At 47.1% G+C, this 72,089-nt stretch overlaps 1 protein-coding gene across 1 annotated transcript; it reads left to right on the top strand.

Moving 5' to 3' along the window:
* Positions 1-29,650: 29,650 nt before the first annotated feature.
* Positions 29,651-41,334, top strand: LOC124545979. The gene is made up of 8 exons (XM_047124943.1): positions 29,651-29,826; positions 29,968-30,039; positions 30,266-30,349; positions 30,485-30,556; positions 40,546-40,626; positions 40,754-40,817; positions 41,028-41,101; positions 41,220-41,334. Exons 1-7 carry the CDS (start codon positions 29,709-29,711, stop codon positions 41,032-41,034), a joined length of 498 nt encoding a protein of 165 aa, XP_046980899.1. The 5' UTR covers positions 29,651-29,708; the 3' UTR covers positions 41,035-41,101; positions 41,220-41,334.
* The last annotated feature ends 30,755 nt before the right edge of the window (positions 41,335-72,089 follow it).

Raw genomic sequence — 72,089 nt, 5'->3', positions numbered from 1 at the left:
AGCAGGAGAAGAAAGCGGTGTCGTCTGCATATTGTGCTGTTTGGACGTGCTGCGTTACAGGGATGTCGGCTGTGTAGAGGTTGTACAGGGTAGGACCCAGTACGGACCCTTGGGGCACTCCAGCGCGTATTCTTCTCCTGCTCGACTGTGATCTATCGATCTTAACGGAGAATGTCCTACCGGTTAGATAGCTCTGTATAAGTTTTACTATCGTCCCTGGGAAGCCTTGGGTGTACATCTTGTGCAAGATTCCGGAGTGCCAGACTGAATGAAAAGCGTTGGCAACGATTAATAAGACAATCCCGCAGTAGCCCTTTCGGTTGAAGCTTTCTGTAGCTGCTTCAACTACCCTCATTATTAGTTGGGGGGCGGAGTGTTGTTGCTGGAAACCGAATTGAAATTTTGGCATGATTTGCTCTCTTCTGATGTGATCTTGAATCGGGGTTAAGAGGAGGCGCTCGTACAGTTTGCTGAGGGTTGGCAGGAGACTAATTGGTCTGTATTGCTGCGGGAACACCGGATCTTTTCCTGGTTTTGCGATCGCGACTACTTCTGCGTGTTTCCACTGGGTCGGGAATTTTTGTGATCGCGTAATTTCATTGAAGATATCAGCTAGGTGGGTTATTGCAGGTGGCGGGATATGTTTTAGAAGTTCGTTGGTCAGCTGGTCGTGGTCTGGTGCCTTTTTTGATGGCAGCGACTTGATTTCTCCTGCCACGTCTTCAGGGCTGAAGAGTGGCGTGTATTCATCTTCGTCTTCTGCCGCTAAAAAGGTGGCCAGTTGTCTGCGGACTGTTTCTACGTGTTCCCTGTCATGTGCCTCTGCTGGCGTGAATTGTTTCTCGAACACGTCGGCTAGCGCGTTTGCTTTGTCTACGGCGCTGAACTGCAGTCCACGTTCGCCATGCAGAGGCGGCATTTTTGCGCGTCTTTTCGTGAACTGTTTTGCGGCTTGCCATAGACTGTGGTCTTCTAAGTTGAGAGTTGATAGTCTTTCGGACCATTGCTGGTTGCGGTGCTCAGTGAGCGCAACTTTCAACTCTCTTTGTAGTCTGTTGAGCAGCCTCCTTGTGTTTCTGTTGCCTGTGAGTTTCCACTCTTTGGCGATCCTGTTTTTGTGCCTTATTTGTGCAAGCAGGTGCTGGGGAAGTTGCCTGGGGCGGGGGAGACCCGCTGGCGCAGGCGTGGCTTCCTCAGCTGCTTGCAGGATCGCTTTCGTGAGGTCTTCCAGCGTTTGCTCGACAGTGTCTGCTGTTGGAGGCGGGGCATGGGTCAGTTCTGTAGCTATATTGGCGCGGAACTGTTCCCAATGTGTGTGTTTGTGTGAGGTTGTTAGCTGTGGGATAGAAAGCCATTCTCCCATGTCGACCTCAAGTATGACAGGGTTGTGGTCCGACGACATTCTGTTCATTGAACTTGCGGACACAAAACCCATGATGTGTTTTGTGAGGGCAATGTCGAGGACATCAGCCCTGTTCCCGTTTTTCGGGAAGTGGGTGGGTTCCTCTGGGCACCACACTTGGAACTGGTGCATACGCGCGAGTCGTTGCATTGGTCGACGACCGCAACAGGGCTAACTGGTAACGGTGTGGCGGTGGCGGCAGCGGGCGGCGGGTGCGGCCAGCCATTCCGAGGTGGGACTGCGAAGCGGACGAACGTGCGTCTACCTGTGCTCCGCGCCGCTACTGTGCTTCCATCCTTGGAAATTCCCACCGCGCGCTCTCGCCGCCGTTTTCTAGAGCCCGCCTCGCTGCTTGGTTCTCGTGTGCTTGGCCGCCGCCTTGTGTGCTCGCGCTGTAGCGGCTTGTTTTGCCGGATCGATAGAGCTAGCGAACAGCGCTGTTTTCTGGATTTCCGGACGTGGTCGAGTTTGTGTTATCTAGAAAAGCAAAACTGTCGATTCTAGAAAAGCAAAAGTCGTGTTGCACACGCACGACCTGGTACGGCTCGTTTTGACATGGCATAGCTTCAGAAGAAAAGAACATTGGGCCTCAAGTAGGTGACTATAAATCGTCTGTATCGTTCGAGAATTTCAGTGCCATAGGTGTTAGGGAAGCTGACTATGTGGCTCGGTGCGTCCCTGGACTGCAATCAGCCTTACTGTGAGGCCCATGGTGGTATCCCGCACCTGCCAGGTTTAGGGAAAGTTCATTGCCATGGAAATTGTCGAAATATAGGATAACGTAAAATGATCGCCCAGTTAGAAAGCGACGAAGAATGTGGATGATGTGGAGAGGGCAGCCATAATCGGCAAGCTTGTGGAGTAAACCCTCATGCCACACCTGGTCAAAGGCCTTCTCGATATCGAGTAGAACCATGCCTGTACTTTGACGCTCCAGCTGCGCCCTGCGGATGGTGTCGTGGGGGCGGATCAGCTGGTGGACCGTGCCATGGCCAGCCCGAAACTCAAACTGTTGGGGAATGAGGATGGAATGAGCAACGAGGAAGGATTGAAGGTGGGAAAGGATAATGCGTTCTAGGATCTTGCCAAGGAAGTTGAGGAGAGAAATGGGACAGTAATTCTGTGGGAAGAGTGGATCCTTGCAGGGTTTGGGGAGGGCAATGACACGGGCCAACTTCCAAACAGGGGGGAAGTAATTGTAGGAGAGGCCGCTGTTGTAGAGTTGAACCAGGTAGTTAAGCGCAGCTGGAGAGAGGTGGTGCAGAAGGGCCGGCCGGACACCGTTGGGACCCGGGGCCTTACGGGATGGAATGCTACTGATGTATTCCGCCACCACTGGGAGTGTGACCGGTGGAAAGGTGGTGTCGGTACGACGGCGAAGGAGCTGACGGACCCGACGATGGACGCGGGTCTCGTGGACGTCAGCCTCGTCGTCGTCGACGTCGTTGTCAGGACGGTAGGGAGCCGTTTTGTGGAAGTGGGTGGGAGAATCCGGAGCAACGACACGGATAGGAGCGTTGAGTTCAAGATATTGGAACAGCCGACGTCCATTAGCATTGGTGGAACGGCATCCCCACGTCCCGTGCTTGAAGTCCCCCCCACTAGGACCTTAGGGCCTAAGTGGAAGAGGACATCCAAGTCGGCCGGGAGTATAGCACGAGCAGGGGAATTGTAGGTCGCGGCAAGAGTCAAGGACTGTCCGTATAGCTGTATATCAATTGCCGTAGCCTCCAGGTGTTCTAGGTGCGGAATCTGTCGAAGTCGGTGCGTAAGGCACTGCTTGACTAAGACAAGAGTACCGCCGTGTGGCCGATCCGCGCGGTCGGATCGATATACATGATAGTTGGGGACAGTAAACTGCTGATGTGGCTTCAAGTGCGTGTCGGAAATAAGGGCTATGTCGATCCCCCTATCATCGAGAAAGCCCTCAAGAGAATGACGTTGGCGAAGAACACCATCGCCGTTCCAACTGATAATACGGAAAGGGCGACGTAGATTGGGGTCCATCGGAGAAGTAGGAGATGAAAGCTGACAGAATTATCATGAGTTTACTGAAAGGATCAGAAGCTGAATTGAGTTGGTGGATAGTGGAACGGACAATAGAAATGATTTTGTGGATGTTGAACTGCTGCAACAAGGCAGCAAGATCAGCAAGATGGTTAGAAAAGGGGAAGGAGAAGGTAGGGGGCGGGGGTGCAGAAGGCTCTGCTTGGGGAACTGCAAACCCTTCCCCAGAGTGGGAAGCTGTCGCCGGGCGCGAAGCAGGACGACGCGGTGGCAAGGGCCCTGAGTCGGTAGCAGAAGAAGAAGGTGGAGGTGGGGCACGACGTGCTCGCAGGTGTGGAAAATTTGCAGTATCAGCTGGTGGAGCAGCTGGCGTCGAAGGCGCTGAGGCTGCGGGATTGGAAGAACTGCGAGAGTTCGCCAGTGCTTTTTGGTATGCGGAACATTTGCGGTCAGGCTCACCCAGCCAATTATCGCAATTACAGCATTTGGGCAGATCAGTTGGCTTTTTTTTGACAGAGTCGGGTAAGATGGTCACCGGTACACTTGACGCAACGCGGCAGACGGCCGCAGTTACGGGAGCCGTGACCAAAAAGCTGACAATTGAAGCATTGCGTCAAGCCAGACTCATTGCGGTCGGATTCAACGTCAACCTTCATATGCAGGAGGAATTTGACTTTGTAAACGTCGTAAACATTTGGTGTAGAGTGAAGTACAACGACGAATAGAGGCCACTTGACATCGGTGAGTTTGCCCTGTGCGTCTGGCACCTGCTGGTGCATAACGGTGACAGACTGCACAGTGAAGCCCAGCTCATCCAGCGCCTCCTTAACGTCAGAGGGAGGGGTGGTGGGTTCAAGGTGCCTGACGACGACCTTCAAAATTTTGAGAGGGTCGAGATCGTATGTATGGTATTGGATGGCACGAGCTTTGAGATACTCGATCATATATCGATAATCTCACGGATTTTCGAACTCGTAGCGGATACTTCCTCGTTTGTATTGACAGGAAAAGGAACCCTTCAGGTGCCCCTTCAGTTCCCTGACTCGATCGAGGTAGTTGATCGTGTCATGTACTATGATAGGTGGCACCTTGGTGGCCTTGACAGGAGTAGGAGCCGGCAGATTGTCTGGAGAGTCTTGGTCATCTGGTGTGACATCAGCTAAACCTTCATACCTGTTCGACGTCGGAACTGTGACCTCATAAGGGTCCGCCATGTCGACCAGACTGGAGTCGGTCGCCGCATGGGAAGCGGAGACGTCCTGAGGCACTTGAGGCGGAGCAGGGTCCTGACGGCCAGTTGATTGTTTCTTCCTGTCAGGCGCCCTGGATTCTGTTGATTCAGAGTCGGTAAGCGAAGGGGGATGTGCATGCTTGCGAGAAGCATGCGAGTACGGAGCATCCCGCGCCTTCGATGTTGATTTCGCCGACTTTCGACGCGTAACAGGCGCTGCAGTGTCAGCGGAGCCGGGTGTAGGGGCGGCCAGGACGGCATCGTTGTCACCGTTAGGTATCCCGCCGGAGCCTGGCCCTACGCTACTCGGCCCTGGGCCGGAAGAACCCAGCTCAACGCTGTCCTGCTGCGTCTGATCGGTCGCCTGATTGATATGTTCTTGAGTAAACTGGATTGTTGGATCCGACAGCCGACGGTGAACTGAGCGAGAGGGAGGCAGACATGATTCTGACGAGTATGACAGCAACTCAGCACAAGACATAATATTTTTGCCGGACGAAGGAAACAAGCCTCGAGAACCGGCAGAGGAAGAGGCCATCGTGGCCTTTGACTCCGCCGCGAACGACGAAATCAACGCACGCGACGACCAACAGCAACGCAGAAAATTAACGCCTCGACTAAACGACGACGCGGAACAACGTAGAAAACTAACGTCCGACTAACGCCGAATTAACAGAAACGCGCGGAAAACGCACTGCACTAACGCGTAACACCAGCAAGCGCTCCGCTCTAGTCAGCGTCTCCCCGCACAGTGGCACCCGCCTGTGTGGTGTCGGATGGGTTCGATGACCCCTGTGATTTTTAAAGGACCGAGACTTTAATTCAGCTCCTGCCTTCTGTCTGGTATTTTAGTATGAACGAAACTGATGGCTTGATGTCGTCTTGGGTGTTTCATTTGTTGTGTAACTGTAGAAGTGGTGTAGATTGCTTAGACGTGAAATGTGCGAGTGATTGTCATTTTTGGAAATTTGGTGATGGTGTGCTCTGGGTTTATTCCAATGTTGCGGATGTGATGATATTCGGAGGCGGCGGCTTTGGTGAAAAATGATTCTGATTTTTGTTTAATGATGTCGGTGATGATGGGGAAATTTGTGAGGTTGTATAGATTTCGGTTTGACTGGAAACGGGGTGCATTTGTCGCCAGTCGGAGGAATCTGTTATGGACTGATTGGTCACTGGCTAGCGACAAGAACCTGAAGAGAGTCCAGAGTTCCGACCCGTATAAGATGGCTGGTAATACAATTGTCTTATACATCTTTAGTTTTGTACGAACTGTTAGGCCATCCCCTTCTAGGAGAGGATACAAGTGATAAATAAGCTGGGATCTCTTGTTGCAGATTTGGGTAATGTGTTGCTTGAAGGTCATCCGTTTGTCGAATATTAATCCTAGGTACTTAATATTATCCTGCCAGTCTACTATAAACAGCACAAAAACTCAGGCTATAATGTTCACTCATCGTAGGATGTCATTGTTAGATTTAATGAAATAGATTTAATCTTCCACAGGTTGGCCCACTTCTGGATGATCTCAAGGTGCTCTTGTAGTTTGCGAGCGATAAAGTGCAGGTTTGGTCCACTTCTGTACACAGCTGTGTCATCAGCAAAGAGGGATAGTTGACCTCCCCTTTGCTGAGGTATGTCGTTTGTATATACAGAGTAGAGGACTGGGCCCATTACGGAGCCTTGCGGCACTCCAGCCTCTATCTGTTTGGTCGAGCTGTCAGCCGCTGGTAGGTGCACATAGAACGTTCGGTTTCGGAGGAAGGAAGTTAGCATATGGAGGAGGTGTTTTGGGGAACCGTACTCATGAAGTTTGTATGTCAGGCCGTAGTGCCAGACGCGGTCGAAGGCTTTCTCTATGTCGAGAAAGGCCGCGCCCATACTATGCCTGACATTCTTGGCCTTGCATATGTCTCGTAGCCTGGTGGATCGTGCTGTGTTCTCGCCTCAATCCAAACTGCTCTGGTATGATTATGTTGCCTTCTTTTAGGAATTTGTCTAGTTCTTTCAGTATTATTCTTTCGAGAACTTTCCCCAAAAAGCACAGGAGTGATATCGGCCTGTGATTTTGGGGAAAGAGATGGTCCTTCTGTGGCTTTGGTATGGTAATTACTTTCGCTTTCTTCCATGGGAGTGGGAAGTAGTTCCTCTCCAGGCAGGCAATCAGTATTGTCGTGATGATGAATTCCAGGGCGTTTGGTACGAGGTATTTGAGGTGCAGTGGGCTGACTTTGTCTGGTCCACCTGCTTTCTTGTTGCCTATTGTTGTTATTATCGTGCTAACTTCCTCCACTCCTACCGGTGTAAATGAAGTTGTGACTGGGGCCCTGAGGAACCTGTTAACATGAGCGATCACCTGCTCTTCGTGGTCGTCACTTTCCTGATCGTTAGTAGTAAGTTTTCTGAATTGTAGTTCTAGGGAATCGGCCATAGCCTCTGCCCTTTCTTGCGGTTCATAGACTATACCGTTCCTGCCGTGAAGTGGCTGGAGCGAGGTGATGCCTGTTTTGCCTGTCTTGATTACCCTCCAGAACTTATCTGGTGTACTCTCCGTTTCTGTTAAGAGATCTTCCCAGCAGTCACTTCTGTGCATTCGAAGTTCTCGTTTGACCCTCCTGGCCAGGCGGTACATCTGTGCCCTGTCGGCAGGGTCTCTGTAGGTCTGCCACCTGTACCTATAGTACTTCTTCTCAGCTAGGAGGTCCTGTATGTGTGATAGTAATTGTGGCCTTCTTGCCACACTCTGTTAAGACTTCGGTTATCTCTCCTATAGCTCTGTTAATGTCACTTCTAGATTGAAGGCGAGCTACAGGTGGTGTTGTCTGCTCTGTCAAGCTGGTGTACCTCTCCCAGTTCGTGTGTGATGTCCTTATTGTTCTTGTATCTACTTGTCTTGTGGGGTTGCCTCTCAGGGTAAGAATTACAGGATTGTGGTCAGAGTCCAGGTCGTTGATGACTCTGACCTATGCCTGGAGTCTGATGTTCTTTAACAAGTAGATATCGAGGATGTCTGGCCTATGGTTTGGGTAGTACGGGTAATGGGTCGGAACATCTGGTGCTATGACTACAATATTCCTTCGTGCATTCAGGTACGGCCGTAGTACCCTGCCGTTTGTATTTGTGGCTCTGCAGTGCCAGTCGCCATGTTTGGAGTTAAGGTCACTCCCTAGTATGACTGTGTCTGCCTGGCCGAATAGGACGTCTAGATCGTTTGTCTGGAGGTTTGGCGTCCCTGGGGGGTGTAGACTGCCGCTATGTGCCTTAGTCTACCCCTATTTTGGCTTCAATGGCAGTGGCCTCAGCTCTGCGTAGTTGCACTTGGCGATAGGCGAGTCTGTTTTTGATGAGCACAGCCGTCCCCCCTCCAGGTCTGTTTGGTCTGTCCGCTCAAGCGACTGTGTAGTTTTGGATTTTGAATGTGGTGTTGGGTTCCAGGTGTGTTTCAGTGATTAGGGCAATGTCTACCCTGTGCGAGTCAAGGAACTCCTGCAAGGCGTTCCTTTGGTCGAGAATGCCATTGCTGTTCCAATTCATGATATTCACCTCCTGATTAGGGACTAAGAATGGTTACTGCGGCGGAGAAAATGATACTGATCTTTGTGATTGGGTCTGATGCTTGTCGGAGTTTAGCTGCAGTTTCCTGTATTGTGTGCAGGAGTTTCGGAATGTTGAATTGGGACAGAAGGCCTATGATGTCCCTCAGATCAGCACCTAATCCGGGTGAGGCGGTAGGAGCAGTAGAATTTTGCGGTTGCTCAGGTGGTACTGTGGCTGTTGTTGAGGAAGTTGGCTGTGCGTTCTTTTGCGTAGCCCAAGGATTGGAGAGGGGATGTCGTGAGTTTCCTTTCTTCATTTGCGGGTAGTTCTTAGTATCCATAGCTGGGGCTGGAGGTGGGGGTGGCTTGCTTTGGGCTGCCTTTGACTGTGCCTTGTTCCGTCTCGCCTGGACGATTGCTAAGCGTGTGGGGCATTTTTTAAAATTAGCTGTATGTGGGCCTTTGCAGTTCGCACAGGTCGGGGTTGTTTGAAAAGGCTTTGTACAGTCTTTCGTTTGATGGTCTTTGCCGTATTTCACGCAGTTTGGTCGAAGATTACAGTGCCTGGCGCCATGATGGAAACCCTGGCAGTTATGGCACTGTGTCGGGCCTTTTGGCGTTCTGTAGGGCTTTTCACGTCCATCTCTCTCGCGGATTGTAAAATTGTTACTCTTTGGTTTATTTATTCTCTTTGTAACAACACATTTACGAAAAGAGTTACGTGAAATACTTTTAGCAATGCTGTGCTTTGCTTTTCTTTATCATCATTACCTTTTAGCGGAATAAAATGTATATATGGAAGTCTTATTGTTCTGTATCTGGCCTACAATTTAAGGAACGATTTTTCATAACTGCAACTCATGCTAAGAATCAATATATCTTCCCTACTTCATAGTGATTAAAAGTTGAAATTACTTTTAATGAACACTGATGTTACAGTTCGTGTGATCGTTCAAAAACACAAGTTCGCAGTGGATTTTATTTCTCGTTAAAATGCTATTTCATACCACGACTAGCCCAAGAACATGAGACTCTCATTAAAAAATACGTTGTCACTATAAAGTTTGCCAGATCAGAACGGAGCACAGCAAGATTCCTATCAGATTCTGAAGGTACATTAAATTTTTTGCACTGTAAATTATCCTGTCAGCAGCCCGCGTCAATCTGCAACACATCATAAAATCTGCTGATCTTCACTGCCAGTCTGGGAGCTAAAAGAAATAATATTATTTTTACTATTATTTTACCGCTTCCTTGCGGTGTGCTCGACTATATTGTAAGTCGTTTAAATACGCCGCGGCAGCGGCTCTTCGTTCTCCACGCAGCTCAGCACCACAGATAATATTTATATAACTGAAAAATGTCTCAACAGGATGGGATAATATGCAAGCAAGCTTAACAATAAATAATACAAGTTTTCATTTAAACACCTCTATTAAAACTTTTAAATGTCTCAGTGATTACAGACCTTTGTGAATTCACACGTAATGGCGTACATTGCTTAGTCTCGACAAAAGAATGCTACATTGGCGTTCTCTACGACAACAACAGGAGATCTTACTCGCACACCTTCCAAGTTAAGACGACAAAGACATTCATATTCAACACGTATTATATAGTAGTTCCTTTTTTAATCTCTGTTTAACATTTATCTTCTGTGTCGGTTTTATTACTCGCCGACGCAGACGTTTTCAGAAATAAATAATAAAAAAAAAACATAATTTTATACAATGACACAATATGATACATCTAATTCTCTAATTACTACCTAATATATTATTTTTGTTTCTCTAGACGTTACAGGCTCTACATTCACCTGTAAGGGTAGGAGTGACTTTAGTTCGTAAATTTTTCTGGCTTCTTCAGTGTTTTCGAGGGGCACTTGAAAATTCGGCTGGAGTCGCTTTTCGGTCTGTCACTCGTCGAGTGTAGACATTTGGGCAACTTTCAATACTGGGTACCCCCGCTCGAGAAGAGCCTGTTCTATGAGTTTCGGATCCATAGTGGTCAGGAGCTTCTTGACTACCACCTTTAAAGGTTTGGTTGGTGTTAACTCATGTGTGTAACATTGTATGTTCTCGTTTCTGAGAATGGTGATGAGTTTTTGAAAGTCCTGGGGAAGCGGAACTGAAAGATGATTCTGCCCCCTCTAGATTTTGTGTTCAGAGAACCTACGAGCTTTGGTCTGAGTGCCTCTAGAATCTTGAGGTAGTTTTTTGTGTCATATACGACAATTGGCGGCACTCGCGGTCGTTTCTCAGAGGGTTTAGCTGGGGCCGGTTTGTCCCCTGCGTCATTGTCTGGTAGCTCACTGAACCTGTTTTTGGTTGGTAACTGCGCTTCTATGATCGGTTCTTGTTCCGTCTGACTTTCGTCAATTACTAAGTTTTCTTGATCTGAGTCTGAGTCAATGTCGGAGTCATTTCGGAGATCGAGTTTCCGCTTGGGTTCGGAAGAACTCCCTCCTTGGTTCGAATCGTTTTTCCGTTTGTGTTTTCGAACGTCCCCCATTATCGTGTCATGAGTGAGTGCATTGTTTGTAGAGTGTTGTGTGTGTTCTGTTTGGGCTGTATCATGTGAGATGGCCGCGGGAACCCCAGGGGGGACCGCGGCGGACAGAAGTTGGTGGGATGTTGCTTCTAAAATTTCGGACAGTCGGATAAGATGCGTTCTGAAAATGGACCCCCACCCTGCCGGCGCTGGCTTTAACAAAAAGACGCGCTAGAATGCCGCCACTGCACGGCGAGCGGGGACTGGTCTACAGCCATGCTGGAAAGGCCAACGCCCTCGCCGACTCCTTCGAGAAGCAGTTCCAAGCGGCAGAACCCCAAGATGAAGAGCATGAAGAGGTAGTCAGTCGTCAACTGGCTGTCTTTCTCAATGCTGAGGAGAACCCAGAGGACGAACCCATACTTTTTGCCCCCGAGGACGTGGCAAGAGTATTAGGTCCCTCCCTACAAAAAAAGCGCCAGGGCACGACAGTGTCACTAATCAGTTAGTCAAAAATCTCCCACCCACAGCAATCACACACCTCGCGAACGTCCTCAACGAGATTACTCGTTCCCAGCTTGTTGGAAACATGCGGAAGTGGTCGCGATACACAAACCAGGGAAAGACCCTCTATTCCCGCAGCACTACAGACCGATTAGCCTCTTGCCAACTCTCAGCAAGAACTATGAGCGCCTCCTGCTAAAACCCATACAAGAACATATTGCCAGAGAGCAGCTCCTGCCAGATTTCCAATTTGGGTTCCGGCAGAACCACTGTGCCCCACAACAGGTCACGAGAGTGGTTGAAGCAGCTACAGAAGGCTTCAACCACAGAGGCTACTGCAGGATAGTGCTACTAGATGTAGCCAAAGCCTTTGATGCAGTATGGCATAGAGGGCTACTTTAGAAGTTGTACACACAAGGGTTCCCTGGGAGCATACTTCAGCTGATCAAAAGCTATCTCACGAATAGGACTTTCTCTGTCAAAGTAGAAACTGCCACCTCCACCAAAAGGCGTATTCGTGCCGGCGTGCCACAGGGATCGGTCCTGGAGCCCGTTTTGTACACTCCGTACACTGCAGACCCTCCAACGGCTCCCCTGGTGCACACTGCACAGTATGCTGACGATACAGCCTTCTACACGAGAAACGCGAACAAGGACCTGGTCATCCGTACGCTACAAAGGGTTTTAGACGACACGGAAACTTAGGCCCGTTGCTGGCGCATCACCATCAACTCTGAGAAGACGCAGGCAATGCTGATTACCTGCAGGCTTGGAAGGCGCGAACCTCCTCAACGTCCCCCCCCCCCCCCCCTCCATCTTCAGCTAAATGGAACCCTACTCCCCTGACGCAGAACCGCCAAATACCTTGGCGTAACCATGGACTCTCGTCTCACGTGGAAATCCCACATAGACGAGGTCAACAGGAAGGTGTGCGCCAGAATGTCCATCCTATACCCTATCCTGAACACAACCAACTCTCTTCCATGCCCAGTAGCAGTAAACGTGTACCTGGCCCTGATCTGGCCAGTAATGGAATATGTGTGCCCTGTCTGGGGATACACGGCAAAGCAGCACCTGGACAAACTCCAGAGGCTGCAGAACTGCGCCCTCAGGAGGGCATTGCATTTACCCCTTGGATTTCCCATAGATGATCTGCACGCCGCAGCTGAAATCCCACTCCTGAGAGAGCGCTTCCAAGATCTGGTAAGGGCTTGCTATGAAGGTTCTTCCAGATCAGGAAACGCCCTCATCCACTCCCTAGGTCGGTATGACATGTCCCGGGATAAGCACTAGCGCCGTATGACTAGCTTCGACGATTAAGTCGAAGAGAAAATCCCTAATCCTGTTCCTTCCTAAATAACACCAATCAACTCGCCTACCTCAAGCAAGTACCAGACACATTCACAACAATCATCACAGACACCAAAAAACTATAGAAAAATCACACACACACGTTCACAGGGGAGTAAAAGCCGAAAGGCTACAAACTCCTCACTCACACTTCCCCAAAGAGGGGAAAGTAAAAGATGAGAGCAGCAACAGAGAAGTTGCTGGCTGTTTTTCTCAAATCGGGAGCGGAGTTAGAAGAAGATTGCGGGACGGGCGGCTGATTTGTAGGCGGCTTGTGAGCAAATTGTCGTTGCGGGTTCGCGCGTCTCGGTGGGCGTCTTCTTGCTGCCGCGGGTCGCTTTTTCGGCCGGTTCGAGCACTTCGGCTGTGCCAGGTACTCCTGCTGCCACAGAGACTAGCTCTGCTCCCCCCAAGAGTAGGGAAACTGCACGTCAGGACCTGGTCAACGGCCAGATACCCGCGCGTGTCAGATTTGTTAGCGTTTTATTGGCACCGTTAGGTATCTGGCAGATGGGTCCGACCCTGAGACCAACAACCCTTGGCAGCCAACCTTTCCGCGTCTCGACATGGAACACATCCCAAGAGTATCACGGTAACACAAAAAGAAAATTCCCCTGGTTGCTACTAGGTCAACAGGACGGGCCTAACAGGCAGCCAGGGCGGGATGAGCCCGAACTCGCGATTGCTGTTGCTCAACGCAATTGCGGGTCTCACCGGAAAGGGCAGGAAAAAGTACGAAAAGAAACTCGAAAGAGCATGGAAACCACCGAAAATTGTGCCCAAGGGTGACAAAATACCACCCAGCGCCCGCCTACATAAGAATACGGACATGAAGGCAAAAAGGTCACCAAAACGCAACAAAAAGGTTACATCTGGGTCACCGACAAAAAAGCGCAAGACCACCTCGCTTAAACCCATCGCTGCGCGGCGGCCGGAAGTTGCTGACGCGGCCGAGTCGGCTGCGCCTGAGCCGACCGCGCCTGCCAGCACAAAGGTCGACCAGGCCACGTGTAGCGGCGGCCAGCAGGGTCAGGCAGCCGAACAAAGCGCCAGCGCAGCGACGGATTGCGCGCGCCCCGAGGCGGCCGCACAGCTGCGCGCCGAGGTGAACACGCATAAGCACGAAAGCGCGGAGGCGTCTGCGCGCACGCGGGGCGGAAAGAAACCGATACCGCCGACGCGAGAGAGTGTTGGAGCGGAAGAACCTTGCAGCGCTGCCGTAGTGTGCGCTGAGGGGAGGCGAACGACGCGGAAGCAGCGCAGGAGCCAACACACATGAAACAGATGATGACGGATTCCCGCTGGCAAGAAAAACCGCCAGCCGATCCCCCGTCTTAGTCACGCCAGCCCCAATCCACACCACCAACAGGTTCAACATGATGGGAGAATCTGCGGATGACAGGGTACATCAAGCAGACGATACTGAGAAAAACGTGGGGTACCACATGTGGTGTCACCGCCAGACACCACACTTGCTAGGTGGTAGCTTTTAAATCGGCCGCGGTCCGGTAGTATACGTCGGACCCGCGAGTCGCCACTGTCAGTGATCGCAGACCGAGCGCCACCACACGGCAGGTCTAGAGAGACGTACTAGCACTCGCCCCAGTTGTACAGCCGACTTTGCTTGCGATTCCACACTGACAAATACGCTCTCATTTGCCGAGACGATAGTTAGCATAGCCTTCAGCTAAGTCAATTGCTACGACCTAGCAAGGCGCCGTATTCAATTGATATTTATTATATGAAGCATGTACCATCAAGAGCGATGTTCTACAATTATGGATTAAAGTTAAGTATTCCAGAAGCTACGTGCTTTTCTTTATAGCATTCATTACGTATCCTGTTTCAGACCTCACGCCAGCCTGCGTGAGTTTAAGCGCGTGCCTTTCGGCTTCCTCTCATTGTGTCTAGGCTGTCTTGTCTAGATACAACACCACACACCACTGACACTGCGGACATTAAAAAATTCCTGCAGGAGGAAGCGTTCGAGGTTAGCTCAGTTGTCTTGACGCGACCGAACCGACCCTGGCCCCTCCATACGGTCACCCTCCCAGACTCTGCAAAAAACCAAAAGATCTGGGAGGTCAAAAAGATCTTAGTGCGCAGAGCCATTTGAACCACTAATGCTATGGGCCTTAACATCTATGGTCATCAGTCCCCTAGAACTTAGAACTACTTAAACTTAACTAACCTAAGGACATCACACAACACCCAGTCATCACGAGGCAGCGAAAATCCCTGACCCCGCCAGGAACCGAACGCGGCAACCTGGGTGCGGGAAGCGAGAACGCTACCGCACGATCACGAGCTGCGGACAGCATTAGTGGTCACACCCGACAAACTAAAAAAGAAATCGGGCCCAGGGTGCTGCTACAACTGCCAGGCCCATGGACACATCGCGTGAGACTGTACGATGCCAGTGGTTGTGCATCAGATGCGCTGAACAACACACTTACGAGCAGTGCAAACTACCAAGGGGGGAGGGTAAAGAGAATTGTGGAAACTGCAACGGAGCACACCCAGCTACCTACTTAGGATGTCCCGAGTACAGAGGTCTTAAGAGACAGGCAGAGGGGCAAAAACAGAAACAGAAACAGCAACAGCAAAACACCGCAGTACAACAAAAACACACCAGCACCCTGGCCACCTCCCCCACCAGAGAAGACAAAACGACACTGTCAAAACACAAGTCTTCGCCTCCACCGCCTATTCTTGTGCACTTGTCGGTGACCCACCAAACCACCTACCTCCACCACAACACAGTAGTAACCAGATTCCCCAAACTGACGAAAGTCCTAGGGAAGTCCGTCCTCCCTGTCCGCCACAAACCAGTCCTCGAGAGGCAGCCGAGTCTGTTGCAATCCAACAACTCGCGTTGTCCATCCGACTGCTACAGGCGCAGATGACCCAGCTAGTAGGTATTCTAGCAACACTGACCCACCTCCCGGCCGACCTCAGATCGGCAGCACAGCAGTCGCCTGTAGCAGCGACAGCCTCAGGAAAGCCTGTCCCCCAACATGGATAGAAGACCTAATATACAAGGTCTCAAGATATGCGCGTTTAACGCAGACAACCTTACTCGCCAACCCATAGAGTTTAGAGAATTCATGCAGGACGAAAACGTTGACATATGCCTAGTGCGCGAAACATTCCTCAAACCTGGACTAAGTTTGTGTGACAAACTACAATTGTTACAGAAACGAAATAGAAACGGCGGTAACTGAAGTGGCCACAGTAACTGGCCCCCTAACAGTCGTTGCAGTGTATCGCCCGCCTTCCCAAAGACTAGAAGAGGACGACATAGCTGCACTAAGCCGTATTAGAGGCAAACTACTAATAGGAGGGGACCTAAACGCCAAACATGCGGACTGGAACTCGAGACACCGAAATCAAGCTGGTCAACGACTGCAACGACTCGCGCGCACACACCAGTTACAAATATGGGGCCCAGAGGAACCGACACACTTCCCAAAGAACGGAGGAAGACCGGACGTTCTCGACATAGCCATTACAAAGAATCTGGTGGGCTTTGTATCCGCGACGTCGGACCACAATCCCGTGATTTTCGAGGTGGTCATGGGAGAATGGCTCTATATCCCACAATGACATGCGACGTACAAGCGCATCAATAAAGAGCAATTCAGCAACGCAGTAGCTGCTGAACTTGCCCAGACCCCGCCCCCAACTGCAGAGACAGCAGAACAGGCGCTAGTCGACCTCACAAGAGCGATCCTACAAGCTGCTGAGGGAGCCACACCGCCTCCTGCGGGGCCCCCCCGCTTCAGACAACTGCCCCCGCACTTGCTTGCGCAAATACGGCACAAAAACAGGATTTCCAAAGAGTGGAAGCTCGCCAGAAACAGGGAGGTTACAGAGAGAGCTGAAAGCAGATCTCGACGAGTATCGCAACCAACAATGGAGTGCAAGGCTCTGAGTTCTCAAACTAGAAGACAACAGTTTATGGCAAGCCACCAAGCAGTTTACGAAAAGACTCGCGAAAATGCCACCACTGCACGGCGAACGTGAACTGCAGTTTAGCCCCACCGACAAAGATAACGCGCTAGCCGACGTGTTCGAAAAGCAGTTCAGACCAGCAGAAGTACAGGACAGAGAACACGTCGCAACAGTCTGCCGAGAACTGGCCGTGTTTCTGGAAGCAGACGACGAAGATGACTTCCTCTGCTCTTCAGTACTGAAGACATGGCGCACTGCATCAAGTCCCTGCCCACCAGGAAGACCTCGGGACACGACCAGGTCACAAACGAATTACTGAAACTTCTCCCGCCTCTGGCAATCACCCACTTGACAGACATAGTTAATGAACTGACGCGATCACAAAAATTCCCGGTGCAATGGAAGCATGCAGAAGTCATTGCGATCGCGAAACCAGGAAAAGACCCGGTGTTCCCATAACATTATAGACCAATTAGTCTACTGTCTACCCTCAGTGAACTTTACGAGCGCCTCCTACTAACCGCCATACAGGACCATATCACAAGAGAGCAGATTCTGCCGAAATTCCAATTCGGCTTTAGGCAAAGACACTCCATCCCCCAGCAAATCATGAGGGTGGTTGAAGCAGCCACAGACAGCTTCAACCGAAAGGACTACTGCGGGCTTGTCTTGTTAGATGTAGTAAAAGCCTTTGACTCAGTCTGGTACACCAGGATACTACATAAGATGTCCATCCATGGCTTCCCCGGAAAGATCGTCAAAATCGTAAAAAACTATTTCTCCGGTAGGACCTTCTCAGTTAAGATCGATGGATCCCGGTCGACCAGGAGAAGAATCAGTGCAGGCGTGCCCCACTGTTTGGTCCTGGGACCCGTCCTCTACAACGTCTACACTGCTGACATCCCTACGACTCAGCATGTACACACTGCACAATAAGCAGATGACACTGCATTCTTCTCGTGCACGACAAACAGGAACCTGGTTACAACTGCAAACCGCCCTAAACAGGACTTAAAACTGGGCCAAGCAGTGAAGCATCATAATCAATTCAGATAAAACACAAGGCATGCTGCTCACTAGACTCTACGGAAAACGCCGACCTCCAAGACAGCCATACCAACTGCTGCGATTGCAGGGGCAGAACCTGCCATGGAGAAATTCTGCGAGGTACCTCGGTGTCACCCTTGACAGGCGCCTGACATGGAAGTGTCACATAGAGGAGCTTCGCACAAAGGCCCACGCCAGGATCCAGGTTCTGTACCCTGCATTGAACAGCACTAGTTCCCTCGATCCCGCAACAGGAGTAGCGATCTATGGAAGTCTAATTGACCGATACTGGAATATGCGTGCCCTGTATGGGGCTATGCAGCCAGATCGACGGTAGATCGCTTACAAGAAGTACAAAATAGAGCGTTAAGACGCGCCTTACACGTCCCCACGCGCCACCGCTGCAGACCTGCATGAGGCTGCAGACATTGACCCACTCGCAACGCGTTTCCGTGCCCTGGCAGAAGCTTTCTACGCCACAGCGCGAAACTCACAAAATGAACTCATCAACACCCATGGGCAATACGAGCAACAAAGGGACAAATACAAAAGACCCAAGTTGCTACTCCTGGAGTAGCAGAATAAGATAAACCACAACTCCCAACAAACAGCAACTAACAAAAGAACGGTATATATAACATCACACAAGAAAAGAGCAGGAAATATCCAAAGGCGACAATAACCGCCGCTTGCACTCCCTCTTAAGGAAGAGGACAAAAAGAGAGAAGCAGCAGCCGGCGCCGGCATTCGCTGCGTGCCAGTCTGGCGTCAAGCAGCGTCTCTGTCAGTCTGTGATACAAAGCCATAGGCCCCCGCATCTACGGGAGACAAACACGGGGTGTTCTCGGATGTGTTTTCATTAAAACGTAGACGGGCACTCACTACGAATTGGCACCGGCACCTAAGACGGCGTCTGGTGGGCGAAATTGCCGTTGCATTTTGCGGGCTGTCGTTGGCGCGGTTTGGTGCGCGCCTTCTTGCTGTCGCGCGCCACTTCTCCGGCCACGTCGAGCACCTCAGCTGCACAGGTACTCCTGCTGCCGCAGAGACCAGCCATGCTCCTCCCACGTTAGGGCAAACTGCACACCAGGGCCTGGTCGATGGCCAGTTACCCGCGCGTGATAGCGTCAGATCCGTCTGCTGAACAGCTAACGGTGCCAACCTTAGGCAGTTACTGGGCTCATTTCGACCTGGCAGTCCGTGTGGTCAGTCCTTTGGACCGCGTAACTGCCAGGCGTCTCTGCGTTTCTCGTGACCGTGAGGACCACTGGGGACTGTGTGAATTGCTCCATGTCGGGACGGAAGCAGGAGTCTGCCAAAGGAATGTCGAAGTCCAAGCTCTTGCTTGCCAACGCCATCGGGGGACTTACGTGCAAAGACAGAAAAAAGTACGAACGGCGACTAGCAGCTGTTGCGCCTGGTGGAGCAGACGGTGCGAGCGCTGGAGACGCGGGAGTACCTAGGGGGCGGTGCGTCCCGACGTCTCCAAGGCCTGCGACTGGGTGTGGCATGACGGCCTCGTGTATAGTTTTTGTACACGTGGTACCGACGTCACACGTGGTCCTTCTGCGCTCGTATCTCTCAGGACGAACATTCCACGTCCTAGCAGACGGAGGCATCTCCACCGATAGTCAGATTCGCGCTGGAGTGCCGCAGGGGTCGGTTCTCGGCCCCCTGCTGTACTCCCTCTACACAGCCGACGCTCCGCGGGTGGCACGCGTGGGGTTAGCACTTTATGCTGACGACACGGCGTTGTTCACCCGTAGCATGAACGCGGCCGTGAAGCACTGTCGCCTCCAGCTCGGATGTGGCATCCTGGGTGCCTGGTCCACTAAATGGCGACTAAAATTTAACGCTGCAAAGAGGCAGGCCATCGTCTTCAGCAGAAAAAGGCTGCCTCCGAACCTACAGCCAGTCACGATCGTGGGAGGCCCTGTTGCGCATTGGCAAACACCTCGGGGTGACGCCCGATCGGCACCTGACGTGGCTGCCTCACGTCCGTGACTTAGAGCGTCTCCCTAGTCGCCCTAGGCGTTTATCCGTTAGAGGTGAGCGACCGCTGGGCTAGGCGTAGGGTGGGGGTGGTTTTCTGGCTTCTGTCAGTGCCTGCGACGCTCGCATAGCTAGCGGTGCCTCGAGGTCTCGACCGAGTTGTCGGTCGTGTTTGTCGCGGCTGCAATTTGGTCGGTGCTCTCGAGATAGCAGGGTCGGTGCTGCGGTTAGTGTTTTGTATGGCAGAGGTCTTGGTGCCTTGTGCACGTTGCCTGTAGGCTTTTTGCACTCAGCAGCCTCGATAAAAGGCGCCGTGGCCTGTTTATCCACATAGCGCGCATTTACTTTTGGGATCGCCACTCGATAGAGAGCAACTGAGGTGGGGTGCCCTTCTGCACATTTCATGCATCGCGTCGGTATATCGCAGTGCTTGGCAACGTGCCCTAGCTCTTGGCAGTTGTAGCACTGCACGTTGCCGCTTTTCTTACGTAACGGTTCGATGGTGGCAGGCACTGACAGGACGTGTGTGATCTGTTTTTGCCTGTTCTGGAGAGTATCAGGTAAGTTGGCTTGGTACAGTGGCCGCTTGTTATCGCTGTAGGGTTGTTTCATCTGGGCTACACTGTTGACTTCAAAGCCCTGCCTTTTCAGGTCTTTCTTGATGGCGTCAGTGCCGACTTTCCGGGGTAAATCTCGAATTACTAATTTCATCAGGCGTTGTCTTGCTGTGGGTAAGGTGTAGTGGGGGACTTCACTGCAGTGTAATCGTCCAACTCCCTGAACGTCAGTTTGATTTTGTCCCCTCCGGCGGACTTTGCTGTGAACTGCTTTTCACCAAGGCAGTTACTAATGAGGGAATTTAGTTCTTCGTAATTATAGTCAAGTTCTGCAATGATGGGTGGATGTCTGTGTGTGGGTGTGGGGGCGGGTTGTGGCGCATCACCAGTGGCGGGTACAGCATAGTCGTCATTGGACAGTGGTAGGAATTTGTTGCTTGTGGAGGCAATACCTCTTGCTTGCTGGGGCGCGGGTTGGCGGGCGGTTTTTCGCGCCTTTTGGAACCCTTCCCCGCCGATGCCGGATATTTGCGGCTCGGCAGTGTCTGTATGGGTTTTGTGTGGAGATTCGTCGATGACGAGGGGACGGTCTGATTCGTCCTCGCTCCCTGAAGGGGAGGGAGACTGTGCCTTGGTGATGGGCGGTTGGTTGAATGCTGTTTTCTTTGGCTGTTTGCGCTTGACGGTAGCTCTTTTGTTCTTTTTGGCTTTTTTCACTACGTCTTTTATGCGCTTAGCTGGAGCTGAGGGTTCTTTAGTGTGTTGTGTCTTGGTTTGTGCGGGAGGAGGGGTTTAGGAACGGTCGTTTTGGGTTGGGCTATGGGGTTGGGCTTGGGGAGGATGCTGGTGGTGGGCGGTTGGCTGGATGTGGGTTTCCTTGGTGGTTTACGTTTGACGGTTGTTCTTTTGTGCTTTTTGGCACTGTTAACAACGTCTTTTATGCGCTTTCCTATAGTTGAGGACCCTCTAGCAATTGGCGTCTTTGATTGCACGGGTGGGATAGGTTTGGGAAGGATCTTTTTGGGTTCGGCAGTGGGGGTGGGCTTGGGGAGGATGCTGACAGGGAGGTGTTTTCTCTGTGCGGGGGTAAGAGGCTGTACCAGCGCTTGTGCCTGCCCTGTGCTTATCATCAGGGTGGCCATTGACATCCTACCGCTGGTTCGCGGGAGAGATGTACTTCTCTTGCGTCAGACACGCTAATGGCGAACACACGACCAAGTAAAAGAGGCAAAGTCTAGGGCTTCGTTGGCGTCACCGTTAGGTTTCCGGCGGCAGAACTTGGTCCTATCACACTACCAGGCGCGGGACACTGGCCAGAGACCAGGCCCTGACCTGCAATTGCCCTATGACACAGAGGAGCAGAGCTGTTCTCTGCCGCAGCTGAGGCGCTCGAGCCGACCGGGAAAGCGGCCGGCGGTAACAAGGAGACGGCATCGTTGCCGCCAGTAGCGGGCTACTAGGGCCCCAAAGTGTCACTGCAACTTGACATCGTAGCCGAAGATTCGCTCGACAGTGGCAATTTGCCATGAGTGCTTGTCTACGCCTTAATGAAGGCGCATCCGAAAAACACCCCTGGTTTGTCACCCGTACAAGCGGGGGCCGATGGCTTCGCGTCACAGACTGACGGAGACTAGCTCAACGCCCGACTGCCGCTCAGCGAGTGGCTCCGGCTGCTGCTCTCATCTTTTACTTTCCCCTCTTTGGGGAAGTGTGAGTGGGAGTTCGTAGCCTTTCGGCTTTTACTCCGCTGTGTGCGTGCGTGTGTGATTATTTCTGTAGTTTTTTAGTGTCTGTGAAATGTGACGAATGTTCTGTGTGTGTCTGGTATTTGCCTGAGGTTGGCGAGATGTTTGGTGTTATATGGGAAGGAGCAGGATTTGGGATTGGATGTTAGGATTTTCTCTTCGACTTATTCGTCGAAGATCGGTATGGGGCGCTAGTGCTTGTCGCGGGACATGTCATACCGACCTATGGAGTGGATGAGGGCGTTTCCTGATCTGGAAGAACCCTCATAGAAGGCCCTTGCCAGATCTTGGAAACGCTCTCTCAGGAGTGGGATTTCGGCTGCGGCGTGCAAGATCATCTATGGGGAATCCGAGAGGTAAATTCATTGCCCTCCTGAGGGCGCGGTTCTGCAGCCTCTGGAGTTTGTCCAGTCGTATCTGTGGCTGTTTGTGTTTGAAAAACTAGGGGGGAGGGGGGGAAGCACGGGTGCTCCTACTATGCGCTTGGGTGACTTGGCGCGTTTTCTTTTCTCTCTGACGAGCAATTTTGCCGTCGTCTTTGGGAGAATTTTTCTTTCGGCTTTCCTCTCTATTTTCCTTGTGTATTTCGTGTCGTGTTTTGCCTGTTCCCTCCGCTGTTCTAGTCTCCTCCTCTCCATAGGTTTTTCGGTTCTCATAACTTTCTGCATTAGCTTCCTCTCCTCTTCAGGGTCGAGGTGTGGGAGGACATTCTGTATTAACGGGTTATTAAGTACAGAGCCCAGTCTCTTGTGGTCCCTCCTTTCTACTTTAAAACTCGTCCCTGCTCTCGCGGCGTCGATCTCCACCGAGTCCTCCATCTCCGTGCTCGGGGTGGGGGCGGCAAAGTCAAGGGCTGCCAAAGGATTGCTGAGTGCGGCCTTTTTGTTGGCACCGTTATACGTTTCCGGCCAACACTCAGCCCTAACGCCTGACGTGCGCGGGTATACTGGCCGGGGAGCAGTTCCTGACGGATCTGGTCGTCTTCCAGGCCCTGACACGCAAATGCCCTACTTCTCGGGGGACCAGGGAGATACCCCGAGGCAGCTGAGGCGCTCGAACTGGACGGCAAACCGGCCCGCGGCAACAAGAAGACGCGCCTGGCGTCGCGGCAGTGGTAACTGCAACGACTCCCAAGGCGCTGCTCCAACTCGCCGAACACAACGACAATTTGATCAACGGCTCCCGCTCCCGCTAGAAAGCTCAGGGTGTCGCCTTACACAATTCTAAATGAACCCGCTGGTCCTACAAGGCCCGTTCGCGTCCTAAGAAGAACATAACCGGGACACTTCTCAGTCGGGGCCAACACAAGGAATTTCACCAAGTGCCCCCGCAGTGTTCCTCGCAACCGTGGTTCCTAAGGCTCCACAGTCAGCGCGGTCGGTGGAACTAGCGTAGCATAACACGCGTGTGTTCGCACCGGCTGCTGGTCAGCGTATGCTGAGCGTCTCCGTCGTCGTCGTGCGTGCAAGTGTGGAACAGGTGTGTCTGCTCCACGTGATGTGGCTGCAGGTTATAATAGCCTCTCGCTATTTTTCCTACAATAAGTGGAGAATTCTTTATGGTTTAAGCTTATGACTTCCTAGGCTGTCCTGCACTGTGGACTTCTTGTTATGGTTTGGTGCGTGATTATTGACGCAGCAAGTCTGGCCAGCGAATTGATGCTCACCAGTGTGGCCGGTTGCCGAGTCCTCTACCAAGTTGGTTTGCTGACCTCTCGGCTTTTTCATAAAATGTTGTCGCTGCTTCTCTGAAGCTTTGCCGCAGCGGTTTGATACCAGCAACGTGGTGGAGCTCCTCGGTGGGGAAATAATTAGGTAGATGGAGTGCATGACGTAACGCCCTTGTTTTGAATAGTTTGCAGGCGTTTGGGGTTTGTGTCGGCCGTGTTGCCCCAGAAGACCGCGGCGTACTCCAGCAGCGGTCGTATGGCGGCCTTGTACAGCGTAAGACCGACGTCTTCTGGCAGCGTTGTCGTGGGGTTGAGCACTAGGTAGAGCAGCCTCAATCTACCCAGTGCCTTTCCTCTGGTTGCTACTGCATGTTGCTGCCATCTGAGACGCCGGTCTAATGTGACGCCTAAGTATTTGGCGGTGTTGTTCCATGGTACTGGCACACCACACACCGAGACTGTCGGCTCGTCTTGAGTCAGGCGATAATCATCACCAATCGCCCCATCCGTCTTCTCTCCATTATAGACGAGGCGCCAGTTTCTTACCCACTCCCTGGACAAGTGCTGCTAGGGGGTGATTTCAACGCTAAGAATGGAATCTGTAGCCGGCGGCCACTTTTATTTGTCCGCCGCGAATTCCAGAGTCTCGCTGAACGCGACGAGGCGGTGGTAACAGCACCGCACGATCCTACGATATATCCATTGCGAGGCGAGCTCAACATACTGGACATCATCGTCGTTAAAGGAGTACTACGAAACATAACTGCCAGCACGAGGACGGCGATGTTCTCAGACCACCTGCCAGTAATTGAACTGGAAACTGCTGTCGCTCCCCCAGAACGCACAGAGTTAGACCTGAGGAAGATAGAGTGGCCTCGCTACATGGAGTTAGTCGCGGAAACACTGGAGTAAACACTGGCTCCAGCGCTAGTGGGAGCCGAAGTTGCCATACAACATCTCACCAGAGGCATCGTCCAAGCCGCTACAGCTGCCGTAACGGCGAGGAGAGAGGACGACGGCAACTTTAGGCAACCGCTGCAACTTCCACAACATCTTCTGGATGAAATTGCGTCCAAGAACCGGCTGCAACGGGAGTGGATACGGACGCGAAATCCGGCGATTAAAAGGACGCTAAATAGGATGCGGAGTCATATCAAAGCGGCTGTGCATGCACACAGGCAACAGCAGTGGGCAGACAAAATTGCACAATTAAACATTGAAAATGGCACCGCCTGGAAGGCAGTGAAAGGTTTCCTAATGAAGATACCACCCTTGCAGGTCGGCGCGGATTACGTTAGCGAGCCGAATGCGAAGGCAAATGCTTCGGCAGACGCTTTCGCCGCTAACTTCGTGCCGATTGAAGACCCTGTGGACGCCGACCACATGCAGCTCGTGAGGGAGCGCCTCCCCGTCTTCTGGCAGAGAGGGATGAGGACCAGGTCATCACACCAATCAGCGCGGACGAAGTCACCGCGCAACTTCGCGCACTCAACGGCAGGAAGGTAGGAGGCCCTGATCTGGTAACCAACATTCTGCTGATGCAACTGCCAGACACAGCAGCGGATGTTCTGGCAAACATCTTCAACCTCATGCTACAGACCGGCACCTACCCAGGGTGCTGGAAACACGCTGAGATGGTAGCGATTCCCAAGCCAGGGAAAGACATCTGCTTGGCGAGGAACTACCGCCCCATCAGCTTACTGCCAGCTCTGTCGAAAGTGTTCGAGAGGTTTTACATACAGCGCCTCCACCGGCTCATTGAAGACGAGGGCATCTTGCCCAATGAGCAATTCGGCTTCCGTCCGGGTCACTCGACGGTTCACCAACTGTTGCGTTTAACGGAAGAGGCGTTCAGAGCCATTGACCGACGTGAGTACTTCGGCGCTCTTCTGCTCGACGTGTCTCGCGCCTATGACTCCTGCAGAGTTATCTGCAGGATAGAACGTTTCACGTACGAGGTGCCAGTGAAATTTGCACGTAGCATCGAATACTCGCAGGTGTACCACAAGGCTCGGTCATTGGCCCGACCCTCTATTCGTTATACACAGCGGACCTGCAGCATACAGAGCCAATCAAACTCGCTCTGTACGCAGACGACACCGCAGTCTACGGCCGCAGCAGAAGTGCAGCCATCCTCCAAAGTCAACCAAAAATGGCCACAGAAGACCTGACGCAGTGGGCAGTGAAATGGCGACAATGCTGAAAAGTTGCAGTCCTTATCCCGAGACGACACATTCCACTGGGACTGCCATGCATATCAGTCCAAGGATGTCCAGTAGAGTAGAGTAGAGTAGAGTGGAGTGGCAGTGTCAGATACCTTGGCGTCACTATAGACAGGCGTCTAACGTGGCGCCAACATATAGAAGAGGTGAGGGCGAAAGCACTGGGTAGACTACGTCTGCTATACCCTGTACTAAACCCGACATCAACGCTTCCTGCCCACTTAGGTCTCATTCTGTACAAGGCTACAGTTCACCCCTGCTGGAATATGCAGCGGTTGTATGGGGTAACACAGCGGAGACTAACCTACGCCGTCTTCAGACGATCCAAAATAGGTCTATGAATTTGGCACTCCACCTCCCACGAGATTTTCGCTTGGAGGATCTACACGTCGTCGACATTCTGCCACTTCGAAGGCGGTTGAAAGAAACCGTCAAGAAGTTCTACGACAACATCGAGTAAGAAAGCAATCCTCTGATACGCGAGCTCGGACATAGGCCACACTGGTCAAACACCACCAGGTGGCCAGACCTGTTGCGCCTTTAATAACCAAGCAACCCACGAATGATCTCAAAGCTCCAGTGCTGAGCAACATAGCCAACCAAAAGACTTTCCCTAACAAGTACAAACCACATATTAAAAGGAAGAATAGAAAATTGCTATTATAGACTTCTCCAAACCCAGGTGCTGTGCGGCAGGAAATCCACAGCAAATCCAAACTGAAGCACAAGGAGACACACACCGCTAATGCGCTTCCGACTGCTCCAGCGGACAGGGCCGCGTCCCTGGACGCTTACGGGATCCAGGCGAGTCCGTCAGAGGCGCTACCGAGCGTCTCTGATAGTAGTACTCTCCCCCAACGGGCGTCGACGGTAGCAGTACGAGCTTATCGCGTCACCCGCGAAAGTGAAACAATGCTTACGATCTCTCGCGAGTGTTGTGCGTCGTTGCAGCAGTCTCTGGAGACGCCAGTGGACGTCCCCACCGCGCAGCAGGACAGCGACAAAGCGCTCCAGCTTCTTGTGGGACTCACCCAAGCAACACTTCACGTGCCTCGAGGAAGAGGCAGAAATCTGACGACGACGCCTCAGCCCCGGACGTGCGCAAATTCCGCAAGGAAATTGCGCAAAACAACACGAAAACCTGTACAAAAATTCGCCGCCGCGCGAGGGATTCTAAAGTAGACAACGACGGCTTCGAAACTGTTACGAAGACCGCGAAAGCCACACGTCAGCCGACAGCAGCACCAGTAGGCACTATCAACAGCTTCCAAGCACTCAGCGACTCTGAAGACGAGGAGCTGACACTGCCACCGCCGCAGCAGCGTCACGCACCGCCGCCGCTCGTAATCAAGTTCGAAGGCCACTTTCGTGAGCTACAAAGAGCACTTAACATGCTGATTGGCAAGTATAACTACAGCGTCAATGTGTCAGGCGATGATCTTCACAAAGTTAAGGTGAAAACTGCCGAACACTTTATGAAAGTCGACGAGGTATGCACCAGATGGGGCTGGAACTTCTTCCTATTGGAGCTGAAGGTGTAGAAGCCCCAGAAGGTTGTCTTCCGCAAGATCCCACGCACCGTGAAACAAAGAGGTAAAAGAAGACCTGAAGCAAGTGGGTTACTGCGTTAAGGAAGTAATTAGGATGAAACAACAGCGCATTAAAGGACGCAACCCGCTATTCCTGGTGATAGCAAATAACACTGCGGAAAACCGGAAGCTTTTCCAATTGAAGCGAATACGCAACTTGGAAGTGTGTGCAGAAGTGCTTCGTAACGAAGCTGCATACACCCATAGCTTCCGCTGCCTGGAACTCGGCCACTCGACAAAGTACCGTGGAATGCCTAAGTATTGTTCAAGTGCGGTGAGCAACACGCCACCGAAGTGTGTGTAAAAACAGGAGTACCTCACAAAGACTTTACTCCAAAGTGCAAACTCTGCGGTGAAGAGACTGCGCAAATTACAGACGATGTACCAAACGTTCAAGTTACTTGACCTGGGTGTACCTGTGCCACACGTGAAGCTCATCAAGAGCTACCTACAGGGGAGAACGTTTCACGTTCGAGTGTGACAGTGGAATTTCCAAGGAGCGCCAGGTACTTGCGGGTGCATCTCAAGGCTCGGTCCTTGGGACAATGCTTTACGCCCTATACACCGCCGACCTTCCGCATACTGATAGGTCCATCTCGCTCTCTACGCGGACGATACGGCAATCTTTTCACGCAGCGGGTGTGTCAACGGTCTCAAGCAGCGTCTCCAGTCGGCCACAGGCGCCCTCACTGAGTGGGCAACAAAGTGGCGCCTAACATACAACGGTGAGAAATCACAAGCGCTCATCATTGCTACGCGCCACTACCGTGATGACGCTCCAACAGTGACGGTACGCCGAGTCCCTGTCCCATGGAGTGCAACAGCACAATACCTGTGGGTCATTCCGGACCGTCGTGTAACCGAGAGGCAGCACATAGAAGAAATCGGGGGGAAAGCACTGGGGCGACTCGGACTCTCTAACCCCTGATCAACCAGACCTCCACGCTTCCACATCATGACCGCCTCACACTATACAAGGCCGCCATCCGTCCTCTATTAGAATACGCGTCCGTGGTATGGGAAACGCAGCCGACACCAACTTAAGGTGGCTCCAAACAATACAAAACAGAGCACGTAAGTTAGCACTCCACCTTCCTTGGGACTGCCTAACAGAGGAAGTGACAATCAACAGAGCACAACGCGAAATGTTATCAAAATATGGAGAAGACTGTATCTGTATTGATGGAACCCATGGGCTTAACGTGTATGATTTCGAAGTGTGAGCTCTCTTAGTACTGGATGATCTCAGGCAAGGATTCCCAAGTGCTTTTCTAATTTCGAACAGGAAGGACGCCGATGTTTTAAGTATATTTTTACAGTATGTGAAATCACAGGTTGTATCAGTTTGCCCCAATGTATTCATGTCTGATTTGGCAGAGTCATACAGTATTGCATGGAACAGGACAATGGGTGCTCCTAAGATGAGACTCTATTGTACCTGGCATATGGACAGAGCATGGAAAACTAATATCAAGCGGAAAATTGCAGATCTGGATAAAAGAAATGAGGTGTATCAGCTTATTAAATCAGTGTCAATGCTGAGAAAGGTAAGTAGGTTTCAGGAATCACTGCAAAAAGCATTGCAGAAGCTCAGTAGTGACCCTGACACATCAGAATTTGCTTCATACTTCAAGACACACTATGAGGGAAATGTGGAGTGTTGGGCCTACTGTCACAGAACGTATGCTGGTCTCAATACCAACATGCATGTGGAGAGTATGCATAGGACGTTAAAGGAGATACATGGTAATGCAAGACAGATAAAACGACTGGACAAAGGCATATCTACACTAATGTCCCTAGTTCCAGCCAAGATGTTTGACTGGCTTATAGCGAATGTAAAAGGGAAGGTTACAAGCAAAGTTCAAGACATTCGTAATAAGCACAAAACTAGTTTGTTAATGGACCTCATGACTGAGGTAGATGGTGGTTGGGAAGTGCTATCCACATCATCTTCAGAGGTGTACATTGTTAAAGATAACAGAGTCAACTGTGAGTGCAAATTAAAATGTAGTGATTGCAATGTGTGCATACATAGGTATCACTGTACATGTATGGATTACAGTATTAGATTCAATATGTGTAAGCACATTCACACTGTTTGCCGAGATGACAGTGTCGGTGAAAATTCCCTGCAAAGTCCAGAGGTACTGGGTACTGATGTTGATGTTGAAGCCACCAGTGAGAGAACAGCAATATTAGCCGAAGTAAGCACAAAATCTGTTTCAAAAACACCAAAATCATTGTGAGAAGGGAAACAGAAGCTTATTTCAGTGTTTTCCAATATTGTCAGTGGAATGACGGAGACTGAACTGCAGTTGGCCAAAGAACTGTGTTATCCTTAAATTGAAATGTAGGAGCTGTTCGAGCCCGAAACGGTTACGTCAGACAAACAGATAAGGGCCACAAAAGAATGCTAATGCCACAGAGGAGGCTGTTTTCTACCAAGAAGAAAACAGCACGTAATATTTCTCTGGCTGTTCCAAATGCTGAAGAAAGCTGTGAAATAGTAAAATCACTTCTGAATGAGGGTATGTATCAATTTTCAACTTATTGAGTAGATACATTTATGTGTTGAACCTTGGCAGAGTAAAATATAATTCACACAGAGTTGACAGGTACTGAACACAAATTCGTATATTAACCATGAATTACTTGAAATTTATGTGCAGAGCTCGACACGAATCATGATGTTCCTGCGGAGCACAGTCGTGCCGTGCCAGATGTACAGCACAGCAAAAGAGGTAAAACTTGATGGGATACATCATTCCAAATATGTGTGGTACTACTATAATGTCCTCACATCAAATAAACATGTCACATTAAGTAAAATTTAGAATTTTGCTGTTCAGTAGCAATGCAGTGTGTTTGGAATCTGATGTAATAGTTACTTGCAGTACAGTATATGTATATACTATCTTTCAGTACCTATCAATTTTGCCTCAGTTGTGATATGAAATTTATTTGCAGGGCTTGACACCAAAAATCACTTGGATGTTGTAGAACAACCACACAGTATGTTATGGCAGTCAGGTGTTCATCATGGTGTATCAGGTGTGTGTGTTAAGTAAACCTAATGGAGATAACATTATCTGAGTATGATGATAATCTGAATTCATATTAATGTATATCGATATCTTTAAATTCTATTTTACTGTATGTGCATTATAATATAAAATTAATTTACAGGGCTGGACATGAACCACATTGTTGCTGTGCAGCATGGTTATGCCATACCAATTGTGCAGCACAGCACAACAGGTAACACTTAATCGGACCCATTATTCCGAATCTATTTCATACTGCTCTAATGTCCTCATACCAGCTAAAGATGTCAGATTAAGTAATATTCACAATGTTGCTGTTCAGTAGCAAAATCCCTCAGGGGGCTCAGCATTAATTTGCTGGGTACGGGCTTGGCAAACCCGGGGTCCTCGAGCTGTGGACTGGTGTGTGCCGCCAGTCTGCTGATACCGTAAGCTCTGGGCATGCTTCAGCGACCACCGTGTGGCGCAACGGTGGAACGTTGTGTGTCGTAGGGACCGGGGATCTTGGCTTGATTGCCTGGATCGCAAGGATGGTACATACCTCTATAAAAAAAAAACCTTCAATCTTAAGCTGTGCTGCGCGCCGATAAGATGCATGGCTGTTGAGGTGGAACAGTCGCTAGCGGGCAACCTCTGGGGAACCTGCCGCACCTCAGTTGTACAAGGCTTATCCAGGCATGCGGGGCTCTGTCTGGATGGACATAAGTTTCCCTAGCTGCTCGTGGGACGACCAGGGATACCACGAATTCTTCCTCTTTTCCTCCTCCTAATTTTTCGCTTGCCAGTGGGATGGGTGGACCGCTGGTAGGCACTACCACCCAATCAAACAAGAGAGCTAGGTTAGCCAGTCCTCCTGACTCAGGCGTCAGCAAACGTACAGCAGTTCAGAGTAACAGAGCACATACTGACAACCAGAATTGTGTTTGTAATAATAAAAGGAAAGAGGGTTCCTTTGAAAAGGTTTCGCCATTCTATATCCAAAAGGGTGTAGAAGGAATAGCTGGAACTTTAAAATCAGTGAAGCGTTTACGGAATGGGACACTGCTTGTTGAAACATCAACTTCTCAGCAAGCAGTTAACCTTCAAACAGCTAAAAGCTTGGGGGAATACACGATCGATACAGAGCTTCACAGCACCCTGAACTCCAGTAAGGGTGTTGTTACCTGTAGGGATCTCATTGACATTCCTGTAGAAGAATTAAAGAGTGAGTGGGCTCAGGAGGAAATTGTTGACGTTCAGAACATCATGAAAAGGGTGAATGGGAACGTGGTGAAATCTGACTCCTTCATTCTTACTTTCACAGGGTGTATACGACCCGGGAGATCCGGGAAAAACCCGGGAATTTTTTCATCCGGGAATAAACCGGGAATTTTCTAGAATTCCGGGAATTTTTCATTGTTTTAGTTTTAAGTTGAAATTTTTATAACTTTGACTGGTAAGAACGAAAACTCTAACAAAGAATATTACTGTATCTCGCTGCTGCAGAATAATACTGCAGCCATAAAACACGAACGAGAGAAAAAAGAACGAAAGTAAAACTTAAGTTGCAAAGGAAATGCACCATATAAAAGAACAAAACGCAGTGCTCATACAAGCGTCTGCCAACAGCAAAATGTATCGAAGGCTTTAGGAAGACTATGCAGTGTTTCATAACAAAAGATTGGCTCCGATGAGCGCGACGTCACAACTGCTTACATTAGATTCGTCTGAGACGTTGCGAGCCAGCTTATGCGCATATGCAGTTGAGTCGCATATGAGTAGTACCTTCTCCCTCTTCTGGCTACAGAAGTGTGGCAGTTAGCTGTATAAGCAATAGCAGCAAGCAGCCAGATGATATCCGAAACAATTTTACTGGTGCGCCTAAGCTGCCAGATTCACGTCCACGCCCAACAGGCGCGGTGTAGGGGCGGGGGCAAATCGGGGTATCTGCCCCGGGCGGCAGTTTCGGGGGCGGGGGGTGGGGAGGGGGTGTCAAATTCATCTTATTGAATAAAAAGACCTTGTTTCACAAAGCGCCTAGCATCGAGCGCACGTTGGTCTATCGATTACTCATATGATTTTGAACGCATCTCTGTTGGTTTTTGAACATTTTTGATCAAATTCTATATTGATTTCTGAATGCGTGCATAGTGTACGTGATGTCTCTGCCAGGGGAATCCCCGTCGCATCTAGAAATAAACTTTCCCTCAAACAAAAGGAGACGGTTCTACGTGCAATACACGCTGTCGACGTCTTTGACATTGCAATGCATTTTCGATCACACGTAAGGGTGAATGACAATCGCTGTTTATGTGGTTGACTGGGTTTGCAAATGATCAGCGTTGTTATAATTACTAGCGAATTCCATAGATTCAGACTACCAGAGTGAAAGTAAACGACCAACAGGAATAACAGGCAACAAAGATTACGTATTCTCTTCTCAGTGATCCAACAAAATGAAATTTTGACAGAAAATTTTTGGACAGACCGCTACACTACAAAGGGCCAGTTGTACAGTCTCCGGCTAGCAGCCGCTAAAGTTCTATTCTGGAAGTGGCGCGAAAAACGCGTTATACAAACATGTAATAACACCTAACCGGAGAATAAATGCGGGATAACTAAACCGGTGATTGTTCGGAAATATCGTAGATCCGGACCTGAGCAGCCTGAGTTGTTGTTGGGAGGTGGTAGTCTCCACGTGACCCATGTTTAAGTGATTTTGTTGTTTCCTCTTCGTTTATTGCTCTCACGTCAAATGAAAACAAAACTGATTTTTGTGGCCGGCAGCTATCAAGTGAATTAAAATTCATTCACATAATTACGGAAGGCTAAAGTATGTTATTAGTTTCAGATTTTGTATCTACCTTTCTGACAGTCAAGCGTTAATCGCCTTGCAGAACAATGAGGTTTTTTTGTCTGTTTTTTAAAGGAATTTGACTTTTATTAATCTTTTATGCTGAGGCGGTGAATTTATTTGGAACGAAGTGTTTAATTCTACACTATTGGCTAGTTTCAACTGTTCGCTGCATTTCAAGTTCACGTGTTCATCTTCTAGCACGTATGGCATTATGCCATAATAAAGAACCAAACATGAGATAATACGGTATTGGCATTCCAAGAAAATTTACATCTAAATCTGGACATACGAATGTGCACTAAGCCAAATTACCTTTTAATATGGTTCACAAAATTCCCATACTCTTGGAGTATCCGCTTATGTGTTGTCTCTTTTGTGACATAATGTAAGATCTTTTAATGTTTTACACGTACGAACGTATGGACTTCCTGCGTCATCGTAGCTGCACAAGCGCGGTGACGACTGCTGAAACGAATCTATTTCTAACAGGTCGCGGGAAAATTTTTCGAATGATTGTTTGAAAAGCGTTATTTTCAAGTAAAGTAAATTTCCTTTTACACAAGATGAACTCTGTGCGCGAATGTCCGATGAATTTCTTAAATCACAGATCTGATTTTTGAATGAGAGTCAAACGCTCTTTCAGGATGACCATTTAGAATATTTTCGAGCCCAGAAGATCAGACATTTATGTCGTTGTTAAAAATTTTACTGGCACATTTATGTGATGTATCTTAAAGTGTAACACGCGTGGAAGCTTAGCTTCTCTTGCAGCTTATTAATCTAACATTATACGTGAAAGCTTTTCTTTTCTTGTAGCAACGCAATGTATATTAATTTAAACCATTACCTTTTCCTATTTGTGTGTTCGCTCTGATTAACAGTGATGTCGCTATTGGCTGACTACATCACGTGTCCTATGCTCCAAATATCCGCTGTCATCGGCTGGCGAGATGGCGTGACATGAGCTACGACTGGCTTAGAAAAGCGCATCGCAGTCTCGATTTCAGTCCTTCGGAAAGTAACATGCGGTGTTTGGTGGAATTCGTAATACGAAAATGTGCAGTGAACATGTTGCAGCACGTCCGACATCTTTCCAAAACGTGTTTTTTCCCCTGAGTTTCCTTTTCTAAAGTACCGGGAAATTCTACGCCGGTGTATAAAATCACAACCATTGAAAGGATTAATAAGTTTTACAGTTCTGAGGAAAGGTATACTGTTACTTAATACGGAAAAAGTGTATTTTCATCCGGGAGGAAGTGCATTTTTAACCGGGAAATCCGGGAAATCCGGGAAAAATCCGGGAATTGTTTTTCCTCGTCCACGTGTACACCCTGCTTCAATACCCCCAAACTCCCAGAACACGCCAAGGCAGGATTTCTTCGACTAAACGTACGGTCGTATGTCCCAAACCCAATGCGCTGTTTTAAGTACCAGCGTTTTGGGCATACAACTCTTAGGGTGTAAAGGAGAAGCGATGTGTGGCAACTGTAGTAAGACTGCCCATGACGGAATCGACTGTTCATCTCCTGTCAGATGTATAAACTGTTCTGAAAGCCACCGTGTTTGGAGTAGGGACTGTAGAATCTTCCTAGAGGAACGTAAAATACAAGAAATAAAAACAACTGAGCGTATCCCCTACCGTGAAGCCAAAAAGATCTTTAAGGCCATGCAGCCCCCCACATTCATTACGTCTTTTGCCTCCATTGTTCAGAAGCCGCCTCCAAAAGTCAATGCATCTACACAGACGGAGGTTGTTAGTGTTGGCACAAACACCTGCGCATGTCAGTGCACTTGCAAGGCAGCAAGTGTATCAGAGCCTGTAGCCCCTCCTCGAACAGCAGAGGAAGGTACAGTAGCTAACATTGAAGAGCCCCAGGCATCTACGATGGCTGAGGCTGTTCCAAAGCCCGGCATGGTTACAAACACCCCAGCTCCAGTTCCAGCAAACCCCCTAAACAAAGGAAAGCACACGTCAAGCAGCACCAACAGATTAAATCGCCTGGTAAACCCTCGGATCATGTTAATGTGGTCCCACCAGACGCTTCATCAGACTCTTCCCAAAGCTGATGGAGTCTGAGAATATGGGGCAATCATCTCGCCCCAAGACTGAACCTCCACCAGCTGCAGTCTCCCCACGTCGGCGGAAAGAGACGCAGAAAATACAACCACCGTGATGGCTCCCATATTACAATGAAACGTGCAAGGGTTCAGGACACATGTGGAGGAACTACGTCTATTGATTCAGGATAGACCTATGTGTGTACGTCTGCAAGAGACAAATTTCAGTGAAACATACACCCCTGAGCTACGTGGTTATGTCCTCCAAAAAAAGGACGACCTGAGTGGACAGAGAGCTCGAGGAGGAGTAGGTGTCTTCGTCAACACCGACTACCACTCCTCGCCTCTCTCCTTCTCGACCAATTTACAGGCAGTTGCAATATTAGTACATGTGCGTCATATGCTAACAGTATGTTCGCTTTACCTGCCCCCACATGATGTGCTCAACAAAGAGGCTCTGTGATCTTCGTACACAGCTCCCCCACCCCTTCATCCTCTGTGGTGATTTTAATGCACACAATATGCTTTGGGGCTCTGTGAGTAGTTGTCCCAGGGGTAGAGCAATCGAGAGGCTTCTTCTGTCTTCCAGTGCCTATTTGCTAAGTATACGTCAAAGCAGGCATTTTTGCATTGCAATTGGGTCGTTCTCTGCCACTGATCTATCGCTTTGTTCTCCAGCTATCGCCCACACTGCTGAATGGGAAGTGGTTGATGACTTACACGGCAGTGATCACTTCCCCGTCTGGATTCACCTGCCACATGCAGTGGAACTGGAAAAGAAACCGCCTCCATGGGTGCTCGGTAGAGCCAACTGGCCACTGTATAGTCAGCTAGCCCCGTTTGAACATCGAGTCAGTGTCCAGGAATGGGTGGATCATATTACTGAAGTGATCCACCGTGCCAGTGAAGTGTCCATCCCACAGTCCACGGGACAACCGAAGTGGCAGCCTGTCCCTTGGTGGAGCGACGAATGCCGCTCTGCAATCAGGGCTAGGTGGGCAGCTGTGCATAGGTTCAAATGCCGGCCAACTGTAGAGAACCTTGCAGCCTTTCAGGTGGCGAGGGCAAAGTGTCGTCGGATTATACGAGAGAGCAAGAAGAGGTCATGGCAGCAGTTCCTGAACACAATTAATCGTTCTACACGAAGTTACATTGTCTGGGAGACCATCAGGAGGATTTCTGGGAGAGGTGGGAGGTGCCCTGTGGCTGCTATAATGTGGAATGGTACTCTCCAAACGACCCCAAAAGATATTGCCCACTCTATGGCGGCTCATTTTGCAGCTATTACTGCAACCGCCAGTCAGAATCCAGCTTTCCAGCCCCACAGAGTGGCTGCTGAGAGGAGCAGTTTTGACTTCTGATCACCCAGTACAGAAGAGTACAACTGCGACATTTTCCATGTGGGAACTGGATTCTGCATTGTGTGGGGCTCATGATACATCCCCTGGTCAGGATAGAATCCACTATAGCATGCTGCGGCACCTCGCAGGGAAAAATAAAGAAATCCTCCTCCGACTTTTTAATCTTGTTTGGATGTCTGGTCACTTCCCCGACTCGTGGCGTGAAGCAATTTTAATTCCTCTTTTAAAACCTGGGAAAGACCGCACGTGCCCGGGTAGTTACTGTAGTGTTGCCCTGACCAGCTGCGTGGGAAAGGCCTTGGAGCGGATGGTCAACTGCCGCCTTGTCTGGATGTTAGAATCCAGACAACTCCTTAGTCCAAACTTCCTGACAGATTAAAACTGTGTGCCCGACCGAGACTCGAAATCGGGACCTTTGCCTTCCACGGGCAAGTGCTCTACCTAACTGAGCTACCGAAGTACGACTCACGCCCGGTACTCACAGCTTTACTTCTGCCAGTAGGTCCCGAGTTCGAGTCTCGGCCAGGCACACAGTTTTAATCTGCCAGGAAGTTTCATATCAGCGCACACTCCGCTGCAGAGTGAAAATCTCATTCTGGAAACTCCTTAGTCGCTTTCAGTGTGGGTTCAGGAGGTATCGCTCCACCTTGTATAGCCGCCTCCAGGAGGGCCAGGTTATCAAATAGGCTTTCCTATGCCAGCATCACCTGTTGGGAATATTTTTTGACATTGAAAAGGCATACGACACTACTTGGAGGCATCTTATCATCAGGCAGCTCCACGAATGGAGTTTTTGTGGATGTCTTCCCAATTTTAATCAGTCCTTCCTGTCGCCACGTTATTTTCGGTACCGAGTCGGAGACGTACTGTCTAGTCGCTTTACCTTGAGGGACACCGTTCTCTTGTTCAGTGTTTTAAGTGTGATGGTCTTTGCTATTGCTATTAATAGTATTACGTCTGTCATGAAAAGTCCTGTGCAGTGTTCCTTGTTTGTGGACGATTTCTCTGTATTTTGCTCTTCTTCAAGCCTTGCAACGACGACTCGTCAGTTGCAACTCACTCTGTGACGTTTCGATGAATGGGCACAGAAGAGATGTTTTAAGTTTTCAACTGGTAAGTCAGTGTGTGTTCTTTTTAACCGTTCTCGTTCCATTTTTGACTTGCCTGAGTTGAGGATGAGGGACACCATTCTGAATTTTAAAGACACGGTGAAGTTTCTGGGCCTCACTTTTGATTCTAAGCTTACGTGGCTGCCACACATTAAGGAACTGAAAAAACGGTCTCTTAAGGCGCTGTCTATATTAAAATGTCACACACATGGGGAGCAGACAGTACTTGTCTGCTCTGGTTTTACAGAGTCTTCGTGCGGTCCTGGCTTGATTATGGATGCACGGTGTATGGGTCTGCAAGACCCACTTATTTGAAGCTGTTGAATGTGGTGCACCATGAGGGGATTCGGTTGGCCACTGGGGCATTCAGAACGAGCCCCATACCGAGCCTCTGTGCAGAGGCAGATGAACTGCCACTTCATCTCCGGCGGCATCTACTAATGGTGTGCCAGGTCTATAAAACATTATCCACACCATACACACCACACTGTTGCTCGGCCTCCACTGGAAAGGCTTTTTCGCAACCGGCAACGAGCAACAAGACCCTATGGGATTCGTGCAAAGGATTGCATTTTAGAGATGGGTGTGGCTGGTTTTAATGTTTCACGTCGAGATTGAAGCGGATATCCACCTTGACTCCTCCAGAGGCCCAGACTGATTTTAGATTTGGCAAATTTTAAGAAAGACAGTACCTCAGATTTTACTTTCAAATCTTTGTTTTTTAACATTTTAGATAGGTATCATGATTTTACAGTAGTCTACACTGATGGATCCCAACAGGGGGATTTTCTTGGCTGCTCAGTAGTGTTCCCGAACGTGTCATCAGGATTCGCCTTCCCCTGGAATACACTGTTTTTTCCGCAGAACTTCACGCGATCCTGAAGCATTGGAGCAGATACGGTGTACTCAGGGCAAACACTTCCTAATTTGCTCTCTGAGCGCATTACAGTCACTGCAGAACCTGTACCCAGCAGAGAAGTTGGAACAGCTGATTTACGACCAACTGTACATCCTCCAACGACAGGGCAAGCAAGTGTCCTTTTGCTGGGTGCCAGGGCATGTGGGCATACGGAGAAATGAACAAGCTGATCGAGCTGCCAAGGACACCTGCAGATTACCGGAGGTGACACAATGTTCTATTCCTTTGCAAGGTGTCGTTTCTGTGCTGCGGCAGAAGTCTATGCAATTGTGGGAGGAGGAATGGCTGGTGGTGAGGGAAAATAAACTGCAGTTGGTGAAACCCACCATCCAGCCGTGGTGTTCCTCCTGCCGGTCACCTAGGCGGGACAAAGTGACCCTTACAGATCTTCGCATAGGGCACTGTCCTCTTACGCATGCCTTCTTACTACGGCGAGAGGAACCCCCGCTGTGTGATGCCTGTGGCGTACAAATCACTGTACGCCACATTTTAGTTGAGTGTGATTTATATAGTTTTGTCAGGGCGGAAGTTAATATTAGTGGGGATCTGCCCTCGATTTTAGCCGATGACGAGATTAGATTAGATTAGATTAGATTAGTTTACGTTCCATAGATCCGTGCTGAGGAGATCCTCGTGGATGTGGAACATGTCAAAAAAAATTTTTTTTTTTAGCTGAAATAACAATACTAATAGTATATTTGTTTCTATTAAAAAATTCGTCAATGGAGTAGAAGGAGTTGGCCACTAGTAAGTCTTTCAGGCTTCTTTTAAACTGATCTTTATTTGTAACTAAATTTTTTATGTTTACTGGCAAATTATTGAAGATGAGTTTTCCTGAGTAGTGGACCCTTTTTGAACTAAAGTAAGTGCTTTTAAGTCCTTGTGCAGATCATTTTTGTTCCAGGTATTGTATGTATGAACCGAGCTGTTTGTTGGAAAAAGAGATATATTATTTAGGACAAATTTCATTAATGAGTAAATATACTGAGAGGCAGTAGTTAGTATACCCAGTTCTTTGAAGAGTTTTCTACAGGACGTCCGTGAATTTACTCCACAAATAATACGTATTACACGCTTTTGGACTCTGAAAACTTTTGTTTGACTTGAAGAGTTACCCCAAAATATTATACCATATGACATTATGGAATGAAAGTAGGTAAAGTATGCAAGCTTTTTCATTTTTATGTCGCCTATGTCTGCTAACACTCGAATTGCAAATACAGATTTGTTAAGGCGTTTCTGCAGTTCTGTGGTGTGCTCTTCCCAACTGAATTTATTATCAAGTTGTAATCCCAGGAATTTAAGACTGTCAACCTCTTCTATCTGCTCTTCTTCGTATTTTATGCATATGCTGGGTGGAAACCTCTTACAGGTTCTAAATTGCATATAGTGAGTCTTTTCGAAGTTTAATGTCAGTGAGTTGGCTGTTTAATGTCAATGAGTTAGCGAGTGTCAAGAAAGTTTTAAGGTACTGTGATGTTTCTGGGCTCCAGCCTAAAATTTTAGGTTGGAATTTTGTGTGTGTTGCCGAGTGGCTGACCACTCCTTTTTATTCGTGTAATAGGCCAGTTCCGACCATGTGCTATGTGTTTCATTTTAACCCCTTCCCCTACGTTCTCTTGCAGTTCTCCTCTTTACGTGCTGCTTTCCACTTTGCTACTGTTGACGTGCACACTGCCTATGTAGACTGTCACCTATAGTTTTAGTCTTTATTTTTGCACTTGCTGCATATTAGTGACACTCGTCCGTTATTGTTTCCGTTCGGGCGCCCATAGCACCATATCGATCCATCCATCCATCCATCCATCCAGTAGCAATGTAGTGTTTGGATTTTGATTTAAAAGTTACTTGCAGTGGAGTATATGCCACCTTTTAGACCTATCAATTTTGCCTGCATAATAACACAAAAATTATTTGCAGGGCTTGACACCCACAATCAGGCCCATGTTGAACAACCACACACTATGCCATGGCAGCCAGGTGTTCATCATGGTGCATCAGGTGTGTGTAAAGTAAATCTAATGGAGATAACATTATTTAAGTATAGTGAAATCTGAAGTTATATATGTATATTGATACTTCTATGTTCTATTTTACTGTCTGCAATATAATAAAAATTAATTTACAGGGCCGGACATGAATCAGTTTGTTGCTGTGCAGCATGGTTATGCCATACCAAATGTGCACAACAGGTAACACATTAATGGACCCATTATATCTCGTACTGCTCTAATGTCCTCATATCAACTAAAGATGTCAGATTAGGTAGTATTCACAATGTTGCAGTTCAGTAGCAATTTAGTGTGTTTGGATTCTGATTTAAAAGTTACTTGCAGTGGAGTATATGCCACCTTTTAGACCTATCAATTTTGTGTGTATAATAACACAAAAATTATTTGCAGGGCTTGACACCCACAATCAGGTCCATGTTGTGGAACAACCACACACTATGTAATGGCAGTAGGGTTATCATCAGGTGCGTGTAAAGTAAATTTAAATTATTTGATGATAATGAAGTTCTGATTTTATATCTGTTATTGATACTTTTGTATTCTGTTTTACTGTCTGCAACATAATATAAAATTAATTTACAGGGGTGGACATGAACCACATTGTTGCTGTGCAGCATGGTTACACCACATCAAATGTGCCATTCAGCACAGGTAACACCTGATGGAACCCATCATATCAAATGTCTGTGGTACTGCTCCAGTGACCTTATATTCTTTAACAGTGACAAATTACATTATAGTTAGAATGTTACTATCAAGTAGCATTGTAGTGTGGCTCTATTCTGATTTAAAATTTACTTACAGTCCAGATTACATCCACTCAACAGCAGAATGGAAACGATCTCAGTTTGCAATATAAGCAACTTGGTTAAAAAGAAACTCCATCCCTTGAAGCTGAGTGAGCAGCACATCAGGTATGTAACATTGTTTTTTTTAATTAAGTAATCCCATTTATTAAAGTAATAGTGTTTCATCTGATGACTGCCTGTCTAATTTATGAAGATACCATAATGCAAACTTTCTACTTTATTCACATTAGGCCTATACAGTTTCTAAAGTGGTGGTTGTGGGGAAGACAGGGTAGTAGTTGTAATTATATTCTTTCTGAACAGTAGAACTTCAATGCAGTGTTTACTTGCTTTCTGGATTATGCTATGTCATGCAGCAGTGAGGGAGGTCCCAAACATTTGGATCTTGGCACTGATGTCAAGTCAGGCCCCTTAGGCTGCCTCAAGAGCTGACTATGAGGACTGGTATCCACTCAGCCTTATCTGGCCACCAGAAGGAGGGTGAAAAGAACCTTGGAATTCCATCACTTCAGAGGAGGCAATCCGGATCCATTCAGCTTCATCAAGCTTAGTGAATGGCAAGACAGGTATGTAATGGTATTGCGGTTAATAGGGCACAATATAAGGATGTTTTGATGCTGGTTTTTAGTCCAGTATGTCATTATCCACCATGTAAATTGTTATTATTTGGGAGCAATGTGATATATCTGAATTCTGATTATATGCTTACTTGCAGTCCAGCCTATGCCATTATGCCATCTTGAGGACTAATGAAGTAAGTCCCAAACATTTCGAGCTTGGCACTGATGTCGAGTCAGGCCCCTCAGGTTGCCTCAAGAGTGAAGGACTTCAGAAGGCCAAGACTAGGATCCACTCAGCTTTACCTGGCTGTCAGAAGGAGAGTGGAAAGGAACTTGAGCCGGCCGCTGTCGCTGAGCGGATCTAGGCGCTTCAGTCCGGAACCGCACGACTGCTGCGGTCGCAAGTTCGAATCCTGCCTCGAGCATGGATGTGTGTGATGTCATTTGGTTGGTTAGTTCCAGGGGACTGATGACCTCTGATGTTAAGTCCCATAGTGCTCAGAGCCATTTCAACCATTTTGAAAGGACCTTGGAATTCCATCACTTCAGAGGTGGCAATCCGGATCCATTCAGCATCATCAGGCTTAGTGAATGGCAAGTCAGGTACGTAATGGTATTGCAGTTAATAGGGCACAATATAAGGATGATTTGATACTGGTTTTCAGTCAAGTATATCACTAACCATTATGTAAATTGTTATTACTTGGGAGCAATGTGACATATCTGAATTCTGATTGAATGCTTACTTGCAGTCCGGACTAAGCCATCTTGAGGACTAAAGAGGGAAGTTCCAAACATTTTTGGAGCTTGTCACTGATGTTGAGTCAGGCCCCACAGACTGTATCAAGAGTGGAGGACCATATATCCCCAATATCTGGACTTCAGGTCAGGACTGGGATGCACTCTGCCTTCCCTGGCTGCCAGAAGGAGAGTGGAAATGTCCATGAAATATCAGCACTTCAGAGGTCAGGATTATGATTCACTCAGCCTCATCAGGCCTAGTGAATGGCAAGTCAGGTGTGTAATGGTATTTCAGTTAATCCGGCACAATATAAGTATTTTTTGATACTGGTTTTCAACCCAGTATAACATTAATTCATTATTCACACTTTTGTTATCTGATAGCAATATGGCATGGCTGAATTCTAATTAAATCTTTATTTACAGTCCAGAATGTGATGCATTGAAAGCAGATGGGAAGGACCTGAGATGTCTCTACCATTCGGAGTTCAGGATAGCATTCCACCCTGTCCTCTACAGCAGCGTCAGGATCAGATTTGAAAGGAACTGCAATATCTGATCCCAGAACTAAAGACCACTCAGCATCTTCAGGATGACTCGAGTTTGTGGAGGTCAAGGCATCTATAATAAGTAGAATTAGGGACTGAAATGCTGTTGGCATGGCCGGGTCACCACAGTAATCCTTGAAGTAAGTAACAATAATTCATGTAGTAATACACCAGATAACAGTGCTTTTATCAAATTCCAGTAATTTCCTCTATAAAACACAAAAAATCATGACAAGTAAACATTTGTTAAACTGATACATTCCACATAAAGTGTCATATTCATGACCTGCAAAACAAATATTAATTTAATATCAAATGTGGTCTAACGTGAATTTTATTTGCAGGTCGAGTCATCAAGAACTGGATTTCTACAGCATCAATTACAGCCAGAGAAATACTACGTTGTCACACACATAGCACTGATAAGAAGCTACAGTAGCTTTAGTGACAACGGGCAGCTCCTGTTGATGGTTTTTGCAAACATGCTGACTGAGATTCTTTCTGTAATTATACTCTTGCCCACACACTTTGCATTTAAAATCACTCATTTGACTTACTACCATTAATTGCTGGTTTCATTCAAATACATGGAGCAAATATTGAAGACATTGGGGCCGGCCAGAGCGGCCGAGCGGTTGTAGGTGCTTCAGTCCGGAACTGTGCGACTGCTATGGCCGCAGGTTCGAATCCTGCTTCAGGCATGGATGTGTGTGTCATCCTTAGAACTACTTAAACCTAACTAACCTAAGTTCTAGGGGACTGATTACCTCAGGTGTTAAGTCCCATAATGCTCAGAGCCATTTGAACCATTTTTGAAGACATGGGTGTAAGTGCTACTCTGAGATGAACAGACGGGAATTTGTGTCTGTCTTTCTGACAATTTCAATACGAATGATGGTAACATCATCATTGTGCAAGATTTCTTGTAGCATAATTCACACAATGTATGTGTCCTCTGAAACATTATGATGTAATATAACAAAGCTGGAAATGTTATTAATTTTAGTTTTTTTGAAATAGGTGTTTCCCAGATCACTGCAGAAGTTGTGTTCTAATGCATGACGATTGGCATAAACATAAGAATGTCCCAATTGGACACTGGTGATAGATACTCGGGATGTTTTCCATGTCCTTACTACTGCACTTGTGACCTACACAAGCATGTTTTTAAAGGTTTGAAAACAACATCAAAATTGGTGGGGGTAAAGACAAATAGGTACTTTCAACTCTTAAGATTTATGTCTGTCATTTATAGTAATGTAAGATTGTTTGTTCACTGTCATCATGGTAGAAGCAGTATTTCTCCTTAAGTGCCCAATGTAATTATGTTTTTTTGTATGTCTACTTGTAATCTGTTGCTGTAATACTTTATTATTCATGACACTTCATTTTGTACTAATGTATCTGAAATTAAATGATTGGTTGTATATTGTCAGAGTACTCAGTAAACTTTTATTTTTGTACAAGGTACAATGTATGTATCATGTTGTAATTTCATTGTACTGTTGGTACTTTATGTATGGAATTATTTCATAATGTTCTAAATTGTACAACTTTTAAATGTTAATGTGGTGTACTATCCAAATAAACAATTGAAATTGTGGCATGTAGTGTAACACAGATGGTGTTTTCAAATATAGTTATCTGAATAATCAAATATAGTTTGCTACATCATTTGTATGACCAGTGAGAGAATTTAACCATCTATGATTGAGACTGTAGTTTGCAAAGTGATAGGAATTCATTTGTGACCTTTGCAATTTTTTTAATGATTAACTGTTGACAATACTACACTCTCAAAGATAATGGTATCCTCTTGGAACATTAGATATTGAGTCCCAAGCTAAATGCACCTTGTTCCCCACATTTGGTTTGCTCTGTTGTGTTAGTAATTTATAGAAAGTTAATGATTCAATAAAATTATATCACTGAAGAATTTTCATTTTCATTATTGCATTGCCTGCCCTACATAATTAAATGCTATTCTCTGTGCTGAGGTGTCAAGAAAATAGTCATCCTAAATGTGTTACGTAACATGAATGCACTGAAGGTGTAAACAAATTGAGCCTCTGAAGCATACCTCACATGTGGTTCACAATTTTATCCCCAGCACCTCCCTCAATATCTCTCTACAGTTAACAGAAAAACAGCCCCTATCATTTCAATCAATAAAACTCTTCCCGGAAGGTCTTGGAGAGAGCCACTGCTTTGTTTGGAAAGAGGTAGTAGATTATCAAAGTTTGATGTCTAGCTCAATTGGCAAGAGAGCTACTCTACACAAAAACCACTGTGGTATCTGGATTCAGATTCAGGCTGGTTCACAAATTTCATGTTTCATTAATGTTTCAAAAACAGTACACTCCCCTGCACTGTGAAAGATTTCATTTTTGTGGTGTATACATCACAAATGGTTCTAATTGGGACATCACTTCCCATGAAGCTAGGTTATTGTTCATGTCTAATAGTGGAAAAACTGGGATGTAACAAACAAATGAAGGAATTAAGTCACCATTAATCTTATTATCTTGCAGTTCCTTGGAATATATTTCTGACTAGTGTTTTTTTTTTTTTTCTTTTTTTTCTCCTAATGAAATCCAAGTGCTGCCACCATGCGCCACAGTACTGATCCTTGCTTGAGTTAAGAACTGGTAACACCTAATATCATGACAATACACATGATGTATTGAACAGTTAGTCAGGATATTTTAATAACACGGGACATTGAGCCAGAATGGAGTCTCGTCCCTTTTTTCTCGCCAGGGTATATCGCCCGTACAAGAATCTTTTCCATGTTCTGTGTGTTTACACATAATCCCTGGGGTTCTTGTTATGCATCCAATAGCCAAGATGGTGACAGCATAAAGATGCAATTAATGAAACTTGTACTTCTGTGCAGAACACTTTTAAAATAAAAATATTAGGTCTCACACTATAGATAATTGATAATATTTGAAGTCTCGTGGTGATATACAAAACTTTTCAGAGGATAATAGAATAGCTACATTTTCAGTTGTGATCAGTAACTTCATACCAAGAATGATCTCAAGAAAGAAATGTAAGCTAACTACTGAGAAATTAACTGTCAAGAGTCATGAAATATACTGGATCTAGTGTTATAATGAGACTGATGAATTCTTTTCATGGGAGGAAATTTGCATTACTGTGATAAATGTCAATTTCACAGCAAATTCAATTATATAATCACTTTAACTATCTCCAGAATTTCTATGTCAACCTAATCTTATTATGATCTGAGGTATGTTGGTAGTTGTCTTTGTAGGATTTTGTTGTGAAATGATGTTTGATGAAATGTAGGATGCATAACACTTACACAAGTACACTGCAGCTAAATATATTATGAACTGATATAAATAACTTTCTGATTTACAGTGTTATGCATTGTTATGTTTTCAGTGTGTGTTGTTTCTGATGTACAACTATATTATTAGTAGTAATATAAATCAGAAATGAAATCAGACATTTTAAGTTTAGAGTGAGGGTTTTCAAAATAGTACTCAATAAAAAAATAATTCTGTATAAAGAAAAGTTACATTAAAGTGACATGTTCCACATCATTACGAAATATCGTATTCATAATCTATGGAACAAGTGTTTATGTATATATGTATAATAGAGATGGTACAATAATACTATTATACAAAATAAAACAATAACCATACATAAGTATTACATATTAGTTTTCACCCACCCCAATATGTGGTTGGGGGATTTGGATATAAAAACAAGTTCAGAGAAACAAAATTGAAACAACAACATTGAGTCATTAGATAAACTCTTGTCAAAAAGGGGAAAATAATTAAAAATATAACAGAATAATTTTGCTGCTTAGTACATGTGGAACATATATGGCCAACCCCCGCCCCCCTCTGAACACACAAAAATCTCACCATGAAAGAAAACGACAGAGGGTCTCTAAGCCAAACTTAATGAGGTAATCAGACACAAACAAGAGTAGTGTCACTGAGTAGTCACCAGACTGATGTGAATTATCCATCATCTTTAGAAAAACAATTCTGTTAATCATTTTAAAATAACAATAAAAATTTAGTAACAAATATTTGCAGAAGTTGACCTGTTGAAGGAACTCAAAAATTCTACTTAATCTCTCTAATTATTTTCCTTAAAGTCAGCAGACGTTTCTTTGCTAATCAAAGTTCGTGAGGATGAATGTGTGAGTAGCTTGGTAGAACATGGAAGTAATGAAATGCTTTCATAATGCTTAAAGACAGCCAACTGGCTGGTTACTGCCCAGTTAGCCATTTTGGGCACTCCCTCTGTCAGGTCTACTTTATCTGGTGTGTGGGTTCAGATGGGGAAGAAGTCACATATACAAAGGTTGACAGTCACTTCCCAATATGCAGTTTCTGTCAAGATGAGCAAGCAGGGTGAGAATAGATCTATGGTAGTAGGTGACCATGTAGCAGTGCTGAAGCAGGTAGCATGCATTGCATAGCATAGAATGATATCTTCAGTCTGTGTGGGATCCTCAGTTTCTCAAACCCTCAGCCAGGTGCCACTCCCCTCATACTACACTGTATGCATAAAAATCTTCCAGCAGGAGAATTATCAGTGAAAACTGAGCAATAACCTCTTAGAGGGTCTCACTGTCAAGGATCATGTGGTGGAAGACACTGTGACATTAAATAGGCATGTACCATCACAGCAACTGCCTATGCTGATGTGATTAAGGGTGCTGTAAAGGCTGATGTATGTCATTGACAAAAACTAGCCAGCCCGCATTTTGCTCTGTGATTGGTACTGTCTTCTCTTCAGTGGAGCCTATTGTCTACCATCACAGGAGTTTCAATAGGTTCAAAAATGTTCCTTGCAAACAGAGACGCAATGGTCTTTCCAGCACTATGAGCTTCACTTCCTCCATGTGAATTCTGTAACCCATTACATGGGTGCAATTTTATCTACTTTGTGTCTTCTACCCTTCTATTGTGACAGTGGGGCCGCACAGGATTAGCCAAGCAGTCTAAGGCACTGCAGTCATGGACTGTGTGGCTGATCCCGGTGGAGGTTCCAGTGGGCAACTGATCCGTGGGGTAGGAAAAGCAGGACTTACAGATGTGAATGTGGAAGCATCGGTGTTGTGTGGGTTGGGGAGTATTTGGCTTTTGGGTAGCAAGCCTACCACTAGAGTTTGACATTGAAACATTCTTCCATAATCTTCCAGTTGCCACATGACCACTACTCTTATTTCCTTATGACAAGATCACCTGGTGTGTTTGTGTTGGCTAGTGCGTATGTTTCTGTTGATGTTGTAAGCAGTGAGGAGCTGGTAATTATGATGATATGTAATCACTCAGCACTTGCTACGAATACTTTTATTCTTGCAACATATACACAATGGATGTAGCATAGAGCGCGAACTAAAGAGAATTTATCTGGCAAACAGGCAGTTCTTGCTGCAGTATAGGGCAGCAATATTATTGTGGGTTACAGCCAGTGGTTCGACATCCTCATACTGTCTTCACCACTGTAACAGCATAGGCCACAAATGCTGTGATTCGGTGACCTACAATTACTCTCTGAGTCCATTGAATGTGATTCCTTTCATTATTTTTTTCTTATTACAATCTTTCTCTGCTTGGAAAATAGGGTAATCATTTCTCAAATCTGACCAATGGGGTACATGCTGCCTGCTTCATGTGTGCCTCAATATATTTGCTGTAAGATGTCTTACCCTTGCAGGTCATTACCATAAGACCCAACTAGTGAAATTTAAAACATCACATGGTGCTGATGATGAATGCCCTAACCACTGCACACATTACTACCTGTGTTTACATACTGTGGTAAGTAAGAATGCTAAATCATAACAAATGTAACAGTTTTTCCAGGTCTTTATTGTTCCTACTAGTGACTTGTACTGCATCCATGATCCATTGATAAGCTGCTTCATATTTTAAAATCATGTCCATGAGGTCTCTACATATTACCCTTTCTACTATTTGGAGCATAGAAGCCAGCCTCACTGTTTTCTTTTCTATAAGTAGTATGCCATTAAACAGGCCCGTTAGTAAAGTATATTGTCAAAATTCCAACAACGGAAACTCCAGGGAAGGATATCAACAGTGTAGGAAAAGACACATTGCTGCTTACCATAAAGTTTATATGTTAAGTTGCAGACAGACACAATTAAAAGACACTTAAATACAAGCTTTTGCCACGGCCTTCATCAGATAAAGAGAAACACATCATTCATTCACACAAGCAAGCACATCTCACGCACACACGACCGCCACCTACAGCAGCTCTGCCAAAATGGGGGAGTTGGGGAAACCTTCTCAGAAGATCCCTCCCTTCTCCCATCATCAAAACCATATCATTAGATACTTGAGCCCTTGATAGTTTTATCATAGCTTTCAGATAATTATTTAAGAACTCTGAATCATTATAACTGTTTTTCATGTAACTGAGGTATTTAATGGCTCACGAGGATTTTTTAATATCTGCCGTTATCCATTGAGCCTCTCTTGTTTTCCCAGTGTTCTCCCCACTGCATCTCCCCCCCCCCCCCCCTCCCCGCCACCTCCCACGTCGATGAGAATATTTTCTACAAGACTGGAAACAAATCACCCTACTCACTATTCTATAACAGCTCCTGTATTTCTCACTCATGATTGAATTCGATAGAAGAATTAAGTTCAAATTTGTCAAGGACATGAGATTGGCTGTAAGTACACACACAGGATGATAAATTGTTTTGTGTTGTTGCCGCTGTTTATGTTCTGATTTAGAGATACAGTGGCAGAAGAATTAATTACTAATTGCTTTGATTTTGGAGAATCACATTATAAAGAATGTTTAGATATGTTTTTAAACGTTAGCAACTCAGAAATTGTATGCCTACATCACGTCTGTCTAACCAGAAACAAATACGATCTGTGTTGATAAAAATGAATTAAAACATTTAATTACTCTTTTCTGGTAAGAACAGACAGAATAGACACTACTGGAACTAACAGCTGCCTGTTTTAACGAAATTTAAATTATTAAGAATTATAAGATATATTAAGAATTATAAGATATATTAAGAATTATAAGATATTTTAATGTTTATGTAACGCAAAATTTCGGCCTACGTCGCGAGTATTGGGATTTCTATTAAACGAATTGCTTTTAAGAAAAACTGTTACTGAAAACGCTAAATATTCATTTTTGTGACAAGAACGGACACTACAGCAAGTATACAAAATAAGAGCTCCTACTCCTGCACCACCCACACAACAATTAAGTCACTACAGGTAAACTGAAAGTAGATCAATAAATAGTACGTAATTTTGAAGCGAATTGGTCGTTCCATTGAAGTATGTGGTAATTATAACAATAATTCATAGGTTGCAATATACCTACTTCTAACTTTATATACAGACGCAAATACTATATTAATGAAATACCTCGTGTGTCATGTATGGAAAATACGACTGTCTTCATAATGCTTTTGTTACCAGTATGATTTTTATATTCTTCATTTCTTTAGGTCTAATGAGTCAAGCTACATTTTATAAACATAGAGATATTGAGTCAACTGAGGACATTGTAAACAAGTAGGCCTGTCTATTATTATTAGATTATTGCTTCTATTCCGCAGCAGAATTTTTTGGATGTTTGAGATACAGAGAATAGAAACAAGACAGTGAAGCTAATGCAAATAGTACAAGCTGTTTGGTGGATAAAGCTTACATTTATGTCTGTACTGACATAATACAGTATTTTTACTGTGGTGTTCTGGTTTGTGTTTGTTCTGTGTCTTATAATCTGGAAAGATTTTTTTTGGATGAATAAAAGAAATAAACTCTGTTGCCATCTGCAGCATCGTAAGCTTTTATTACTGACATATGTAACTTTTCCAACCACATTATTTGCGAAGTGTAGTTTTCCCAAAAGATCACGTTCTATTAAGCGATTAATTTGATGGTAATTGGCTCACATTATAATTAACAGAGAGCACATTTGTACTTTGCTTTCATTTATTATTTTAAATCATTCATGATTTTTTGTTCCGCTAGTTGTAAATACCATTAGATACTAGTAATCAATTTTAAGTTATAGACACTTCTACTTCATCAATAACACACAGTTATAATCGTAGTCGTGTCTGTAAACGTTTACATTAATACCTGAAACTTAAAGTCTTTGCATTATACGTTGAAAATTGTTCATTTTCTAGTTCTCGTTCTAGGAGTAACATATCTGTGACGATGTGTATCGTTTTGCTCTGGTTGGGCAGAGCATCTTGCTGATCAGGGGTGGAGCTTAAGTGGGGTGGGCGGGGACTATGTGTTGGGATCTTGGCAGGTTTTAAGCTCATGTCTCTACAGGGCCGGGCACCCCACCCTGCAGCGACTCAGTGCGGAGTGGACCAATCAGCGCGAGCCGCCCCGGCACTGTCGGCACGCACAAGAGACCAACCATCGGTAGCTGCATCTAATCTGGCGAGCTCTGAGGACTTCCTGGAGCCAAGATTGCAGAGACCCGCCATTCCGTCGGCGCCCGATAAGATGGCGCACAACCGGAGTCCAGCGTAGCCGATGCGCACCATGTTGTCAACGGCAACGCCGACCACGTAGAAACTATGTTCTGCTGCATGGAGAAGATGATGCAGCAAATGTAATAGCTCTTGGCCGTAGTGCAGAGGGTTGCATCCGCCATCCAACCATGCAGCATCCATCATGTCTGAAGCCATAAGGGGAATAAAAGTCTGCGTCTTCAATGCCGAGAGGCTCATGAAGCAAGCAGGCGAATTTCGTCACCTCATCAGACGAAAAGATCGATGTATGTCTCATCACAGAAACATGGCTTAAACCTGGCATCCGACTCGTCGTAGGAAACTACGAATGCTACAGGGACGACAGGCCAACACATAGAGGCGTTACAGTCGCGTACGTACGGCGGACTCTTCGGCACCATTGCGCCCCAACACCTGATCTCGCAACAGCGGAAGCGACTGCCGTATGAGTGGAGACGGCACACGGCACCGTCACATTCATCACTGTCTACAGACCGCCTAAAGAGCACTACTATCTGGCAACTTCAACAAGTTGTTGTCTCTCCCGGCAAAATCTTACTGGGGGGAGGTTTCAACACTAAACATGCGGTATGGAATAGCAGGACAACCAACACAAGTAGACGTCGACTACTCCACGTAGCAGAATGACACGAAGAAGTTGTCATTAGCCCAGATGGCCGGACAATCTATCCACGAAACCGGGGCCACCCAGATATCACTATGATGAAGGGCGCCCGCCAGCACGCCACGCCCGGTACGCAGCCAAAGGTGTCCTCCGACCACATACCGGTCATATTTGACCTTGACGCCAACGCTCTCCCAAGACAGTGGAGAGGTCTGGACCTACGCAACATCAGCTGGGACGATTTTCGCAATGCCGTCGCCGAATCCCTTGAGGCCACACCAGATGCAGTGGAACACGGAGCAGATGCAGCACTACACCACGTCAGTCGATAGCCGACGCCCCGTCTGCTGCCACACCGGTTAGAGACGCCGACAACATCGACTGCCGGCCACACCCTCTCCCACGACACATCCGAGAGGCTATCACGCAGAAGAACCGCTTACAGCGCGAGAGGCAAAGGACAAGGAACCCAGCTCAACAGAATGTGCCACCACATGAAGGCCAACGTAGACAAACACTGCAACCAGGAGTGGGCGCGCAAAACAGAACAGGTTAACGTCAAAGGCAGCTCAGCCTGGAGAGCTGTAAAAGGCTACCTACGTCGCATGCAAAAAATTCCGCCGCTTCAAGTGAGAGCTGAATTCGTGAGCGAGCCGAACACGAAGGCAGAAGCCCTAGCGGACGCGTTCGCCGCGAATTTCACGCCGGTCAATGACCCAGTAGACGCCGCCCACATCTGGCTGGTAGACGAGCGCCTCCCCATCTTCCTCGATGCAGGAAATGACCCATCTTCCTCGATGCAGGAAATGACGAAGCAGTAGATGCCATCCCGCCGATTTACTCCGACGAAGTCAAGCTCCAACTTCACCGCCTAAATGGAAAAAAGCACGGACATGGCAGCCGACATCCTCGAGTCTATATTCAATCAGGTGCTGCTCAGCAAGCAGTTCCTGTCATGCTGGAAGCGAGCTGAAGTAGTAGACCTCCCCAAGCCAGGGAAGGACATCAGAAGGGCAAAGAACTCTAGGCCAATCAGACTGCTTCCGGCACTGTCAAAGGTTTTTGAACGCCTGTATCTGGTCCGCCTGCAGGCGCACATCGAGGCAGAACAACTCGAGCCAAAGGAACAGTTTGGATTTAGGAGTTAACACGCCACAACGCACCAGCTGCTGCGCCTAACAGAGGAGGCGTTCGGTGCCATCGACCGACGCGAGTATTTCGGCGTTCTCCTGCTCGACGTGTCGCGTGCCTTCAACTCCACACTGGCGACGCACACTTCGCTGGCCGGACCTGCTGAGATGGCCAGCAGATGATGCTGCTATGCCTAATTAATACTCAACGCTATGTGGGAATGACGTAGCACCAAGACACACCTGCTGCAAAAAAAAAAAAACACCACAGCATCATCATCTACTAAGCCCACGAAGCAGGGCAACCTAAAAACCAGAAGCTTACCAATAAGAAGAATCGAAAAGGACACTGAAGTCCTACATTTTGAAGGCAAGTTAGAGAACTTCTACCAGCACTTCAGCCACACTACAGTAGTGTCCACTTAGTGAGAACACTACACCATCATGCAAAGTGAGATTCAGCAGAGACTCTCATCACTCGAGTTAGCGATGCTGAGCGAGGCGGACGCACGTGCCGAGCGCTCCGCTCCCGAGCCCGCTAACATGCGTACGACTGCTCTGGTGGACAGGGCCGCGTCTCTGCACGCTACTGGTATCGAGTCGAGTACGCCAGGGGCGCTACCGAGGGTCTCTGATAGTACCCCTCCCCCAACGAGAGTCGACGGTAGTGATATAAACCATGTTCATGCTTTCCACCTCGGTGAGTCAGTGCTAACGATTACTCGCGGGTGTCGTGAATCGGAGCAGCAGCCTGCGGACGTCCCCATCACGCAACAGGACAGCGACGGAGCACTCCAGCTCACCGTCGGACTTTTGCCGAATGCACCTGCTGTCTCTCTCGGCAATGACACCGAGAGTGAAGACGAGGAGATGCAGACAGAGCAAGGTGTACAACTACGGCTTCACTGCAGCTAAGAAGACTGAGAAAGCCACGAAACAGCCAGCAACAGCTATGACGCACTCAGTGATTCAGTTTGGAAAACTACTGAATTCAGCGTGGGCTAAATCAGCCACCGTCGAAAATATTACAAGCGGCTTCAAGGCATGCGAAATAATTCCACTGAATATGTCTGCTTTCCATGACTATGCTTTTTTGTCAGAAGTTGAGTCAGTGCCAACAAATATAGGAACTGAATCTGTAAAGGTGCGTTTACATTGAGCTCAGTACATGTTTTTGTTTGGAACATTGTGTGCAACTTGTTCCCTCAACATGTTGACAGCATTGTTCGTTGTTCGCATTCCCGTTTACACTACAGACCAACATTTCTACGTATTCGCATAGTCTGCTGCGTTGAACTGATACGTTAGTTTGTGTACTCGCATCAAGAGATACGCTATGAGAAGTGAAGAGGAAGAAGGAATGTCATTTGGCGCTGCATTAATAATACTTAACGAAATAAACAGACGAAGAAAACGATGTAGTCGTCGTCGGTGGACCAAAACATACTATAGAAGACATGTTTTCTGAGGTGAATTTGGAAGACAGTTCTGGCTTTCGCAACTTCGGTGGGATGTTGCTGTCAGATTTTGAAATGTTGTTGAATATTATAGGACCAGTTGTTTCAAAGGAAGTCACAAATTTCAGAAAAGCAATCCCTGTGAACCAAAGTCTTGCTGTTACTCTTGGTTTCCTGGCATCAGGAGACTCCTATCAAAGCCAGCCATATCTCAAATAGTTCCATATCATCCAGGAGACGTAGATATTTAAATCCAAACCACTTTGTTTCGTAAAGTGTGTCAGTACCACATCCGGATTTTTTACTTTTCTCTATTTTTCTTTTCTCTCGTTGGTACTGAGACAAGATTTTTTTTTTATTACGTCACTGTTGCTGGTGCAAAGTGCTGGAGCAACTTTTTGTAATGAAACATGTTTGATTTTAGTATTTTTGTAACCTGCACAACGTACATTCCACAGGCACTCCTCTGCCTCATAGAGCAACATCAGATGGAAAATTTCGTCTCGTGACCATTCCATTTAAAAAAAAATGAAGGGACATAAAATAAATGCACCACTACACTCCAGGAAAACAAACACAAAAACACTCGCTCAGAGCAAACGAACACTAGCGCTGCGTAGCGAAATTTAGTGGTAGCAGGCTACGAACAATGTTTCTTTAATCTCTACAGACACAGCCATGGAACACTGATTTTGTGTTGCGAACATCGGTAGTCCATTACTAGCCACGAACAATGTTGCGAACAGTGTTGTGAACAATGTTGCGACCTCAGTGTAAACGCGCCTTAAGTTGGCAAGAACTATGTCCATTACATGAAGTCATTAAAGATCACCGAACTCACGTTGAGCGAACAGTGGGGCTGAACAAAAATTACTGACAAGGCACAATGCATCTTGTAGAGGGTATAGTATGGACATATTGGAATAATTAATGTCGGCTGATGGTTTTGAAGTAATTCACGTGACATGAAAACTTTGTGGAAATGCATAGATTTACTGGAGGCTAGTTTATCCCAGTGAAGAATTCAGAGTTGACCGCAGCCAGGTGGCGGCGTGCGGCCGGGGAGTGGCGAAGGGAAGCGACAATAGGCAGCTTAGGATGGCTCAAACTCTGAGAAAGTGGTAACGGGGCACAGCCTCCAGCTTCCTTAAGATGAGTGACAGTGGGGGGGGGGGGGGAGGGGTGTTTGACCCTCGTCCGGTTTTCAGTGAAACACGTGAGAAAGCTGTGCAAAGCTACGGTGGAGCGGTCAACAGCGGCTGAAATATGCGTGTTCGTGACTATACTTCAGACTCTGCGGACCATGAATTCAGCATGAAGTTCCTAAATCAGGTGAAGAGCGGCAGAATGAAATACACCGGCCTCCAATGGGAACGTAGGACCAAGGAATTTGAAGTACTCTCCTGGGAGTCAGAACCTTGATGGGTGGCCTGGGAGGAGCTAAATAGCAGAAGTTGAGAGGAAGGGAAATTTTGTGGGAATTTGTTCACTTCACACAGCAGGCATTGGTCGTCGTCGGGAAGTGACGCATAATTAACACGACTTGTGCTGCAATTGGCATAAGTGATTTTGCCGGAGGGGAAACCAAGGCGAAGAGCAGCCTGGCAGAAGTCTCCGTAGAGGTCTTCCATTCCCATCTTGCCTAGAGTGCGGACGTGGCATTCTTTACTAAGCTTGCCTGAGAGAGAGTGAACATCTCTGCAGTTTATGGCTTAGCAAACAGCACATTTGAGCCTGGAGATAGAAAGTTTTCATTCAGCTATGTACTGAGCAAGATGAGTGAATAGACAAGCATAGCCTTGCAGCACCACGAGACCGGCCGACGTCCGCACAACAACAACGCCCTGCCACGGTCAATTCAGTGATATTGCGCCAGCTCCGGCTTGAGTTAGGCCAGTGGTTAATTTGTTTGATCACGTCGGCGAAGTTTCCACGAGGGTTTCATGGGCCTTGTATTGTAGAGTTCTTCTCGCACTTCGCATTATGCCTGGGTCAGACGATATGAATTAATTTTGATCTATCGCGCTTTACTCCACGTAAACGCAATTTATTGCCACTGCCTGTTAGGAGAGTCATGTAATGTGATGATGGAAAGTCTTGAGTTAAAATAAATTTGTGCTAATTGACTGCATCTGTTTTCAATCAAGTAGTTGAAATCCCAAGTCACTTTCTTAATTAATTTTATGTTCAACATTTGCATCTGGTGCTCAATAGCTGAATATAACATCAATGTGCACCCCTTTTTAATTAAAAGGGATCAACTCTGAATCAATTAATGTCAACACTGCCACCGCAATTCAATCAGGAGTCACAGGGCCTTATTACTTTCTTTGCATTATCCGATATTGCGGCAGTTTTGCACTCTCTGTTGATATGTTAGTCAATTAGCTGGGGTGAACACACGCCGAAACCAGATAAGTGACAGGTGGGGTGTTACAAATCTAGCACTCAAGCCAACCAACAAGTTCACGGCTCATCAACAAACCTAGTGACCCCAAGCACGTCAAAAGAGCTGAGTTCCTCCGCCGACACAACTTCAAGCACCACTCCTATGAAACCTGAGACTTCTATGATTACCACATCAAAACCAACAACTCTGATGTCTAAGCAAACACCAACAAAGCTTCTGGAAGAAATATCACCTGTTCCTTCTAATGACAAAACACCGAATGTCAAGAGGAACACAACAACTGTCTCCAAAGTGCAAAACTCTGTTGAAAATCTCAAAGGTGTAAGGGGAAAGAGAGATGAGGAAAGAAAGGCAACAGAAAAAAGGGACCAAAAACTACCAACAAAGCAGAGCACTAGGGAGGAGAAAAAGAGACCCAAGAAACGACAAAAGAAAAACGCTGCAAACAGTCCAGCATGTTCATCAGATGCAGAAAGCTGCAACACTGAAGACTTTGTAGAAGATACTGAAAATAGCTTTGACGAACGGGGTGAAGATGAATGTGTGGGGTATGGTGAAATGTATTACAAAACCAACAAAAATGGCGATTGGATTCAGTGTAGTTCCTGTTCACGATGGTCACATGAATGTTGTTCATCATTTGCTAATAAGTGTAATAGCTGTGGTAGGAGAAAAATATCCTAAAGTTTGCACAAAATCTACAAATCAATGAAAATCCATTGTTCACTTACTATTTACAAAAAAACTGATAAAAGTTTTTGGTCTGAAATGTCTTACTGTAGGAGAGAGTGGGGCTAGTTGATACGTGGGCAAGTTGATACATATGGGACTGTGAGCTAACACGCGTGCGCAGGGTGGGCATGAGTGAGTAGAGGCTGTTGTTTACCGCGACGCAGTGCCACATGGCGTCCAGCTGTCAACAGAGTACTCTACGCGTTTTTATTGTTGAAATTGTGTTTTCATGAGTAGAAAGTAATTGTTGGCTAGTGTGTTTGAGTTGGTGTACCAGTAAGAGGATATTCTTCAGGAAGTTGATTGTTGGCACAGTTAAACACCTGTTTCTTGGTAAGAATTTCATGATTCTTTCATCTTTCTAGACTTTATATTTTAGAGACTTAAGTTTGACTTACGAGGCACTTATTCAATGGGGCAAGTTGATACACATATCTGGGGCAAATTGATACAGTGTATCAACGTACCCCAATATTGTAAAAGTAAAAATTAGAGTTTTGTCTTTTCTTACAGAAACATGGTGCGGAAATTATACCAGGAAGACAGATCGAGGGAAAGTCCCAAATGAGAGCTTTGAAAAAGCCTATGAAGCCATCAAGACCAAAACTATGTCTTTGCGGGAAGCAGCTGTAGCCTTTGAGATCGACAAAATGACATTGTTTAAATTTATAAGAAAAAAAGATGAATCGCAAGGTCAAATGGTTACAATGCGGTATGGCAAACCAAGACCAATTTTTCCAGACCAACTCAAAGAGTATATAATACACTCTTCTGAAATCTACTACGGACTTCCACCACAATACATCAAAGTTTTAGCTTACGAACTTGCTGTGGCTAATCGGAATATCATTACATTGCCTGATTCATGGATTAACCATAAAATGGCTACAGAGGACTGGTTTAGCTTATTTATGAAAAGATACCCTCAACTATCACTCAGGGAGCCTGAGGCTACGAGCCTTAGTGGCGCTCCCAGTTTTAATAAAGTCAATGTTGATCTATTTTTTGACAATTTGAAGAGTACTTTAGATAAATACAATTTTGAACCTAAGGATATTTGGAATGTCGATGAGACCAGTGTGCAAACAGTTCAGAGACCAAACTAAATCGTTGCTCAGAAAGGAGTACACCAAGTAGGGAAAGCTACGTCAGCGGAAAGGGGGCAGACTGTCACTATGGTTTTGGCTGTCAGTGCCATCGGCAACTCAGTTCCTCCGATGTTCATATTTCCAAGAGCCCCCCTGCGGGTTCAGGGGTAAGAATAGGCCCGCGGTATTCCTGCCTGTCGTAAGAGGCGACTAAAAGGAGTCTCAAACGTTTCGGCCTTCTGTGATGGTCCCCTCTTGGGTTTGACCTATTTTTTTTCCAAATTTCCGTTGTCAGTGCGTGCCATTTGGGGAAGGACACCTTATGTGGTGTTTTTCTATTGGTCCATCATGCTCCGCCATCTTGCATGTTACCTATTGTCGTGTGGGGGGGGACTACGCCCAACATCTTCTGGGTTGTCTCCTTCTCGCCTTGTGCGCACTCTTCTTCTTAGCGCCTACGACAACTGTGGACCCTTTCAACACCTAAAATCCAGCACGGTAGCCAGTCCGTTGTGGTGGGGTCGTCATGTACCCTCTTGGTGGTAGCCCCCTGACCACGCAGGGATCGCACTACAGATGCCAGAGCTGTTTCCTCCCCATGCATGCCAAGGAGTATGTGCCCATCTAGTCTGGGGCACGGGGACTCCGGGCAACGGGATATCGGCCAGGTACCCGTTGCTTTGGCTGGGTGGCGCCCTTGGGGAGAGCCCTCGTTCGGAGTAGGTGGCATCTGGGCGGATGTGGCGCAATGAAGCGCAATAAATCACACCAAGCTGGTGGTCGCACGGCCACCAGCGTCTCTAAGCGAGGTAGAGTCGACTTCGATGCTGCGCAATATGACCCTCAGACGTTCCCCTCATTGGCTGCGCCATGGGAGGGACGCCGATCTAGTGCCAAGCGGGAGCCTTACGTACCGCAATACCTTGTCTGCAGCAGGACTGATGGTGACTCCTTTCTTCCGACGAAGCCTATGTTTTTTGTGGAACACCTGGAGGATAAGTTTGGGGAAGTGGCGGGGTTGTCGAAAATGAGGAATGGGTCCATCCTCCTCAAGACGTCCTCCCCAGCCCAGTCACGAGCGTTGCTCTTGTGTGATAAGCTGGGTGACGTCCCTGTTACCGTCACTCCCCACAGTAGCTTAAATATGGTCCAGGGGATTATTTACCATCGTGACCTCTTGTTGCAATCCGATGACGAGCTGAGAGCCGACTTGGAACGATGTGGTGTGCATTTTGTCCGTCGTGTCCATCGCGGACCCAAGACAAACAGGGTGGCCACCGGTGCCTTTATCTTGGCCTTCGAGGGTGATGTCTTGCCCGAGAAGGTCAAGGTGATGGTTTACCGTTGCGACGTCAAGCCATACGTGCCTCCCCCGATGCGGTGCTTCCAGTGCTGGAAGTTTGGGCATATGTCCTCCCGTTGCCCATCCCGCGCTACATGTCGAGATTGCGGACGCCCCTCTCATCCTGATTCTCCATGTGCGCCTCCGCCTGTATGTGTCAACTGTGGGGAGCACCACTCTCCATGCTCGCTGGATTGCCCCGTTCTTCATAAGGAGCGGAAGATAATGGAATTTAAGACCCTGGACCGGCTTACTTATCGAGAGGCTAAACAGAAATATGAAAGGTTGTATCCAGCTTCCATTCGAACATCTTATGCTGCAGCCACGTTATCGTCGCCCACGCGAGCGACGGTTGTCGCTTCATCTGTGCCGCCTTCAGTGGGCCCTCGGGGCCATGTATCTCTGTCTGCCCCCCTCGTGCCTGGGGGCAAGCCTTCCTCTGTTGCCTCTATAGCAGTTGGGGGCAAACCCTCTTCTGTCGCTCCCCCCACGCTTACTTCGGGAGTGACATCTGCTCCACAACCGGGAGGCTAGATTCCTCCCTCCCTCCTCCTCCGCCGGCGTTGCCTCCGCCGGTTCCTCTCTCGCGGAAGGGGTCCCTCGGGGCTCTCCCTTCCTCCGTTTCTTCTCCTTCCCAGCCAGATGTCAGCCAGTGGCTGAAGGTTCCGCCACCTGCTGGTCGTAGGGCTTCTGCGTCGTCGTCAGCCTCCGACGCTCCTTCCGAGAAGCTCTCCCAGCCCTCTCACCCTAAGGGCCGACGTGAGAAGAAGGAACGGCATGTGTCCAAGAAGAAGGACGTTCCGGCGGTTTCAGCACCGCCTGCTGTACATAATCCTGGCTCCGGGGATGAGGTGGAGATCCTCGCTTCTGCCGCGGATCTCGCCCTCACAGAACCCTTGGGGGCCTCTCCTATGGACTCAGCTGACTCTCCCCTGGTGGCGGCGGTTGGCTCTGAAGCGCTGTCTGCCTCTTAGTCGCATTCATGCCCTTCCAGTCTGTTCCTGCTTCCATTCTCCAATGGAACTGCGGCGGTTATTTCCGCCACCTGCCTGAGCTCCGGATGCTTCTGAGTGATTCCCCCGTTCTCTGCCTTGCTCTGCAGGAAACTTGGTTTCCTGCACTGCGGACCCCCGCCCTTCGCGGTTATCGGGGATACTATAAGAACCGTGCTGCCTGTCAACGAGCGTCAGGTGGGGTTTGCCTCTTTGTTCACCACTCTGTCTGTAGCTCGCCAGGACCCCTTCAGACGCCTTTAGAGGCAGTTGCTGCCAGGGTTGAGCTCTCGCCGGCTATTACTATTTGCTCTGTTTACATTCCTCCGGATGGGGAGCTCCCCCGACATGTCTTGGCAACGCTGCTGGCTCAACTCCCGCCACCATAGCTGCTTCTGGGCGATTTCAATGCCCACAACCCCCTCTGGGGTGGGACTGTCTCTGATGACCGCGGTCGGGCCGTGGAGCATTTGTTGGCTCAGCTCGACCTTAGCCTCTTGAACACCGGTGCTCCCACGCATTTCAGTGTTGCCCATGGCTCGTTCTCGGCCATCGATCTCTCTCTTTGCAGCCCCGGACTTGTCCCATCCCTCCACTGGAGGGTGCACCCTGACCTGTGCGGTAGTGACCATTTTCCCATCTATTTGTCACTACCCCAGTGTCGTTCTTCTGGGCGCCTGCCCCGCTGGGCTCTCCACAGGGCAGATTGGCCGGCTTTTACTTCTGCTGCAGCCATTGAGTCTCCCCCACAGGGTGACATTGACGAGGTGGTCCGTGTTTTAACCACGTCCATCATTTCAGAGGCCGAGGCTGCCATCCCCCGCTCTTCTGGCCTCCCTCGGAGGAAGGCTGTCCCCTGGTGGTCGCCGGAGATTGCTGAGGCTATTCGCGACCGTAGGTGGGCTCTCCAGCGTCATAGGCGGCACCCGTCTCTGGAGACCCTCATCGCCTTTAAGAGGCTCCGTGCCTTCGCCCGTCGTCTTATTGCACAGCGTAAGCAGGAGTGCTGGGAGAGGTATGTCTCCTCCCTGGGCTCCCGTGTCTCCTCCTCGCTCGTGTGGTCCCGGATCCGGCGGATTTCTGGATCCCAGACCCCTATGGGTGTCCGTGGGCTCTCCTTGGACGGCGCTGTCTGCACGGACGCTGCCGCCATTGCTGAACGGCTTGCCGCGCACTTTGCTCAGAGCTCTGCGACTGCATCCTATCCCCCCGCCTTTCGCTCTCTAAAGGAGCGAGCCGAGCGGACGCCGTTCTCATTCCACTCGCGTCATTCTGAACAATACAATGCTCCTTTCAGCGAGAGGGAATTCCTCGCTGCCCTCGCCGATTGCCCTGATACAGCACCAGGACCAGACTGCATCCACGCGCAGATGCTGAAGCATCTCTCCAGGGACTGCCAGAGACACATTCTCGCGATATTTAATCGCTTTTGGAGCGAAGGCGTGTTCCCGTCGCAATGGCGAGAGGGTGTTATTGTCCCCATCTTGAAGCCCGGTGCGGACCCACTGGCGGTGGACAGCTATCGTCCCATTACCCTCACCAACGTTTTGTGCAAATTGCTCGAACGTATGGTGGGGCGGCGTTTGTGTTGGGTCCTTGAGTCGCGCGGTCTCCTCGCTCCATCCCAGGGTGGCTTCCGTCGGGGCCGGTCTGCAGTGGACAATTTGGTGCGGCTGGAATCTGCTGTCCGTACGGCCTTTGCCCGACGCCAGCATCTCGTTGCTGTATTTTTCGATCTGCGGAAGGCGTATGACACCACATGGAGGCATCACATCCTCGCCACGTTGCATGAGTTGGGTCTTCGTGGTTGGCTCCCGGCTTTTCTTCAAAGCTTTTTATTGCGCCGCTCTTTCCGGGTGCAAGTCGGTGCCACCTCTAGTTCCTCTCATATACAGGAAAATGGGGTCCCGCAGGGCTCGGTGTTGAGCGTCTCCTTATTTTTAGTGGCCATTAATGGTCTGGCTGCAGCAGTGGGGTCGTCGGTGTCTCCTTCTTTGTATGCCGACGACTTCTGCATCTCATTTAGCTCCACGACTACGGGAGTCGCCGAACGCAGGTTGCAAGTCGCCGTTCGCAAGGCAGCATCATGGGCTCTGACTCATGGTTTTCAGTTCTCTGCTGCCAAGACTCGAGTTATGCACTTCTGCAGGCGTCGGACGGTCCACCCTCATCCTGCACTTTACCTCGACGGCCACCAGCTTGCAGTGGTGGACACTTACTGCTTCTTGGGACTTGTGTTTGATGCCCGGCTCACATGGGTTCCTCATGTTACTCAGCTGAAGCAAAAATGCTGGCGGCACCTCAACGCCCTCCGCTGCCTTAGCCACACGTCTTGGGGTGCAGATCGCTGCACGCTGCTGCGATTGTACAGAGCTCTTGTGCAGTCCCGGCTTGATTATGGGAGCCTGGCCTATGGGTCTGCGTCACCCTCAGTGTTGAAGTTGTTAGACCCCATACACCACTGTGGGGTTCGGCTTGCAACTGGCGCTTTTCGCACTAGTCCCGTGGATAGTCTACTGGTGGAGGCCGGGGTTCCCCCGCTGCGGATTCGCCGCCATCGTCTGCTCGCCGACTATGCTGTCCACGTACATTGCTCGCCAGGCCATCCCAATCGTCGCCTGCTTTTCCCTGCCATGGTCCTCCATCTGCCCGAACGGCGACCTAGGTCTGGGCTTTCCGTAGCCGTCCGTGTCCAGTCCTTGCTGTCAGAACTGGGGTCATTCCCTCTTCTGCCTCCCTTCCGGGTCCGTACACCTACGCCTCCCTGGTGTTTGTCCCGGCCGTCTGTCCATCTAGATTTGGCACAGGGACCTAAGGACTCGGTTCCGCCTGTGGCCCTCCGTCACCGTTTTCTTGCGCTCCTCGAATCATTTCCGGGCTGTGAGCCTGTCTACACTGATGGTTCCCTTGTTGATGGTCGCACTGCCTATGCCTTTGCTCACTCTGCCCATGTTGAGCAACGCTCCTTGCCGGCTGGCTGCAGTATTTTTACTGCAGAGCTGGTGGCCATCTTTCGCGCTCTTGAGCATATGCGTTCTTGCTCAGCTGCGTCCATCGTCATCTGCAGTGACTCCCTGAGCAGCCTCCAAGCCATCGACCGCTGCTATCCCTCTTCTCCTCTGGTGTCCTCTATTCGGGAGTCTGTTTCCACCATTACCCACTCTGGTCGTTCGGTGGTTTTTGTTTGGACGCCAGGTCACGTTGGCATCCCGGGGAACGAACGTGTTGACAGGCTGGCCAAAGGGGCGATAGACGCCCCAGCTTTGGAGATCGGCCTTACGGCTCGCGACCAGCAGCTGGTGTTGCGCCGTAAGGTGCTTGGGATGTGGGCTGCTGAGTGGCGTGGCATGACAGCCCCGAATAAACTGCGGGCTGTCAAGGAGACGACCGCTGTGTGGCGTTCCTCCCTGCGGGCTTCTCGCAGGGACTCGGTGGTCCTGTGTCGGCTGCGCATCGGCCATACGTACCTGACGCACGGCCATCCGTTGCGTCAGAAGGATCCCCCCGTGTCGGTGTGGGTCCCGGCTGACGGTCGACCACATTTTGCTGGAGTGTCCTCGATTGCGCACACTCCGGCAATCTTTTAATCTCCCGGGCACTTTGGCTTTGGTTTTATCCGACGATGCCTCCATGGCTGATGACGTTTTAAATTTTATCCGTGGTAGTCCGTTTTATGGTTCGATTTAGGGAGGTCCTGCACCTTTCCCTTTCTGTGTCTTTTTTCCTTGTGTCTGTTGCTGTTCTGGTGTGCCGTGAGATGGTTGACTCTTTCCCTTTTTTGTTCTCGTGGTCGGTCAACCAGTCTCCGGCCATCTTCCTTTCTTCTGTTTCTTTCTGTCTGGTGTTCCTCTGTCCTATTCTTGTCTGTAGTGTTTGTTGCTGCATTTGTGTTCTTTTAGCGCCTGGGGGAACGTCTCCTCCCCCTTTGGTTTTTACCTGCTCCGTCTATTTTCGGCTCGCCTGATTTTGGAATGGGGGACTGATGACCTTCGCTGTTTAGTCCCCCTTAAACATCCCAACAACCACCACCACCATTTTCAAGAGTATTCTTCAAGGATCACTTCATCATTAATGGATCCACATCTGAATCGTTTTTGAAGTTCATTTAACATTTTCACGGCCATGTAAGATCTATCAAGGGCAATCCCTGCTTGTTGGATTTGGATGACCATGAATCATATTTATCTATTGAAGTGCTCAACTTCTGCAAAGAAAATGGTATCGTCATGTTGTCGTTTCCCCTCACTCACTTCCCACCGCCTGCAACCGCTTGACAGGTCAGTTTATGGGCCTTTCAAGAAATTTTACTTTGCTTCAGTCGACGACTGGATGATCAACAATCCAGGGAAAATTGTAACAATCTACGACATTCCTGGAATACTAAAAATGGCACTACCTAGAGCAATAAATCCTACAAATATTGCATCTGTATTTCAAGCAACAGGAGTCGCGCCATACAACAGAGAAGTGTTTACTGATGACGACTTCTTGTCCAGCGCAGTCATGGATAGAGAGATGACTTCACAAGACAGCACTGTCAAGACTTCTCAGGCTGCGACAAGCAACACTGATGTCTACAGTCCAAAGTGAACCGAACTGAGACTACAACTGCAGTTCCGCCTACAAGTAAGGATGTTTCTCTAGGTGTATTCACTGTAAGCCCTCAAGACATCCGCCCCTACACTAAAGCTGGAGAGCGAAAAAAATATCAAAAAAAGGGAAGAGGAAGCCAAAGAAAAGGTTGCTAAAATATAGCCAAGTCAGAAAACACCAAAAAAAGGCTTTCTAAAATGATAGAGTGTCAGAACAAGGCGAAGAAAAAGAAATGCATCCCAAAGAATAAAATGAAGGTTGCATCAGAGTGTGAGGATGAGAACGACGCCTTGTGTCACATATGTTTGGAGCCATTCTCCGAATCCAAGCCAGGTCAGGACTGGACACAGTGCATTTCTTGCAAACAATTGGCCCACATAGAATGTGGTAAAGACTATAAAATGTACACTTGTATTCACTGTACATCTGACTTTGTCCATAACCTACTCAGAATCACTGATTACACAATCTCATGATCTGTGTGTTTAAAATAAATTAATAATATGTATTACATTACCTTTGTACTATATTCTGCTTAATAAATGTTTTTGATTATCTATTGAGTGATTATTTGCTACCTTAATGTCAATTAGTCAATTAGCTTATTATTTATACATTTGTATCAACTTGCCTCTCACTAGTATCAACTTGCCCCCATGTGGGGAACATTGAAACACTTTGCAGCATTAAACAAATATTTTAATTTTGGGAGATATATGTGGTTAATCAAAGTGTCAATACCATAGAAAAGTGCACACCTATTTGATGTATAATATCATCATTTTCCCAATTAAAACAAAAAATGTAAAAAATAAAATCTGAAATTTGCCTCAACATGCCCCTCTCTCCCCTATTAATTACTAAATATTCCAATAAAAATATGTGATTTCCATTCACTCTTTCCTTCATGTGCAGCAATTATTTACATGGTCCATCTCTCCCACTACACTGGTCCATATCACCCATACACCTATGGGTGAGATGGACCGCTGATGTATATTTTTATTTCGTTGTGTGACTTGAACTTTGAATGAGAGGGCCTCAATAATTTCCTGCATGTACGAGGGCGGTTCAGAAAGTAACCTCCGATTGGTCACAGTGCGGGTTGTGGGGGGAGTAGCGACGCCATCTGTGCGTTCACGCACTCAACAGGTCAGTCGGCATCAAGCCGTGGTCGAGTGAACGTTGTACCTGCACTAGTTTAGTTTTTGTGGCAGTTTGAAATGTGTGCTGCAATAGAAAACCCCGCCAAATGTGAAGTGCGTGCTGTCGTAAGGTTTTTTACAGCCAAAGGATATTCTGCAGCAGCTATTCATCGTGAGCTTTGTGCCGTGTACGGACCAAGAGTTATGAGTGAAGGAGTTGTCCGTGAATGGGTACGTTTATTTAAAAGTGGACGAGAAAACGTTCATGATGAAGAGAGGAGTGGTAGACCATCATTGGTGACTGACGAACTCGTTCAGACAGTTGATGCAAAAGTTCGTGAAAATCGATGTTTCTCAATGTCGGAGTTGTCTACTGGTTTTCCCCAGATTTCTAAGACTCTCTTGTACGAGATAGTGACAGCAAGATTGGGTTACCGTAAGTTCTGTGCACGATGGGTGCCCAAAATTCTTACCGACCACCACAAAACTCAAAAAATGGCCTCTGCATTAGACTTTCTGTCACATTATGAGGATGAAGGAGAACCATTGTTAAACAGAATCGTGACCGGTGACGAAACCTGGATTAAGTACGTGAACCCTGAGACAAAAGAACAATCAAAGATGTGGGCACATTAAAATTCGCCTACCAAACGAAGAAAAGCCTCGCAAGATTTTTCTGCCAGAAAACTGATGGCAACGGTGTTTTGGGATGCCAAAGGGGTGTTGTTGGTTGAATTCATGGAACGTGGTACGACCATTAATCAAGACGTGTACTGTGGAACAATAAAAAAGTTACGACGGGCCATACAGAACAAACGCCGTGGTATGCTGACTTCCGGTATCGTTTTTTTGCACGATAACACCCGTCCTCACTCTGCTCGCAGAACAACGGCCCTTCTTGAGTCCTTCAAGTGGGACGTTATCAACCATCCACCTTACAGCCCAGACCTGGCGCCAAGTGATTATCACCTCTTCATGCATTTGAAGAAATGGCTCGGGTCACAGCGGTTTGATGACGACGAAGAGCTCAAAGATGCGGTCACAGGCTGGCTCCAGGCACAAGCGGGTGATTTTTATGCAGAAGGAATTTCAAAGCTTGTGAAGAGATACGATAAGTGCCTCAATCGCTATGGAGACTATGTAGAAAAATAGTGCAAAGATGTAGTTGTAAGATGTATATATTAAAATATTTTTATTTAACTTGGTGTATTTTTTTAAATCAACCGGAGGTTGCTTTCTGAACGGCCCTCGTACGTTTATATGACAATCTATAGGAAAATTCTGTTGGGTACGTGTAGTGTAGTGTGGTGTTTTGTGCTCTTTTAGAGTGTTTTTCACAGCCCATCCACAGAAGCTGAGCGAAATGATGCCTCCTGTTACAGATAAGGAGCCTTCGTGTACATACCAACACTACATATGCGACAAGGATTTTACTTGTAAAGGTAGTTTAAAACGCCACCAACAAAATATTCATGGCCAACCGCAACAGCAAGGTTTTAAGTGTACAATGTGTGCATTTGAAACCGATTCAAAAAAGTGCTGGATCGATCATTTCCAGTCTGCACACGGATTATGTGTGAAACCAGAAGCCCTGGAATTCTCCATTGAAGAAGAATTTTTAAAATGGAAAGAAGAAATGGAATGTGCTACACATTCCAAATTCATTAAAAGCTGTGGCACTAAATTTTACGATGAGGGCCCCACATGTTGTTATGTTTGCCATCGCTCAGGTCAGTTTACCTCCAAAGGTGATGGGAGAAGACATCTGAAATTGAAAGGAAGCAACAATATTAATGGCAAGTGCCCTGCAGAGATTAAAGTCCAATACAAAGAAGGAAAATGCCACGTTACTTTTGTGTCCACTCACGTTGGTCACGATCTGTACCTAAGTCATCTCAACCTGACGGAAAAAGAACGGATGAAGATAGCTGAAGACATTGCTGCAGGAATCCCATTTCCTACTGTCCTCCAAAAAATTCAAGAAACAGTGCAGAGTCCTAATTAGGAGAGAGTGCATCTTACAACGATGCAGGATTTGCATAATATTGCAGCTGCGTATAACCTGTCTTCAAAGTCAGTTAGACATTCAAATGATGCGATCAGCGTTGAAGCTTGGGTGCAAGAAGTGCAGCAAAGTGACAATCCATGTGTATTGTTCTATAAGCCTAAAGAAACAATTAATGATCTGTAACCTGAACTGAGAAGTGAAGACTTTGTATTAATTAAAATGAACAATGCACAGAGCGAAATATTAGCTAAATATGGAAGTGGTTGTATTTGTGTCGATGGAACTCATGGCCTAAATGGCTATGATTTTGAGGTTACAACATTACTTGTACTGGATGATATAAGGCAAGGATTTCCATGTGCTTTCCTCATATCTAACAGGAATGACTCAGATGTTTTGAGTATATTTTTCAATTGTGTTAAGTCTCAGGTTGGACAAATTTCCCCAAAAGTATTCATAACAGACCCGGCAGAATCGTATAGTATCGCTTGGAGCAAAACAATGGGACCTCCTGAAATGAGACTTTTCTGTACCTGGCATGTCGACAGAGCCTGGAGGGCCAATATTATGAGCAAAATTAGAAGTTTAGACAAGAGAAACGAGATGTAAAAACTTGTTAAGTCGTTAATGCAGGTAAGAGACGTTGCTGTGTTTCAAGAATCGTTGGTAAAAGCATTGCAGAAACTCAACAGCGATTCAAAGACTTTACATTTTTTTCATAATACGTCTTGAAATAGTGACAAAATTCTGAAGTGTTGGGCATAATGTCATAGGATGCGATCCGGACATTGAAATATATACATGCTAATGCAAAGCAGGTGAAATGTTTGGATAAAGGTATATCCGCTTTGATGTCCCTTGTAACAAACAGAACAGCTGTTTGACAGGCTCATTGTCAACGTGAAAGGAAAACTCACAAATAAGCATTCGCCATAAGCACAAATCCAGCATTCTGATGAATAAGGACTCAATTAGGAAGGTTGGGAAGTACCAGCCACAAAATCACATGAAGTTTACCTTGCAGAAGAAAGTAATATTCTCTGTAACTGTAAGTGGCCGTGCGGTTCTAGGCGCTTCAGTCTGGAACCGCGTGACCGCTACGGTCGCAGGTTCGAATCCTGCCTCGGGCATGGATGTGTGTGATGTCCTTAGGTTAGTTAGGTTTAAGTAGTTCTAAGTTCTAGGGGACTGATGACCACAGATGTTAAGTCCCATAGTGCTCAGAGCCATTTGAACCATTTTTTGTAACTGTAATTCTAGGGGACTGATGACCAGAGATGTTAAGTCCCATAGTGCTCAGAGCCATTTGAACCATTTTTTGTAACTGTAAATTAGTGTGAACTGACTGTAAAGTGTGCATTCATAGGTATTCCTGCACGTGTATTGATTGTAGCATTAAGTTAAATATGTGGAAGCACACACACAATGTTTGCCAACTAGACAGTACAGAACAAAATCCTTTTGAAATTTCTGAATTATGAATCTCCAACATTTGTAGCTACTGCATCTTGTCTTTCATTAATGAGAGAGAAGTGATTCTGAAGCAAATAAGTGGAAATGCTAATTCCTGCTGCCCAGGAGCATTGGCAGAAGAGAAGAGAAAAATTATTCCTAGGTTTTCAGAAATTGTTTCTGGTATGTCAGCTACTGAAGTTCAGCTGGCTAACAAAATGGCGACTTCATTGAAGGCTAACATAGGCGCTGTTCGCACCAGTAGTGGTATCTCTTACATTACCCCACAAAGAAGTCTCAAGAGGAAACTTGTCTTCTTTGTTGAAAACAGCCTCCTCTGGGGCACAAGTTCCTCACACCGCATATCCCTGGCAGTTCCTAATGCAGAAGAAACCAACAACATCCTGAGTACACTTCTGAATGAAGGTCTGTACCATTAATTTGCAACTATTTGCTGTTAATATTAAAATATTTTAAATGTTCATGTGCCCAAATCTGTTGTGATTAGTTCTACACTGGGATGTAGTATGGACATTCTGACATTAAAATCATTTCACGTTTTTATCGTTACATAACATGCCTCATACAAATGAAGATAGTGACATAAGTGCCCTGTCAATTCCATCACTTTATACAAACTGATAACCATAATCTAGATTATAATACACATGTAGTTACTTCTTCAGGTAGACAATATTTCACATGGTTATCACTGAAGACAATAATCTATTGTGGTATTGCATATTGTGTTACTTCTTTTAGACAGATTTATTTATTTATTCATCCATGGAACAATATATACTGTATGGATGTCATCAGTTTATAATACATGAGCACTCATTTACATTTACAATGAAACAGATTTCTCATATTTTGTGTAGTTTTTATAACTAGTCATACACACATTTATAATTACATCATATTTTGGTGATAATGTCATATGTTGCTAATAATCTACATCTACGTTAAATATTCTTTTACAGTATAACAACTTTTACTTACTAAAAAGGTTTTAAGCTTTTGTCTGAAAGTGAGAGGCTCATTTATTTCTTTAATTTCCTGTGGTAATTTGTTATACAGTTTTACCCCATTATAAAATATACTTTTTTGCATCTTTGCCTTGTTCTTTCTATCTATATGGAGGTGGGGACAAGATCTTGTTTCATGGTCATGTATTAGGCTGTTTGTGTTATACATGTTGAGATTTTTCTTAATGAACATTATGTTCTGAAAGATATACTCACAAGAAACAGTTAGAATGCCTAGCTGTCTAAATAATTC

This window comes from Schistocerca americana, chromosome 8 (assembly GCF_021461395.2).
Source record: "Schistocerca americana isolate TAMUIC-IGC-003095 chromosome 8, iqSchAmer2.1, whole genome shotgun sequence".
Classification (NCBI taxonomy): Eukaryota; Metazoa; Arthropoda; class Insecta; order Orthoptera; family Acrididae; genus Schistocerca; species Schistocerca americana.
This window is presented reverse-complemented; position numbering and strand designations above follow the sequence as displayed.

Bases quoted from the DNA above. Each gene is read 5' to 3' on its own strand.
- LOC124545979 (XM_047124943.1), top strand. From the start codon at position 29,709: ATGCTAATGCCACAGAGGAGGCTGTTTTCTACCAAGAAGAAAACAGCA. The intron at 29,827-29,967 runs GTATGTATCAAT...ATTTATGTGCAG, and splicing joins AAAATCACTTCTGAATGAGG to AGCTCGACACGAATCATGAT. The intron at 30,557-40,545 runs GTAACACTTAAT...AATTATTTGCAG, and splicing joins TGTGCAGCACAGCACAACAG to GGCTTGACACCCACAATCAG.